General features: G+C 25.9%; 8 protein-coding genes across 14 annotated transcripts in view; 2 read left to right on the top strand and 6 right to left on the bottom strand.

Moving 5' to 3' along the window:
- Window positions 1-107: 107 nt before the first annotated feature.
- On the bottom strand, window positions 108-5,488 carry LOC126907045 (UNC93-like protein MFSD11). 3 transcript variants are annotated; one of them, XM_050688048.1, is made up of 9 exons: window positions 5,178-5,488; window positions 4,829-4,998; window positions 4,590-4,766; window positions 1,817-2,085; window positions 1,618-1,743; window positions 1,093-1,282; window positions 886-1,021; window positions 464-594; window positions 108-245 (listed from the first exon to the last, which is right to left on the bottom strand). In XM_050688048.1, the coding sequence occupies exons 1-9, from the start codon at window positions 5,262-5,264 to the stop codon at window positions 230-232; spliced, it is 1,302 nt and encodes a 433-aa protein (XP_050544005.1). In that variant the 5' UTR covers window positions 5,265-5,488; the 3' UTR covers window positions 108-229. The 3 variants fall into 3 exon arrangements, with proteins under 3 accessions (XP_050544005.1, XP_050544006.1, XP_050544007.1); XM_050688049.1 differs by having other exon boundaries at window positions 4,829-5,080; window positions 5,178-5,281; XM_050688050.1 differs by lacking the exon at window positions 5,178-5,488 and having other exon boundaries at window positions 4,590-4,731; window positions 4,829-4,948.
- Window positions 5,489-9,484: 3,996 nt separating this feature from the next.
- LOC126907009 (sodium-independent sulfate anion transporter) lies at window positions 9,485-25,969 on the bottom strand. 2 transcript variants are annotated; one of them, XM_050687991.1, is made up of 13 exons: window positions 25,803-25,969; window positions 25,574-25,721; window positions 18,392-18,621; window positions 16,725-16,920; window positions 13,138-13,358; window positions 12,897-13,074; window positions 12,130-12,294; window positions 11,903-12,064; window positions 11,694-11,834; window positions 11,483-11,628; window positions 11,240-11,413; window positions 11,028-11,181; window positions 9,485-9,876 (listed from the first exon to the last, which is right to left on the bottom strand). In XM_050687991.1, exons 3-13 carry the CDS (start codon window positions 18,599-18,601, stop codon window positions 9,779-9,781), a joined length of 1,845 nt encoding a protein of 614 aa, XP_050543948.1. In that variant the 5' UTR covers window positions 18,602-18,621; window positions 25,574-25,721; window positions 25,803-25,969; the 3' UTR covers window positions 9,485-9,778. The 2 variants fall into 2 exon arrangements, with proteins under 2 accessions (XP_050543948.1, XP_050543949.1); XM_050687992.1 differs by having other exon boundaries at window positions 25,574-25,717.
- Window positions 25,970-27,677: 1,708 nt separating this feature from the next.
- On the top strand, window positions 27,678-29,259 carry LOC126907142 (evolutionarily conserved signaling intermediate in Toll pathway, mitochondrial). The gene is made up of 4 exons (XM_050688235.1): window positions 27,678-28,233; window positions 28,293-28,727; window positions 28,806-28,957; window positions 29,046-29,259. Exons 1-4 carry the CDS (start codon window positions 27,798-27,800, stop codon window positions 29,199-29,201), a joined length of 1,179 nt encoding a protein of 392 aa, XP_050544192.1. The 5' UTR covers window positions 27,678-27,797; the 3' UTR covers window positions 29,202-29,259.
- Window positions 29,199-32,843, bottom strand: LOC126907143 (cytosolic Fe-S cluster assembly factor NUBP2 homolog). 3 transcript variants are annotated; one of them, XM_050688237.1, is made up of 6 exons: window positions 32,823-32,843; window positions 31,049-31,177; window positions 30,792-30,990; window positions 30,594-30,705; window positions 30,173-30,326; window positions 29,199-29,469 (listed from the first exon to the last, which is right to left on the bottom strand). In XM_050688237.1, the coding sequence occupies exons 2-6, from the start codon at window positions 31,157-31,159 to the stop codon at window positions 29,272-29,274; spliced, it is 774 nt and encodes a 257-aa protein (XP_050544194.1). In that variant the 5' UTR covers window positions 31,160-31,177; window positions 32,823-32,843; the 3' UTR covers window positions 29,199-29,271. The 3 variants fall into 3 exon arrangements, with proteins under 3 accessions (XP_050544194.1, XP_050544193.1, XP_050544195.1); XM_050688236.1 differs by lacking the exon at window positions 32,823-32,843 and adding an exon at window positions 31,653-31,751; XM_050688238.1 differs by lacking the exons at window positions 29,199-29,469; window positions 32,823-32,843 and adding an exon at window positions 29,598-29,696 and having other exon boundaries at window positions 31,049-31,247.
- A 7,544-nt stretch (window positions 32,844-40,387) lies between these two features.
- Window positions 40,388-45,333, top strand: LOC126908396 (regulator of G-protein signaling 8-like). Its single transcript, XM_050690421.1, has 3 exons — window positions 40,388-40,648; window positions 44,193-44,434; window positions 44,931-45,333. The coding sequence occupies exons 2-3, from the start codon at window positions 44,220-44,222 to the stop codon at window positions 45,151-45,153; spliced, it is 438 nt and encodes a 145-aa protein (XP_050546378.1). The 5' UTR covers window positions 40,388-40,648; window positions 44,193-44,219; the 3' UTR covers window positions 45,154-45,333.
- Window positions 45,334-46,733: 1,400 nt separating this feature from the next.
- LOC126908397 (mitochondrial import inner membrane translocase subunit TIM14) lies at window positions 46,734-48,550 on the bottom strand. Its single transcript, XM_050690422.1, has 4 exons — window positions 48,361-48,550; window positions 48,163-48,300; window positions 47,979-48,083; window positions 46,734-46,929 (listed from the first exon to the last, which is right to left on the bottom strand). Exons 1-4 carry the CDS (start codon window positions 48,361-48,363, stop codon window positions 46,825-46,827), a joined length of 351 nt encoding a protein of 116 aa, XP_050546379.1. The 5' UTR covers window positions 48,364-48,550; the 3' UTR covers window positions 46,734-46,824.
- Window positions 48,551-51,874: 3,324 nt separating this feature from the next.
- LOC126908394 (uncharacterized) lies at window positions 51,875-55,224 on the bottom strand. Of its 2 annotated transcripts, XM_050690419.1 has the most exons (3): window positions 54,800-55,224; window positions 53,407-53,993; window positions 51,875-53,338 (listed from the first exon to the last, which is right to left on the bottom strand). In XM_050690419.1, the coding sequence occupies exons 2-3, from the start codon at window positions 53,882-53,884 to the stop codon at window positions 53,277-53,279; spliced, it is 540 nt and encodes a 179-aa protein (XP_050546376.1). In that variant the 5' UTR covers window positions 53,885-53,993; window positions 54,800-55,224; the 3' UTR covers window positions 51,875-53,276. The 2 variants fall into 2 exon arrangements, with proteins under 2 accessions (XP_050546376.1, XP_050546374.1); XM_050690417.1 differs by lacking the exon at window positions 54,800-55,224 and having other exon boundaries at window positions 53,407-54,711.
- The window catches only part of LOC126908176 (uncharacterized), a 9,022-nt gene continuing 7,597 nt past the window's right edge, over window positions 54,482-55,906 (bottom strand). The window contains exon 2 of the mRNA XM_050690087.1: window positions 54,482-54,517. Coding sequence (XP_050546044.1) covers window positions 54,482-54,517 — 36 coding nt within the window. The remainder of the gene's footprint in view (window positions 54,518-55,906) is intronic.

Genomic DNA, 55,906 nt, shown 5'->3' with positions numbered 1-55,906 from the left:
ATGCCGCGACCCCACTGTGCTACCGTTTTTTTTTTAATTTGATTATACAATTATGAATATAATTATATTTCTGTTGGTACAGTAAAATTTATAATTATAACACACAATTAAAATATGTAATTTTATTGTCTACAAATTATTGAAAAAATGTATAATATAAACAATTGTGTAGTATTGTACAGGAGAATGTTTACTTGATCAAGTTCATTAAAGTTGAATCATTTGAATATTAAAATTCTTTATACCTATGTAAATTATGGATTAAATTAATTATTAAAATAAAAAACCATTTGACACACGAAATACTTGACCGATAACAATAATGGAATGATGGTCAAAAAATATAATTACGATGAATGAACTACTCTTAATAAACTTAATGAAATTATATTAAGTTAAAATATTAATGACAATATATAAAAATACATTGTTTTGCATGGCATACATGTTTTTAATTTCTCACCGATTTTCTAGAGACTTGTCTACTTTGAAGAAAGACAATGAACCCATAATTAAAGTAATCATTAACAATGTTAATTGAACATACATTCCAAAGAGATTACTGTAGAAAAAACTTATAGCAGCTGCAATGGACTAAAATAAAAGAAGTTTATATTTTTTAATTTAATAGTACAACTTACATAATAATAAAAATTAAAAAATATATGTATATTAATACTGAAACAGACAAAAAATTTTTAATTTGAGTTTTTTTAGGGATTAAAACCATCCAATATGTTTGTGGGTTCGGTTTTGGTTTTGATAAATAATAAGTTTCGGTTAATAAAACATGATAAAATCTGTGTTAACTGGTTTTTAGAAAACTGTTTTCAGTCCCTGATTTTTTTTTTTATAAACGATATAAATGAAGAAGCTTCAAGTTACCTTCATAAAATTAAACAACGCTATAGCTGGTGCACTATTTTCAGAATATTTTTGACCAATTACATTATATAGTTGAGTGTTAAAACAACTGTCACCAAAACCCAAAAGAAAACTGCAGAATATTGCTATATATTGACTAAATTATTATTAAAGGTAAATATTAAATTAATGTAAATAATTTTATTTAATTCATTCAATAATACTAACTTTGGCTGAATAAAAGATATCGTGTCAGTATCTTTAAATGGAGCATCATCAGGTAGATTAATGAAAATTAATCCATAAGCTATTATATTTATAATAAATCCAAGTGCAACAACAGCAGAATGACCAAATCCTTTAGATCCTAATTCAGCAGTAGTAGTTTTTTTACCTAAAATACTGAATAGCAAACCTCCTTCAAAAAGAATGGTAAATAAGTATTTAACGGAATTGGTAATTTAAAATTGACTAAATAAAAACAAGATTAACTAAAACTTTAAAGTAGTGATTTTTTGTTTGATACATATTGTTACGAAAAATTTAATAAAAATTATAAATAACAAAATTCGCACTTTCTTATACTGTACAATAAGTAAAATATAAAAGTGCAAATGTTTACTCTGTATATAAAAGAATAAAGTGTAAAATTTTTCATCTTAGAAATTATTTTAATAAAGAGATAGCGAGGAACTATAGTTAAAAAATAAATAACCTAAATAGTTTTATTGTAACTAATAATACTAAGCTTACCAATAATTTCTCCAGCACCAATAAAGACACCAGATAATCCAACCAATTGCTTACTGTTAGGACCTATTTGTTTTGTAAACCCAATACTTGAACTATATACTCCACTAAAAAATGATAAATGTAAACCTATAATCAAAATTTATAAATATTCACAGTTATATTATCAAATGCCTTTAAGATATTTATTTATTATTCATACCTGTAAAGAAGAATGACATATTTAATAAGCACATATCTTCAGTTAAAAAAAGAGCAATAGAATTTTTTAATTCGTTCGTTATGCTCAGAGGTATTCCTTGTTCATTTTCCGCTCCTTCAAAACTAACTGATGATCGTAAAAGTAGAAACAGTAATGTTCCCAAAAAACAAACTACAGTCAAAACGGTAAATAAAAGTGTTCTAGTTGATTCATCTAAATGAGATTTATCACGAAGAACAAAATATACAAAAGTATTTCCTAAAAACATGCTGAAAAATTAAATTAAAAAAATTAAACTAAATTCATTATATTTTAATATAATTTATTGAATTAAATATATAGTTAAATTTATCTCAAAAATAATAAATATTTATCTCTTTCAAACAGCAAACAGATATTTCTGTCTAAAAATTTAACTTCATAATTGGAACTATTATTTTAATATTCCTAATATAATAATGATCAATTTAAATGTTGACGTAAATAATTGTTAAAACCCATTTATAACCCAAATTTGTGTATAACTATTAAATTTTTTTAATGACGTTTATTTACAGTTTACTATAAAACTATTAATGTCAAAAACTCACAATAAACTAAGAATTTTTCAAGTAGATAGATTTAAAAAAATTAGAAAATATTATAAATACTAAATAATTAATCATAAAAAATATGTATAAACAAAGTGGCTTTTTTACGCTAGGGACTCAGTTTTCTTAAAATAACAGTTATGTTAGGACAATTTTTTTAGCCGACCACATGTAGTTAGGATTAAGGCGAGGAAAAAGAAGAAAATAATATTTTTTAATTTAATATATTTCTAGATTTATCAATTAAAAATTACTACTTTAATTTATCTTTTATTTAATATACCTTATTAAGATGTAAACTGTATTTTTTTAAATAGCTACATGTGTATTTAAATAGCTTATAAAATAATCTAATTAAGAAAATTATTGGCCGATAGCAACTTTTGGACCTGTATTTCGTAAGTTATTAAAATTATAATCTTTGGCGGCAGAAGAGGATTGACAGAGATATGTTTAATGATAAACATTATTATACCCAAGCCTCTTCTACAGTTTATATTAAAAAAAAGTCATAACTTCTGATGTACTGGTCCAAAAGTTATCAATCTATCATGCATTATTTATCTAATAGAAAATAATCTAAGAAAATATTTTCTTTTTTTTTTTTAGATTCATATATTTCTTGATTTATTAATTATTAAATACTTAATTTTCAACTTTATTTGTTTAATGGTAACATACATATTTAACTAAGCTATAAATTAGAAAATGATCTAATTAAGAATATGACTAGTCGATAACAACTTGAGCCAGTACAATTGATGTTATAAATATTTTTATACTAAGACGGTAGAAGAAATGAGGCCATTTATACACAAAGTGGTCCTGAATGTCCTATAACTTTTACTCTATTTAAATTTTACAACACTTTCATTTTTAAACAATTGTTCTACTATTAAACTATAAATAATATCGTAATTTATAATTTTATATTTTAAAGAATAAAACATTTTTTTTTGATTTCCGAAAAACGTAATAAAGTTCAAGATAGCCATTTTTAAAGCATAAAAATATTTCTTATTAATGTACACAGTAATAAATTTTTTACAGCATTTTTAAAACTGTGAAAATTAAATTTTTTACATGAACATGGTTTACGAAATAAAGAGTTGTTTTGTGTGGTAAAGAAAAGGACAATAAAGAGAACGCGATTTTTTTACGCCAATTACTAGTAATATATTTATTGAATAAAACTTATTAAAATATCTGGCTGAATAATAATCATCTAAGAAATTACAATTCATTGTGTTAAAGGAAAACGCAATTTTTTGGGTAAACACACAGTTTACACGATGTGAATTTTACTTCGACATCATACAAGTAGTTATTGTTATAAACATCGAGTACACTAAATATCTAATACCAGTTAACATGATTTTGACGGACTACGACTAGTTTGCGACTATGGCGGATATTACTCAGTTATTATAATTCCTACTCCATCGTGGTTTTTTTTTATATATTATCATAATATCACAAGAGTACACCGTCAACTGATATTCGTACTAATTTGAATCAGAATAAGGGTATTCCTTAACTTATAACTTATAATATCAAAGAATATTAACGTCGGAGCCACCTCGTGACATCCTCTATAACCTAAATTTTTACAATTATTAATATTTAATTTGATTTGCAATAAATGAATACATATGAGATCTTATGATTGCATAGATAATATACTATTTGCTATTTTTTCAATTCCAGGCTATTATATTCAAGCAAATAACAGTTTTCATCGAAAAAATGTAATACTTATAAACAAAAATTAGTGTGAAAATATTGAAATATTGATATTTTAAAAGATATAATAGTTTAAATAAAAATATACATAATAATTTATGAACCAAACATTAAATGTAACAAGAAAAACTAAAAGAATTTTTTAACATAATTATTTTTCTAAGAGAAATCGAGCGGTTTACATAAAGAAAATCACTTCGTTTTTTAATATATTTGTATTATTATTTGTGAATATAAAAAATCATTATTTAAATGAAGAATATAGACATAAATAAATAAAGACTTGTGTTGAAATTTCTTTAAATAATTCATAAAAATTTTTATGTTAGAAACATATTTATAGAAATTTTAATGCTAAATATTTAAATATTCATTTTAGAGGAATTTGTATCGGACAATCACCATAATAACAATATTACTACATAAAATTTAATAAAAACCTCATTTGTAATAATGCCCAAAATATACCAGAATTTCTAGACATGGTTGTTGGATCTGAATTCAAAGTCAAATATGTTCCTTGTCCTGTCCAAATAATTGAAGCTCCTAATCCAATTAATGCTGACATTAAATAAAGCAACTCTGTTGAAGGCAAAAGGAATGAAATTAAAAATAAGCTGCAAATAAATAATAACAATTTTTGTATTTCGTGCATCATTATTTTACTTATAACACATACGTGTAACAACAAGATCCAATAAACATTGACTTTCTCGATCCTACACAACTAACGATAGACGGCGATACCCAACTGGACAATGCAAATACTACATAAATAATTGACAAACTGATGTATCCATCTCCCGTGAATGTTGGATAGTCATTTTGTATACTTTCCAGTACAATTTTCTTAATAATCAACATAAATAATTTTTTTTTTATTGTACCATATTTTTGAATAAAGTGATAGTATTAGTTATAACAATTTTACCTGTTCAGATTTAATTAAGTAAAGAAAAATTCATAGTATGGTTATAGTGTTTCATATATATTTTGAACAATATTTATTTAAGGTGATTACCACTTACTTCAATATTACCCATTGTCTGAAATGCGGTGAAGACGAGCATAAATGACAAGCCTAAAAGGCTTACATTCATTAACCTTTTATCCATTGTAATGAGAAATATAACTCAACTTTAAAAAAACTTAAGTGTTTAGGCTATAAAAAACTGAAAAAGTATGTGTGATCAATTTTACTATAAAACTAAATATTTATAAACAATTTGGCGTTATTAATTATTGATTTTCAATAGAAATGTTATGTGAATCTGGTATACAAAAATATGACATTTTGTATTGCTTAATTACAGCAATGTACACATCATTATAATATTACATTGATTTTTAAATTTTTAACTCATATTAATTAATATTTGAATATTTGCTTAAGAAGGCGGTTAACTGATAATTGTCTATTATCTTTAAAGATAATTTAAATGATGAAAGAAAAAAGCGATAGATACCAAATATGTATGTAACGCTAATTTCAATGGTTTCCAAAATTGTTGTCATACAAAATAATGTCTTTATAAAACTGATGATATATTCATGTAGACTTAATTTGATTAATCACAATCTACATATGTTAACATTAAGTATCTTTATCAATTTATCTTTATCTAAAAAAACCTTAGTAGTTAATCAAATTCTATTAAACAAACCTCTATCAAAAAAATGTCTTAAGTTCTTAGAAATTGTAATTGTATCTGTGCCTGACACAATTATAATTTACTGCTTATCAAGTTGTTTAAGTGGCACTCATACTTATATTATGAAACTATTTATGAACAGGACCGCATTTAGGATTTGTACCGCCCTCAACTTTTTTATTTTGAACAACAAAAAATTTTTTCTCAATTTTTTTTTATGAATGAGCAAAAAAAAAGTCTTTAACTCTATAATTTGCTTTATATTTTAGTACCGCCCAGGTCACATGCACCAGTGCCCTCCCCTAAATGCAGCCCTTAACCCCTATTATCAATGACCCCTTAAGTGGTCAATGATAATAGAATCTTCCTGTATAAATATGTTGTAATTCTTCTCTTGAACAAAATCTGAATCTATCATTGATTGAGGTTATAATTAAAAATTTTAATTTCGATTTTATTTATTCTAATTGAGAAACAATTTTTATATGTAATAGTTCTCTTCTATTGATAGTAATTGAATAATCGGTTATATGCATAACTTGACCTTAATTAAATGTAAGCTAAAGTTTTTGAAGTGTTGGAAACTCGTAATGCCAATGTTTCAACAATCCATTGTTATGTTATGTATTTTACTCAGAAAAGTAAATACTTATGTTCAACTGAGAACTTACAGGGAACTTAAGAAAATGACCAATAAAGTGAGTTGGTGGAAATATGGAAAAATTCTGTAAAGCCAACTTTTGGAGTAACTACTAAAAAGTAAACCACATTAAATAAAAATAAAATTCTAGTAATTTTTCTATACAAACATTTTTCAAGCAGTTTTAAATGAATAAAAAAAATAAGAATATTTTCCGATTATATGGACAATGTTCAACTGCAACTTAAATCATAGCTTAGTTTTAAACACAAGAATATTAATATATAAAATAATATCAAGGGTGTTCAACATAATGATCATAAAATATATTTTGTGAGAGTTCAGCAACTGGTTAAGATAGCAATGTTAGTCATTTTTTCAAACCAGTTAAAGTTAAGTTACTTTAATATAAAAACTAATTAAGGCAAACTAGAAGTTAATTTCTAAAATTTATCTCAATCATTTTAATAATAAGTAGAATTTTTAATAATACCTATTAAAAGTAAGTAGAACCTACCTATAATTGTCGTTGTATCATTAAAAATCAACTAGAAATGAATATTATACATCAAAAAGTCAGAATCAAAATTTTAATATTTAATTTCAAATTTAATATGAAAAAATACCCTGCACAGGGGGGTTGCGGCACTGTGGTGACGTGGCATAGTTGGGTATAATGATATCTGACAGTGAGTAAAATCACTATCATAAAAAATGCTTCGATGCAAATTTTTAGATAATGTTTCATTTAAAAAATGATGGATTATTCCAAAAGCTATATGATCTGCTGGTTCCTTATTAATATCTCGATTAAGATAAAATATGTCGAATGAAAAAGAGATTATTAAAAAATATTATTTCTCATAAAAAAATTGTGTTGATCCATACACTTTTTAATAAGTTACAGCATTATTAAGTTAAAAATGTAAAAAATAAAATCGAGAATTTTCACACGAAAATGGCATTCGGTAGCCATTTTCGCCGTGAAGACAAGTCCAGAGGTCAATTTTTTTTTTCAAATTAAAGTATATTACATAAGCTTTAATTTAAGATATATATAAAAGTGTCAGACCTTCCGGAACATATATATATATATATAAAGGGAAATGGTCCGATTTAAAAAAAAAGTATGTCCAATGATAGATGTATATAAATACTACTTCTCATAAAAAAATTGTATTGATCCATATATTTTTCAAAAAGTTATAGCATGATAAAGTTAAAAGTATAAAATATAAATCGACAATTTTCAAACAAAAATAGCATTTGGTAGCCATTTTCACCGTGAAGACAAAATAAAGTCCGTATTTTATTTTTCTATCATAAAGTATATTACAATAGCTTTAATTTAAGATATATATAAAAATGTCAGACTTTCCGGAACACTTTCAAAAGTTAAGTTCTAAAAGTTAATTTTTTGTGAAAAAGATGTCATTTTAAATCCCTCCCTGTTAAGGGAGTTAAGGCTTAAGGGTCAGATTTATAAAAAAAAATATACCAAATGATAGGTAAAGGCATAATGCATCTTAAAAAAAAAAATTATATTGATTTGGTCATTTTTAAAAAAGTTATGGCAGTGTTTTTTGGAGATTTCCCACATTTATGGGGAACGAGGGAAATTTTTTTAATTTTTGAAGGTAATGTCTTCGACTAAATACGATTTATGATCTTTTGGCGTTCAAAGAAATTGGTTCGGTGAGAGCTAACAAAAAGTGGTAACAAACAAAAAAAAAAAAAAACACGTCATAGTAAAACTAACTCTCAGCTCGAAGCTATTAAATACAAGATAGTCTTTTAAATATTACACTATAACAGAAACAAGTTGAGAAAAAAATATGAACAGTAACCAATTTAAGTAGGTATCTACATATAAAAATATGAAATTATAAATACAGTAATATTAATATAACAAATTATTATATCACCTTAATTTTTTATCTATATCTCTTTTAACCCTTAATATAATAGGCCTTTTAGTGAAACAATACTTGTATTATAATTAATATATATTTTTTATATTTCTCTTTAAAATGAAGAAAAGAAAAATATGAACGAACCGCGGACATAATACTCATTAGTCGCATGTGTGTGTCGTTTCCGCGGTTGTAGAATAATTGTGCAACGTATCACTATTAATAATATTGTATTATTAAAGTAAACGGCTAAACACTTCGATAACACTATCATGTCTATTCGTATCAAAAATACTCAATATTAACTATTAATACATTACAGTTGATTTTATTTCTAACAATTTATATTAGCGTTATTTTACACATTTAATTTAAATAGTTAAATTAAAAAGGTACGTATATTATAACTTTCTAAATTAACTGTAATTTTCTAACTAGCAGTGCCTAGCTTTGATTGATAAATACATAAAAATAATACTCAAAATTGAGTATTAATATATTTTGAGAAAAATACTTTGAGAATACTCAAAATTCTTAAAACAAAATGTCAATTTAATTATGAAAATGTATTTTTTTAAACATCCAATATTTTAATTTATTAGGATTTCCATAAAAATTATCTTACTTTTAACCTTTAATCTTAACTATACAAAGTAATATTTTATACTAATTAACTCATACAGTGGTGTTCCAAGATTTTTCAATGAAGGGCTAACACCAAGTTGTGACCTTTGTTAGGAAATTTTTTACTTAAAATATTAATTTAGGACGGGAAAGTTCAAACTTTTTAACCATCTTTATATAGACCACTGCCCTTATAGTTATTTGTACAATATTTAATTACATCACTAATTTCAGTATAGATAGATTTTGTTCAGTATCGCAAAATTAATAAAAATATTTCTTGACATTCGTAATACTAGTTACTTGTAAATAAATTTATAAATAGAAGTTGCTTGATCGAATATTTTATGAATAATGTTAATTTATATTTTATTAAAAGATGGGTTTTCATATAAATCGTATTAATTGAGTTTATAACTATTTTTTAGTAACATATGAAATAATATCAATTTCATATTGATTTTATCAAACAACCATTGAACTGTACTTAAACAAAAAAAAACATATTAACATAATAAATTTTATATTTTCATTTAATAGATATAAAAAAGATTTTTAAGAAAAATATTAGAAAAATTAAAAATAAATGAATGAAAAAAATAGATTTCTTAAAACGCTATCAAATGTTAAAAATATATGAAATAAACATATACAAAAATATTTTATTCGTGTCTATAAATATTACAGGACATATTATGTCTTTTGAGAATTAATACAATTCTTTTATTATTAATATTTATAACTACCTATAAAAACGTAGGTTTTGATAACAAATCATTTAATTAAGAGTTATTTTAAGTTTAATGTTGTCTTCTGTTCAACAATGGAACTTCGTGAGACTGTTTTGTCGAATGTACAATGTCGTTTAACTCTGTTCCATTTTCCAAACAGATAATATCTAAAACAAAACACATAAATACGACTTAAGACATATATTATGAATGAACTCATCAATCTTAATATAGACAAAATTATTTACAAGATCATTTGTAAAAAAAAAAAGGATCTTAAAAAAATAATTTTAACAAATAAGTATTTAAAAAATTGAAAGAGTAATAAATGCAGTTTAAATAATAGTTTTTTATACGTTAAATTTCCATTTAGTACAAATTTTTACATAGAAATCAAAAAGGATGACAACTCATGACAAAATAAACAGATCTGAAAACTAAGCATATTTACGCATGTGTTTATACCCGTACAGAAGGAAAATAAAATTGTCATATTATTAGTATAGTAATTTTTTTCTGATAAATATGAGCCTTGAGCAGCAGAATGTGGTATATTTTTTGCTGACATATCTGTTAAATTTCATCATGGGAAATTTTTTACTATCATTATTTGATTAGTATGTCATAATTAATTCTACAATAATAATGATCACATTACTAACTGATTAAACTATTTTTTATTGAAAAATTAATTTTGATTATTTTATTTAATAGTTTTGACATACACTAAGATAGATAATATCATATAATATTAAGATAATTATGTATTTATATTCAGATTTAAATGCTTTACAATATTTTTTTTGTCCCAAAATCAAAATTTTAAGTTGAATCCGAAGTACAATACTAAGAAGATTTATCAGGATAAAAAATTATGTAAAATGCGGACTTCAATTTAATCTTCTCAAGATGTTGAAAACAAAAGTAGAGGAGACTGATGCACATTAAAGTATAAGATAGATTTGAATTGATTAAATAAAAATTGTAGTAATAAATTGAGTTCACATAAAATACAGAAGATTGAACATATTGTACCCAAAATTTGATGTTTATTTTACGTAAACTTTATTTAACACTACGACTAACCCGTTTTTTTTAATCAATTCACATCTACTCTACATTCAAATTTGCCTCTTAATCTCTTAATCACTTAATGCTTATAGTGAATTATGACTGTATCTATTATAATTATTAAATTGATGATTAGAGATGCATGGTTAACAAGATTTATAAAGTTAACATCATGAATTTTATACAGAGATAATGTAAAATGAAGAAACGTATAGAAAGAATATTGAGAAAATTAATAATTAAATACCGTTGAGCGTATGTTCTAATTCGTCGTCAGTAAAACAATGGACAATTTCATCGACACAGACACCTTGTAAAACAGCTAAAACAGTTTTTCTAGGATTGTAAAAACATAAAGGTTGTTTTCGTTTCTTGAAGTCTGTAATAAGTCCTTCAATACCCTAGAAAAATAAATAGCTTAAGAAAATTTTATAGGTATGTTACAAGCTTTATAAAAACCTTAGCTGCAGTGAAATCTGCCTCGAGTACATGTCTGCAATCTACAACAACTGGAAGTTTTGATTGTCCCATTTTAATTGCTGCCCGATCAGTTTTGGCTCGCATAAAGTCTACCGCAGGAAAATATAGGCTATTTTCGGGGGTTACTAATAAATATTCTGAACCGGTTCTTAACTATAAAATAAAAGAGCCCGAATTATTTATTAACTACATGTTAAATAATACTTTTGAAATTTATTTTACTTTTTTTATTTCAATGTGTAAAAAAGGTCTTGCTGAAGGAATAAGTAATAGTATTATATTGATTGCCACACCCACTAAAATCCCCAATTCAACACCAATAGTCAAACACAACAAAAACGTAGATAATGTTGGTATAAGGTCTTTTCCTAAAATAAAAACAGTGTCAAAGCAATTTTTCTCTTATAAAAAATTCAGTCTTTACTATACTTACGGCTAGATTTCCACATGGGTTTTACGACTTCGTATTCAATCATAAATATGACAGCGCTGATAATAACTGCAGCCAAAGATGCTTTAGGTATAAAGTAGAAATAAGGTGTCAACAAGCTCAACGCTAATATAATGAGTAACCCTACAATAGAATTAATTTGATAGCAAATGTAACACATACCAAGTATTTAATAAAAAAACAATATATACCTGTATACATTCCGCCCATTGGTGTCCGAACTCCACTCGCATGATTGACGGCGCTTCTGGAAAAAGAGCCAGTAACCGGCATAGACGACACAAAGGATCCTAACAAATTACAAACTCCCAAGCAGTATAACTCTTGGGTAGCATCGACAGAATTTCCACTGGCTACATAGAATAAGATATTTTATTTCAACATATTGTACGTCAATTATTAATTTCTAATAATATACCAAATGCTTTAGCAATAGCCACATTTCCTAAAACAGCAATAACGGGCACTAGAATAATTGAAGATCCTAAATCCAAACACATATCTATTAATCCAATTTCTTTTCCATTTACAAAAGTACTGAACGGAGGAAACTTCAAAGGTGGTAATCCTGACCTTACATTTCCTAAAACATAATTTAATTAGAACTATAAGTAAAGTTTTTAAAAATATATTATGCTATAAAATCCAATATTATATCGTACTGTTACCATAAAAATAGAAAATAGTAAATTTGATAAAAAAAATTGTAAGTTAATTGGAGCTTTAAATTAATCGAAAAAGCTACACATTTATTTTATTTTGAAAGTTAAAAATAAAAATAATAGGACCAATTTGGTGAAATATTTAAACAAAGTCAATCAACATTAATCTCTTATAGATTACTTAACACTACATTATTTATCAAAATAAAAGTACTTATTCGTAATAACATTGAAATCAATGATAAAAAAGCTATAAGATAAATAACATTCTATTAGATCAACTTTGTTTACTATAACTTTAATATTTGTATCATCACGCTAAACTCAGAATACTAGGTATCAAATTGAAACTAATCAATAGAAAAATCTTAAGGTATAATTTCATTTTTCCATTTTAACATTTTTTTCACGAATTACTTCAAAAATAAACGATAGCTTGAAGTACATATTTTTTTGTTCGCTATGTGTAAGAATTGATAATGAGCTGCATCATGCATGCATAGCAATACCTAATCATATTTACCGATTAAAGTCACGTAAGGTTCTGCGTCTGGTGAATGGTAATAGTAAGCCATCATTGAGCATATAAGCACAATTAATGCATTTCTGGATATAGAGAGCAGCCACAAGCCTTTCATAATCATCGACTGTTTACTCGATGGTTTACCACTTGGGCTGACTAATTTGATATCTTTTATTTTCTGTAAAAATATCAATCAATAAATAATATTTTTTTCGCAAAATATAAAAATTATTGTTCTTACCCTAAGCATCAACAGTATTATAATTGAAAATAATCCTAGTATAGTGTCATTAGGTTTGAAATCACCAATATTTAGATATACTTGTTTTAAACAATCTAAAAAGCTTGATGATTTAAAATTAAGTCCTAACAAGCCTTTTAATTGGGATACTGCTATTATTACTGATGTTGCCGATGTGAAACCAACAGTAACAGGAATTGATATAAAGTCAATTAAAACTCCTGAAACAATCAATTTTAAGCACATAAGAACCAATAGCATATCCTTATCAGTAAATTACTGATTCCAGTAAAAATATCCAAGTACGGCTGGTGGTACTAGTGTTTTAAAAGATAAGAATTATTTCAAAATCAGTAAAGTAAAAATACAGTAAAAATTTATAACAAATATAATAAATAAATTATGTTTTGAAATAAATGTCCTTATGGTATTAAACTATATTAAATGTATATCTCCTGAAAAATGTTGTTAATCTTAACAACTTGTTAATTATTTATTTTAAAATAAGTGTCAACTTTTAAAAGAAAAAATATAAAAAATAATGTCCATTGAATGATTTTCTGATTTTCGTTAATCATTTTTTCAGTCATATGACTAAGTGATTTTGTAAAACATTTTTTATGAAAATAAGAGCGCGATAATAACTTTTCGCAGAAAAGCGTTATTTTCTTTGTTGTATTATACAATTGTATAATAAAACATATTTATAAACTCTATAAAAATTGTTGAAAGATTAAACTTTTAAAAGAAATTTAATATTACTTATCTAAATTCAATTTTCAAGTGTAACAGTGGAAAATTTTTTTCAATCTAGTCCAATAAGTCATGCCATCCATAGGCAAACGTATGACCGATTGTTTTTTTTTTTTAATCAAAAAATTTCATCGAATAAAATTTTGCGTTCTAACAATAATAAAAAAAAATAACCTCTCCATAAAGATGTCTTAATGTTATTTATTACTGCTTCTTTATGTTGCATAAATATATTAAATTATACTAGTCCAAAATTACCCAATGTGATTGAATTACGATCAGTTTCCTGAATAAAGTACAAGTGGTTTTTTTTCCAATGGAGATTCAAGTTTAATACAATTACTTTTGATAATTATTTGTAAAACAATATTAACGTAAGATATATTGTTAATTTTCACACCCTATTTAAAAAAAGGAACAAAAACTAAAAGGTTTGAAGATGCCGGGTCAATGTACTTAAAAAATTACTATATTGAGATCGAGTTTGATATGCATTCAAAACATAACATATTTTTGGTGTATTATGTGGATCAGAGGCGCTGTGGTAGAGTAGTGAGCGAGTGCCAAATTTTCGAAACTTCAACAAACATATTCATAAGTCTAACATAAGTCTAAAATAATAGTTTTGATAAATATTTTTTTCAAAAATCAAATGATCACCAAAAATATTCGGACTGCAACTCAACAGTTCCTCATAAGTTTAGATCTGCAACTGGTCGTGGAATAAGTTTGTATTACAATTTACGAATAGCAATTTTAAAAATTTGTTGAGCTGCAGTGAAGAAATTCACCATTTTAAATCATATTTATCTATCTAATACAATTGTTTTTAGAGAGACATTAAAACTAATTAATTATTAGTAAATGATAGTTAGCTATCCTAATAAGTAACCAATAAATAAACTCATAAGTAATTTAATAATATCTATACAATTGTAAGAAACATCGTTTAAAATAAAAAAGATTTGATTAATTAATGTTTTACTTTAAACAGATAAACTCGGAACCCATTTTATTGGTCATTCAAGTTTATGTAGAAGAGGTTTTTAACTAAATTAGTATAATACATTGATATGTATAAACTTAACTAAATAATTTTTATTTAATTAAATAGTAAAATAGTAAAAACTAGTCTAAATATGAGGCTAGATTGATAATATTTTAATTTTAAGAATACCCAAAAAAAAAGTTTATTATATTATTATAAAAATATAAAGATTTTTCAAAAGTAACTAAATGACTATTCTATACGAATTTTTATTCCTATTGAATAAAAAATTTCATTATTCAGAAATTACATAAATTATAAATAAATCATTTCAAAACTCTATACAAACATTTTTATTTTATAAGTCACGTTTTAATATACTTTTTTTTGGAAATTAACTTTGAAAAAGTTTATTACTGTTTTTAGCATCGATAATTTATCTACAGTCTAATGTATTACTATAGTTACACTTAAATTAACTGATGTTGATATGCGAAATTGTCAAATTATTCTTATAAGTTTATTTACAAAATTTTCTTTGTCAAAATAAAGCTATAAATTTAACATCAAATAGTGAGTTATGTGATTCTATTAATACATAACTTAAGTTTTCATACAAAAAAAATGTGTAATTTAATCGTAAAAATTTAATCCCGTCAAAATTTCTTAAACAATATTTATTTAGTACATTAGAATAAAAAATGTGTGCTAGTGTCCTACTCAGTTAAACATGTAAAATTAAAACATTAAATTATACTGCACTTAAAAGGTATATTGAAAGGTTCAAGTTGCCGGAAATAACTTACTTGCATCAATATAGTATAGTTCACAGCTAGTACTCCTCAATAACATATTTTATTATATAATCATGTAATTTAATATCCAATAAATAATTTTCTAGAAGCCCTAAGTATCTTCTTTAATTTTCCAAAATAACCCATAAAACCTTAGAAATTTATTGATTTTGCTACAACGAATATTGCTCTACAAGCTAACGATCTATTGATGATATTTAATACTGATTAAAACTAAAAAATTCATGTTATACTGACATTATGATAAAATAAAACGAAACAATACCTTATAACATGTCAAGTTATCATTAAAAATGATTTTTAAAATCTATTAGTTAGTTTATTAATAAAGATAATCATACAATATTTTTAAATCCATTAAATTTATAAAATAAAACTAAAATAAAAACTTCCTTTTTATATATAAAAATCATAATGTTATTGTTAAAAATGCCTAAAAGACTAGTTGATATTAAAATAATATTAATCCTTAAATTTATATCAGACAACTAAATTTGCAGTATTATAACATTAATATGTTGTATAATCGTTGCGTTGAATTTTATATTTGTTTATAATGTTATTAATTTCTACAATTAAAAGTACATTAAATTCAAAACATATCTTTTGTTAATATTGAAACCAGGTATACTTTGGATAGAGCTTTATTCCCCCAAAAAATTTAGCTCTTTTTGAAAAATTATCGATTTTATGACCTTTAACCTTCTTTTTTTACTCGTAAATCTTTATTTGTAGACATTTTTTATTATTATGCTAACAAAAAATTATTTTTTGTTTTCCAATACTCTATGAGCATTATCAGAAAATGGTTGATATAAACACTATAGATATACGTTATTTTTTAGTTTTATATTGCCATATTATCAAAAATTAATAATTAAAAGAATAAAAAATAAATAATAAGATTATATATGTTTATAAAGTTCATTATTTTTTGATCAATTTTTTTCAGTTTATCGCGTGATAATTGTAATGTAACAGTAATCTTTTTGGAATATTTTATCATATTATATTATACATAATATATTTACCAAGTTTTAAAAATCCCATAATGAATTGTAAAATTCCCGATAAAAAACATAATAAAACCGCATAATCAGAATTTCTGCCGGTAACTTGTTGATAGGTCATCAAAGCCATTAGAGCTGTAGGTCCTATGGTAATATCTTTACAACTTCCAAATAATGTGTAAACTATACAGCCAGCAAACGCCGAATATAGTCCAAACTGAAAATAACAAGTAGTAATATTTGCAATGAACATGTTTTATATACTAAAATAAATATGATCAGTTAAGAAGTTAAAAATTACTTTCAAAAATTTTTTTAACATTGCATATAACTAATAAGAATCAAGTATAAAAATTACCAACAAATCAGTTTTTGGATTCGAAAAAATTTTTTTTATATAAATTTATGTTTATATAAATATTTATGACCGCGTTATTATAACTTCTGAAATTTACACTTATGCTTGATACGACCAAGCATAAGAGTAAATAGAATAAAATTTTTGAAGTTCCTTATTGCATTTTCCACACTCTTAAAAGTACTTTTACAATCAGTATACAATATATGTTTATAATTTTTTAAAAAAAATTTTCTGGGGAGAACTCTTAGTTTGTAACCAATTAAAAAACTCATTCATTAAATCTAATATTGATAAATTAGCACCAGATTAAATTATAAAGTAAACTAATGCCACAAAATTATTTATTAACATTAAATTTATAATATAAAATATAATTAGACTTATTTCCATTGGTTAGTTCACATCATTTAACCATTGTTAATATACCAAAAGTGTGTGTGCTTTTTTTTAAGAGATTTATTGTTTACTAAGTTGATATACCATTCTAATGTAAAACAATTTCATGGCATTATTTTTTCGACGCCCACGTTCAAAAAATGTATATTGATTGAAATTCAAATACTAACAATTGAAGCTGGATAAATACAATTTTACAAAAAGTATTATACTGATTATTTTTAATGTTATTTTAACATTGTGGATAACAGTTTTTTTGCAAGTTAATATAAATACTAGATAACGGTTATGTTTACGGTTTCTAAAATCATATTTTTACTAGTCTTCTAGTTTTCTAGAGTTAACGATCACAATATTTAAACATATATCGTTGGCAGCCCAAACATTTATTACTAGTTAAGTTGCACTTTCAAAAATTGGTATATTAATTTTAAAATATTTTATTTAGCGGTGAAAAATTATATGATATACCCTTCCAAACAATTTATTAAACTTAAAAATGAACGCGTATAATACTCACATTATATTTGTCCATAGTGTTTAGGGGTTGACTATTTTTCTTTAAAGACCATTTTTTTTGGAGGGGGGAAAGGGTCTTTAGAGAGTTTCTATCAACTACCTCAAAAACGCTCATAATCGTCGTTAGTAAAATCAAAAAATATTTTTTTGAGTTTTTGATGGTTGAAATCTCTTTAAACATTTGAGAATAAAATTAAAAAAGGGTCTAACAAAAAAAAAATGACAAAATAAAGATAAGATTTTCGCATATACTACGTGACTTAATTTTAATAGTTGTTATTTTATCATTTCATATGTACATATGAAAAATTTCATGTTTAAATTTTGACAAAAGATTTATAAAATACTTTTAAGAGAAACCCTTTAATAACGCAGGCAGCATTTCAATTGACATACAAAAAATATTTAATACCTGTGGTTCCAAACCAGCCAGCGTTGCGTATGCCAGACCTTGTGGCATTACAGTAAGCCCAACAGTGACCCCAGCAATCAAGTCGCTTACCGCTTGATCAGCATCGTACTTGGGTAGCCAAGAAACGATCGGCAAACGTTTTCTAAGCAGTTTGCCAAAGGACTGGTACCGTTTTGGTCGGTATTTGGCGTCACTTTGGTATTCAGACATGGCTACCAATGTCTAAATATCTGAAAATAAAAACTACTATTTAGTATGAAACGTAATACGTTGTTAAAGAAACATTCTATATTCAAAATTCGTAAAATTTTAAGTTTATTTTATGCTATACATTCATATTATTAAATAATAATGCACTTATTTACATAATAACAAATAATAAATATATTTTGAATGTATCATAAAGAGGCTCATATGACACAGATTCAATTTAAATTTGTCACTTTTAATGTTAATCATTTTACTTTATAAAGAGTTAAAACTAATTTATTTTTTAATTCTACAATATATCGAATAAAAATTCATGTTTCAAATTTTTGTTTAATAAAAAAAAGTTATTAGTTTATAACTAATGGAATTCATTTTAAACATATCTAATACCTCGAATTGCTTTCTCTGAAGCTACTAAAAAAAGAAACTGTTGTCTTGTAAATTTCGTAAAATGAAAATTTTAATTAAATGAGATCATATAATTCTCTCAATTGACTCCAATAAATTATTGAAATATAAGTAAATCACAAGTTAAACATACAACAAGAAATAATACTATGAATGTTTTTCAAAATACATTTTTTTTAATAGTCATGTGATTAAATTCCAAACACAAGGTTATAATTTGAAAAGTAAGTTTAAATTGTTATTAATAACAAATAATATGTAGAGTGTTCCTTAGAGTTTTACTACAGAGTTTTCTTATTTACAGTACATCCTATCCTAAAATATAAATACTCGCTTTTACTAATTACGTTTAAACATAAAATATTAAGTAATATCTTTTTTACTATGAGGTTTACTAAGGTTTTTATCATTAGTTCCATTGCACAAGAACTATTGGTGAATAGAATTCATTATTTATTTTAAACGCACTCTCAAAAAATTTTTCGATTTTTACAAACCGTAGTTCACTTTTTTAATGCATCGATATATGGAAAATTTCCGAGACGTCAGTAATAGAAAACCTAAAATACATGTTTTTGATATATTTACGTTAAAACTCCATTACTTGTATATAAAATTAATTATTATATTAAAAATAATACACTATATTTTTTGATCATTTTTAATAAATGAAATCATAATGATTTCTTATAACATATTTATGGTTATTATTTGTTTAATGGAGAATATATGTTAATTATTTAAAATAAACCCAATCCAACAAAAAAAAACACATATTCAAAAAAGTATATTCTATAGTTAATACTTAATACTATATTATCTAGATTTCACATTAACACGTTTTTAATGGTGTTTTCTATGATTACCGATAATTTTACGTAAATTAATATACTTTTAAGCCAACTGTATAGGTATAATTTAAAAAAAAATTAAATCTTTGCGCTGTATTGAATCCAATTATACTCCAGAGGTACGGACTCCCCTCGACTATAAAAGGATAACAATGATAACATAGCTATTTTTGAAAATTGATACAATGTTTCATTTAATATTGAGTTAAAACCCAATTGGATTTGTTCATCATCTTTTATTTGTAGTAATCTTATGAAAGTATGACAAAAAAAAAAAAAAATTTTCTGCTTACATTATGAATTCTGAATTGAAAACTGTTTACAAAAATTGATACACAAAACGATGTTTAACAATGCTTAAATTATACTTAGTTGAACTTATAATATTACATATATATATATATATATATTAAAAATTCTACTAATTTACTAGAAAAAATTTCGTTGTTTGCAGCCGTAAAATATTCATTATAAAAAAATATTAAAAAAATAATTTAAGTCATAAACAAAGTTTTGAATAAATTATACTCTTACTATAATAAGTTCTTAATACATAAATAAGAAAGCTTATTTCTTTTTTCAATAATAATTATACAAAATTAGTTTTATTTTAGTACCGAAAATTTAAATGTTTTGTAACATGGCATTAAGATATTTCACTGTTTCGATTTCACCATTACAGTCTTTACATTATTAACGACAAACGACATCATTGTTTTAGGTCAGAATTTCAAAATATGTAACCCCATGGTTTCCATAAGAGAAACACGTCTGAAAGCTAAAACAATGTATTCTAATCTCGTCAAACATCAGTTACAAATCTGTACTTCATTATTTGGAAAAGACGATGGCGAAGAATGAATAAATCCTTAAACCTAAACACTTTCTAACAAAGCATCAACCAAAGGAATTGTCAACAAGGTATATTATAAGGATTTTAAAGCGACCTTCACTACGACATGAATGAATAGCAACAAAATAAACTTAACAGACTGTGGTGATACTAAGAAGAAAACAGGTTTGCGAAATATTTATACCACGTAATTGTCTTCAAATGTAATAAATCTGATACCTACGTGGTAACATCTAAAAATGATTATTGACATTTATAGAACGGTTATTTTTTAAACAACCTAATTTCTCTAAATATATTTTATTAGGCAATGTAAAAAGAAAAAACCACAACCAAAGCCACAATAGAGTCATGGCTAGTTTGCTATTTGTTTTTATAATTTTGACATATTTTCACAAGGTAAAATATGATAACAGTATTTGGTTTCTAAAAAAAGATAGTCAAATTTTTATTAATTTAATTATACATAAAACTGAAGAGAACATTTAATACTGACCTAATTTTTTTTTTAATATTTAAAAAGAAAAATTTTATTTAGTTCAAGAAAATTATATGGTTCATTTGTTATAATATTTATTCAGATTATATATTAATAAAAGAAAATCTATATTGTCATTATTCTTATTTGTTTACTTTGTTAAATATTTACTATTATTCAATTAATAACCTTGGTAATTTAAAACACAATAAATGTCATTTTTACAAAAATAATAATTATCTTTTAAAATAATTATTTATACTTCAATAAGTTTATTTTTATAAATTTGTTTACTACATTTTCGTATGACACTATAGTGGTGTTATATTGTATGAATATGTACATTCATATGATTTAATAGCAATTTGTAGTTTTTGCTAAATAGATTTACCGAAAAAAATAAGATTACTGTGTAAAACACATAAGTAAAAAATTATAAAATGACAAATGCTAACTTTTTTTTTTTGTTTAAAATAATTAAATTAACTCTTTATTAAATATATAGATTTCAAAGCGACATTTCCGTTTCTTATTACATTTTGACAATATCTCACTTTACTTAAAAAAAGTAGGTACAAATTTAATTAGCAAAATCAATTTTAGTGAATCAAAGAATATATTTTATGAATAATTATAAAATGCCAAAATTAATTATGAAAGTAAATATTTTTCAATTTAAACTTAAAAAATATTTTACAACAATTTGGCAGAAAATATGTAAGACAATAAAATAATTAATAAAAAATAATCAGTCATTGAATTATTGATTAAAGAAACAATGCGCATCTTTTATGAATAAAGATGTATGTTATTATGTACATTTTATTTTTTTAGCTAATTTATAAATAACTGAAAATAAGAGGTCATTATTCTGCATAACTCATTTTCATTTTACTGATATCATATTGTTATTTCATAAAGTTTTTAGTGATTCTACATTCATCATAAAAAACTTTCATTCAAAATTGATAAAATTTGCTTTTGATACCATTTTTAAATTGTCACGAAAAATATGTAACTTCAAAAATTATTCTACTATTTCGCTTTACCTATTCTTTTTTTTTTTTAATAAGTGCGTTCAAAATGTAAGGAAACAAGTCAATCGCTAGGAACAATGGAACAATAGAAGTCCTTTTTTTTACTTTATCATTCCATTAGATAATCGAATTCAATAAACTTAGAGTTTAGTAGATTTACTTAGAGTAAAATAAAACTGAAAAAAAAAAAATGCAAAATTACCTACAGATTACTTTCAATTTTTGTAACTAAACTATAAAATATAAATTTATTAATTTAAAGATTGATAACTAGGACTAATGTGTTCATGCATTTGCATGTTTTTTTAGCTACATGCGAGAACATGCTAAATGAGGTACAAATTCTTTTCGTAATAACAGTAATAAATCTGTGAAGTATTATTTTGCATGTTATTACATATTTTGGGTGTATAGCCATAATTGGCATATCGTTGATTTATTTTAATTATAGAGAATAGTTTCTATAAAATCAATAAAAACATTTTGTGTCAGAAAATGAATACTTACTGAACACTCTATATACATGTATATGTATATCATTGCTTTAGAATTAGAGAAAATTTTAAACTAAAAAAAAATTCTTTTTTTAAACAAATATTATAAATTTTTGTTTTTTTGTTAGACTTCGTTTTAGAACAATGTAACTTTTAGGGTACTTTAATCAAAATTAAAATTTCCAACTCGTTACTTTATTTAATCACTTTATATCGTCACTTAATTCTATAAGAAAATTAGACAATTCACTTTAAAAAATGTTTGGTTGATAGATTTTTTATTAAATTCTACATTTCAAAGTCATATTCGCCCTCTTCATTATTGAAATAGTTTTTACCATGATTATATTACATTTTTTACTACAAACAATACCTTTTGAGTTTAAAGGTTAACTTTTAGCCAAAAAAATAAATCCCTTGCGGTCAATTAACTAAATTTTGACCGGTTAAATATTGAAAAAAATAATTTTATCCAGCTTTGACCAACTATCAGTTTTCTATTAAATAAAATTCAATTAAATTTTTACATTAAAAAAACAAGGATTGGTAAATCTGATTTATGAAGTTTAAAATTTTTTTAAAAATCAAGTTATGTTAGAAGTTACAAAGTTATAAAATTAACTCATATAAGTTAATTGTTACTTTATATACAAATAATAATTTTTTAACATAAGTTAATAAAGCTAGTAAAAATTTATGCTGTCCACGTGGTAATTTTTTTGTTCGAAATGAAGTATAGGTATTAAACCTATAGTTAGTATAAAGACCATTTGAAATATTATCCATGTAATATTTACATTTATCTATATATTTAAGTAAAAAATATAGATTTTGTGCGTATTTCACTGATTTTAATAGTTTATTTTGATGCTTATTTTAAGGTGTTTATACATAAATACATATTATTTTAAAACTTTTGATTGTGTAACTAGATGACAATAAGTGTTTTAATCAGAAAACTATTACGCAATTATTATGAAAACAATTTTCGATAATCAAAATTTTAAACTTGCACACTAATTTTGGACTAAGTAACGACTCTTTCAATTATCAAGTATTCCATAGTTTGTTTGGACATTTTTACCAAAAGGATAAAATATTACTCCGGATGGTCATTTACTAATTAAATTGATTTGGGGTTTATTTATAATACATAAAGTTCTGTTTGAAAGTTTTTATGTTGAGATAAATCCAATGAGCTTTCAAACTTAAAATATACCTAATCTTCAAAAGAATATCTTTAAATTCTAAATTATGAAATACTATAAAATAGTGTATACTTCAAAATTTAATAGTTATTGTTGATCATTCATGCCTTAATTTAATTTCGCCAATAATGTCACTTACCTTTTTTGTGCTTTGGTCATCGATTAAATATTATAAATCGTAGCAAATATATTAGTGAAATAATTATATAAAACTAAAATATTCTGTTATTAACTTGTTATAGTTCTGAATAATTTTATAGGAGATAGTTTTTTTACCTTACTATCAAATCATTGCAATGGCGGAAATAGAGTTAAAATTATGGAAAGTTCATGAAATAAATTAATATTTATCATCCACCTAGACATTTTTTTTTTATAAAATATAATTTTATAAATTTGTATGAGCTAAACCCCCATCTATATCTGCCAGTGATCGATCCCATACAATCATAATTAAAATCGGGTTGGTAAAAATTATGAATTGTAATTTTTACCAAGTTAAATTATTAAATTGACTAACACAAATAACAATTTTATTGTTATATAAGTTAAGATTGTGGACTAAAATACTCAAAATTTTGATAATTTGTACAGCTATGCTCAACTTATTTACTTCACAAAAAATATCATGCTATACAATTTTTTCCTCCTATGATATAATTGTATTTAAAAATTAAGATCTCATCCCCCATAATAATTAATGACTGTTAACAGGTACAATTAATTGTACTAATAATGTTTATTTTAATTAAACACATAAATCTATGCAAATAAAATTTGTTTTTTTATTGATACAGTCAACTTTATTTTAATTGGTGCTTTAAAAGTTGCTAATAAATACAGAAAAATGTGTCTATAAAATTTGATAATTTGAACTAATATCAATACATTCTCATCTCGTAAGATTTTTATACATTTATTATATTAAAATTATATCAATAATATAATAACGACACGAATTTCAAAGACGTAAATGAACGTTGAATGAGCCACAAAAACCGGTCGTATATTTTAACACGTATACCGTATTTCTAGAAAAACATTTTTGCCTAGCATGTTTTAAACAAATATGAAATTATAAAGTTTAATAATTAATTAAAAATGTTAAATACAAAGAAAATACGATCATCTAAGAGATTATAAAAAGTTAACTTTTATAATATATATTTAATTTTATATTATGGCAAATATTTTTATTGATAAATAATATAGTGGTTATTTGTAGAGATAATCATAATTTACTTTCTACTTTTAGTGCAACTTTTAAAAAGTACTACTTAGCGATAAAAAATTTATATTGATTAATTGATATTATATAGATGAATTGAATGAATATAGAGCAAATCGAAGAAATAAAATATAAAAAAATAAGATAAAATAAGTATTTGAAGTATTAGGAAAATGGAAATAATTGTCTGACTAAAAGAAATTAATTAACAATTATCTAATATTAACCTAAACCACCTACAGTGTAGTAATCAAATAATATAACTTATGTTTATAGATTTCAAGATGGCTTTACAAAAATTATGTAATAACGATAGACTTCACTTTTATCAGAAAAATATAGAGCAAATGGATGTATTTCAGTCAAAATATAATAGATTTAATTGTACATGTGTAAATAGTCGTGCTTTTCATACCTCACAAACAAAATAAAAGATCACGACGTTTGTTGTAGTGACTGCCAAGTTTTATGGAAGCATGACTCCAGTTATCTCTCGTCGTCGACTATGTTTGGCGGCGATTGCAACGTGGTCATGCGCAAAACTCAAAGGCCATTACTGCTGTCTTAATCAAATTAATTCTTCATGAAAATTGTTCTAAGTTTTTTTTTTATTAATAGAATAGTCTAAGATAGCAAAGGTATACCTATCGCGTGTGCGATACTGAGAACACTGATCCAAGATCCGTCGAAACCCATTCCCTGGTAACGGTAGTACACTAACGACCGATCCGAGTAGGTACACGCAAACAATACGGCGGCTGTGCCAGAGACCGTTGTCAACTCGTGCCCCTCGTGCGGGTATGTTTCAATGTGCGCGTTCAGTGTTATTTTACCAACGGGTGTCTACTGCGCAACGTCCATGTGGTATCTTATTTTGCTGTACTGCTACTCCCGCCACCCAGTGTTGTGCTGTGCTGACTTGATCACATTGAAGATTATTTGTTTTCGTTATGAATAAATCGGCAAAAATTTTTTAGAACTCTGAAAAAAAATTAGTTTAGGATATTAGTGAAAAGAAGAGCATACATTTTTCAATGATATGTTCATTCGATCAAACATATTGTTAATCACATTCCTTTTACATGAAAGTCAAAAACAATAGTTACATTTCTTTTAAAAGACAGGATGTGAATAAATTTAAATGTTTCACCTTATTTCTATTTCTATTGATAATGATCTTGTTTAGTACGTTTTATTCCAAAAATGTCATCTATAAAAATATAAAAAAATAACAAGTAACTATGCAGAGTTGGACACATGCCATGTGTTCCACAGGGATGCATATTTGCATTTATGGTGGTTTTATCCAAAATAAAACATAAGCAAAATAACCAAACTATTTAACAGGTGGCACCTATGATTCTTCCCGGGGGAAATGACCAAGTCATAAGTCACCATATCTATGGATTAAGAATAGACATAAATTTAAAATAAAATAAAAAAGGAGCTTAACTGGTTTTTTTTTACAAGGGAAAACTATATTTATATACAATATAAATATATATTTTTAAATATTATGAGAGTAAGTTATTGACTAAGTGCCTCCTAATTAACATTTATAAAATAATCTCACTCGCTTGACACTCTTAAAATTTATTATTTGTGTTTTTTATAATTTAATAACATCAAGTGTATTCCAGTGATTAAACATCCCATTTTTTAATTTTTCCATATAAAATGGTAGAATTATAAATATTAAAATTTAACTAAAAAACTTTCATGTGCGTTAATTTATCTTCACTTCAATAAACATAATTTTTTGTAACAAAATTTGTCCTTTTAAGTCTCCCAGATACATCTATTATGTAGAGGACCATATTAATAACTACAGTTATGAGGAAGGCAATATGTATATATAAACAGTCCAGTCAGAAAAAAGTGATGAGCGAAAAAAAACATCTTTGTTTAAAATATATCATGATTATAGGCTAAAATTCGAAGTGGAACCCTTAAATATATGGATTCGATAGCTAAACTTTAACTCAAACATAATTTGGTAGAACGAAATAAAAGAATGTGTTATAATTATAAATTAAGCCCGTTCTTTTATCACTATCACAGGTTAAGAAAATGATAGAACCCCCAAGAAAACAAATTATTGAGATGTGAAAATATAATTTTTTTTTGTTTTAAAAAAATTTTAAAAAATTTACGTTTGTTTATTTTTTTCCAATAAAGCCTAGTGAAGTGTACATTCAAATTATTTAAATGAAATTTACTATATAAATAATGATATGACCAATTAATAGGTACATGGTTAATTGTTTAAATTATCAGGTTTACAAAATAAAGAAAAACAATATCTTTTGTTCCAATGCTATTTCTATCCAAAATTATTGCTTGTAATTCGTTTGAATTAATTTAAAAAATGATAAGGTTTAAAATATTGTTCACTAGATCGCGAATGATTATTTACTTGTTAAATTGATAACTCATAAAAATAACAGCTTAAAAACTCTTAAAAATTTACATAAGCTGTTCAGAGATAACCGGTATTTTCAGATATGATTATCTTGAAATTTGATAAGAGTAGGTAAAAAAATGTTAAACACTCTTTTTTTTTGTATTAAGTTCAAAAATAATAAAATTTTTAAGAAACTGTATTTTTTTCAATGTTGTAACAACTTAGATTTTTAAACATGTGTAGTGTATTAAGAACCTTTAAAGATCTTACAGTTATTCAAAAACTTATGAATATATATACAAGACCAATAATTAAAACTAAAAAAGAAATTCATTCATCTACACTATTTCGCGATAAGTCCCAAAAAACCGATGTAGTAAGTGCTGATAGTTTTAATAATGTTAAAGAGAAGACAAAAAGTACATATTTGGATATGCTGAGAATGTATCAAATGGAAAGATACCGCAGTGGACATGTAGAATTTATTAATACAGCAATAAAACATATGGAAGAGTTTGGGGTAGCTGAAGATATTGAAACCTATAAAAAATTAATTCAAGTATTACCCGCTGGTAAATTTGTGCCTCAAAATTATCTGCAATCAGAATTTATGCATTACCCAAAACATCAACAATGTATCATTGATTTATTGCAAAAAATGGAAGATAATGGTATAATTATTATTTGCTAATTTTTCATAATTATATTGAGATAATATTTTTAAATATAGGTGTGATACCAGATTGGGAAATGGAAGATATGCTAATTAAAAGATTTGGTCCTCGTGGTTTTCCAGTGAGACGTTATTGGCGAATGATGTATTGGATGCCAAAATTTAATAACTTATCACCATGGCCAATTCCTAAGCCAGCACCAAATGACCCTTATGAATTGGCATTATTGGCTGTGAAAAGAATTTGTAGTGTAGATGTAGAGTCTGAAGTTAAGGTCTATAACACCAAAAATTTAGAAGAAAATTTTGAAGATACTTGGATTGTTAGTGGACAAAGTGCAGACCAAAAAAAATTAATTGCGAATCAGTCTGAAAATGTTCCAATTTACATAGAAGGAGGTTTTAGACTATGGCTAAGGAAACAAAACATTCTGTATTTCATTCTAAGAACTGAGCCACCAATAAAACCTAAGCAAGTTGTTGATGAAGATGGTAAATAACGACTTAAATGTAATAAGTTTTTTCATGCGCCAACATATAAATATAATTTGAATTTATGACTAATTTCAGATGTAAGTAATTTTAAAGTGCCATTTTTTGATAAACCTATTAATACATCTGATAAAGTTGTGGTGAAACAAACTGTTCATGAACAAGAAGATGGAACTATATTAGCTGTTTGTGCAACTGGCACTTCTAGTAAAAATTCTTTACTTTCTTGGGTACGAAAAATTTTTATCAATACATTATTTGATCATTGTTTATTATTATTTTTATTATGATTGATTATTTGTTAAATTTTGTTTATAGATTAGATTTCTAGAACAAGATGGCAATCCTAGACTTTCTAAATTACCAATATTGTTCATGAGTAAATCCCCTCTTGGAAATGTTGAACCATTGTCAGAACTTTTAGATCAGGAACACAAAAATGAGTCAGATAAAAAAATGTTTATAGAAAAATGAAATGTTAACTGTTGTATTAATGCATAATAATAAAATAAAAACATTGTACAAAATAATATGTTTAGGTTTATCAATTTGGATTTGTTGTTATTAGACTAACAATGTCATTATATGATATTGCCATTGGTGATTCTGGATAAACTAAACCAACATATCTTGATGTTTCCTCTGATACTCTGGGATCAATTGGTATAGTTCCTAAGAATGGCACTTGAAAATATTCAGCTAATGACTTACCACCATGTGATGAAAACAAATTTGTACATTCCTGTAATATAAAAAAATTAGTCTCATAAAAATTAATTTTTGTTAATATGTCTCTTTTAATACAAAAAGTATAATAATTTAGTCCAATAATTATATTTGTACAGTTAGAAATCAGAAAGAAGGAAGAAAATGAATCTTACCAACTGTATATTTTTTAAAATTTTATGAGGCCTTTGTTTTAGTATTTCTTATGAAGAATTCTGTTTGATTGTTCTACCACTTTGTGGGCTAAAATTCATTACACACCCATTCTTTATTTAATACTATAAAATTTCTTTCAGGTGTCAAATTCAATTTAATTGTTTATCTTTATTAATATAGATAATGTCTATATTCAAGTGAGATCAATTATATATAAATCAATAATTTATAATGACAAATAATTTTGAAAAAAATATTGTGTACAACAATTAAAGGATCTTGTACAATAACTGTCTGTCATCATTTTATTTTGAAATTCATGTTTTTATATTCTTTAACAATTGGTAATTTACCAGATTATCTATTCAACAAAATAACTAATACAATACAACAAAAGATGATATTTTAACAGAATTTAGTGATAAAATTATGCAGTCTTTTAAATTTACTAATTTATGTTAAAATATTAAAATAATAGTTTGAACTGGATCTAATAATTTGCTTTCAAATCATTGATATTTTATTTCACAAAATTGATTAAAACATATTTAAAATTATCTTACTGAGCAGTTTGGACAAACATAGCCACTCATATTTTCTATGACTCCTATAATAGGAATATTTGTCTTACGGCAAAAGGTCAACTCTTTTCGTACATCATCCAGGGCAATTTGTTGAGGTGTTGTTACCAAGATTGCACCATCGCATGAAACATCTCTAAAAAGTATTAAATATTAGTCACATATCTTCTAAGTCTCTAACTTAATTTTTTGAGGTCGACTCTATATCACAATTTGACAGGATTTTTACACGGGTTGTCAACCTAATGCAACCTTACTATAATTGTAGGGACTAATAAAGGGTTAGGTGTGCGCCAATGTTAAAGTTCTCATATGATCAATCATCTAAGAACCAACAGTAAACAGCTCAGCTAAACATCTAGTAATTAATCTATTAAATTTCTCATCAAAACTTAATAATTACTTGATATTTTCCATAACAGTAATGTGTTCATCTGAAGTACCTGGTGGTGTATCAATGATTAAATAATCAACATCTTCCCAATACACATCTGATAAGAGCTGTTTAATAAATGCTAACAAAATTTTATAAATAAAATGTTTAGTAAATATTAAACAATAACTTAAACAATCAGACACCAGAAAATAATTTTAATTATACCTGTTTTTTTAGGTCCACGCCAAACAATACTATCATTTCTAGATTTAGTTAAAAATCCAATAGATAAGACTCCTAAACACTTAGATTCATTTGTATATACTGGTACCCAACCAGATTCACACTGATGAACTTCTTGGTTTTCTAATTTCAATAAATATGGTATTGAAGGACCACATAAATCAACATCTAATATACCTACCTGAAATAGTAAAACTAAATTTATAAAAATTTCAAAGACAAAGTTGTCAGTTCCTTACTCTAAAACCTTTGGATACAAGTCCCAAGCCTAACTGAGTACTAACAGTAGATTTACCAACTCCGCCTTTTCCTGACATAACTAAAATAACATGTTTTACATTTGGCAACATTTCTTTTCAATAATAATCCTAATAAAAATAAAAATATAATTAACTATTTATCAATGTAAATTGCTTATTAGTTTTAAATAATATCGCTTGCTACCATAGACAATGTTAACATAATCGAATTTCGTGTTTATCATTGATATCATTTTAGTTAGAGATAACAAAATTAGACTTTAAGAACAAATTAGATTTTTCTACCTTGTTTATTAAGTTAAGAATGAAAAAAATTGAATTTGAAATGATTCTTTTAGTAAATACAAGTAGATTAAATAGAACCTGAGCTAATTTTCAACTTATTAAACGTAATGAAAATTTTACAAATAAATATTAGTGCCTCTGTTAACGTTTTACAATTAAAATTTAAAATAAATCGCATTTATTCAAATATATCATTAGTATATGATTTATTTTATTTAAAATATTTATTATTACTTAGAAGTATAATGGAGTCAATACGTTATGAAGTATTTAAAAAAATAATTTTTACAAAACTTGCCATCAGTAGTGTTGTTATACATAAACACGTAAAATATTTCATTTGTGTTGACAATTTAATATTTGGATTATTATATCATCTTTTTGAAAAAAAAGAGTAAGAGGCATTAATGTCTGTTTTATTTGGGATGACCTAAAACACGAACCTCTAGTTACTGACGAGAACTTTAAAATAATTCCAGGGGCCAAAGTTATACTGTATAATAACTAACGACTGAAATGCTATTGCCCGTCTGCTGCGCCTTGTCGTCTGACTTCCACTAAATTCCAAATTGAAACTACCTGTATATTATCTGACTTAATGTTTTACTTAAACAATTAAAAAAAGTATAAAAATTTTTTTTAAATCGTAATTCTTCTTTTTCTTCTTCCTCGCCTCAATCCCAACTTATTAAGATCGATCACCCTTATCCCAAACTTCCACTTGACACGATCTCCCACGTCATCTACGCTCACATCAACTGTTATCATATCGCATTCAATAGAATTCCTCCATCTCTTTTTTGGTCTTCCTCTACCTCTTCTTCCTTCAACATTCATTTCTATAACTGTTCTTGCAGCTTCCGATTGTTCTTTCCTCATTACATGACCAAACCATCTAAGTCTCTTTCTCTCATCTTACACTCATTTTCTGCTCTACTTTCTTATTAACCGCCTAAAATTATGAACCATACATCATAGCTGGCCTTATTACAGTCTTGTAGAATTTACCTTTCAGTCTCATTGGAATTCTTTTATCGCATAAAACGCCAGACGCTTTTCTCCACTTCAACCACCCGAACTTAATTCTGTGTCTTACATCCTCAACAATACCACCACTCTTTTGCACAACTGACCCTACATACTTAAAACTCTCCACCTCTCCAATCATGTTCTCGCCTATTGTCACTGACCTCCTCATTTCACCTACCTCGTGTTCTCCTTTGTCAAACTCGTACTCTATATACTCTGTCTTACTTCTACTTATTCTTAAACACTTTTCTTCAAGAGCTGATCTCCACACCTCTAGCCTTTGATTAATTTCCTCCCTATTTTCTCCTATTAACACTATATCGTCAGCAAACAACATGCACCACGGCACCTCTCCTTGTATTTCTATAGTAATTTCATCCATCAATATAGAGAATAAGTAAGGACTTAAAGAAGAACATTGGTGCACTCCTACTCTTACCCGAAAACCTTCTGATACTCCTCCTACGCTTTTTACTCTGGTACAAGTGCCATCATACATATCTTCTATTATATTAATGTACCTTTTCGGGACTCGTACACAAGTATACACGTAATTAACAGGCATAAATGACCCGCGTGCATGACAAATTATTGCTAGCCTGGGATCGACTCCTTAAATTCAAAAAATTATTTTTGTATTAGTAAAATATTTTAGTGGTTGTGTATAAAGAAAAAATATATAATTTAGTAACATTGAGATATTTTCATAGACAGGCTTTGAAGTAATTATAGAAAATATTAAATAGTAACTTCTTCTTCTTTTACTGGCATTCCTACTCTCTAAGAGTTTTTGCCGCCATTACTACGCTTCGCCACCTATCTCTATCTTGGGCTGTCTCTCTCCAGTCTTCAACTCCAAGGATTCTTAAATCTTCTTCTACCACGTCGATCCATCTTTTCTTCGGCCTCCCTCTAGGTCTTTTCCCTTGTGGTTTCCATTCCAAAGCTACCCTGGCTATCTCGTTCTCTCTTCTTCTCGCTATGTGTCCTAAACATTGTATTCTTTGGCCCTTAATAAAACTTGTTACCGGTGCTATTTTCAACATGTCATATAGTTCACTGTTGTACCTTCTCCGCCAACTTCCCGTTGTTTCATCGATGACCGGTCCGCATATTTTCCTCCACACTCTGTGCTCAAAAGTCCTCAGGTTTCTTTCTGTTTGTTTGGTCGTGGTCCACGCTTCGCAACCATACGTGAGAGTCGGTCTTATAATAGCCGTGTACAATCTTGCTTTCGTTTTTCTAGATAGAATTTTGGATGTAAAGAATTTAATCATTGTGTAGAACGTTTTTTGGGCTTTATTTATCCGAATACTTATTTCCTTTGACCAATCATTCTTTGTACTTAACGTTGCTCCCAGATATTTAAAATCACTAACTTTTTCGTATGCTAAATTCTCCATTTCACTGGGGTCCTCCCCACTATCTAATAGTTCCATTATCTTCGTTTTCTCAGTATTTATCTCAAGACCAATTTTCTTCGCTGCTTTTTCTAGCACTCTGGCAGCGTTAGCTGTGTCTGCAAGCGAATCGCCAAGTATATCCAAATCGTCAGCGAATCCGAGGAGCCGTATCTTATTCTGGCCGATTAGTAAACCACCTTCATTGTCCTGTAGTAATCTTACTACCTTCTCTAGGGCAAGATTGAAAAGTACTGGGGAAAGAGCATCCCCCTGTTTTAGTCCGGTTTCCACTGTAAAGGTTTCCGATGTTACATTCTGTGTTCTTACTCTGTACCTCGTGTCTTCCATGTACATTTTAGTTAGCGGTATTAACTTTTTTGGGAAACCAAACTCATCCATAATATTGTAGAGACTCTCTCTGTGTATACTATCATAGGCCTTTTTAAAATCTATGAAGAGTTGCCACATATTCTGCCGATATTCGTATCTCTTTTCAATTATTTGACCTATTATGGATAATTGTTCTGTGGTTGAACGACCTTTCCGAAAACCACATTGGTACTCACCTAGGCAATCCTCCGCATAAGGGATAATGCGATTCAGTAATATCCTAGAGAAAACCTTGTACGCGGAGTTTAAGAGCGATATCCCTCTATAATTGTCACACTTTGTCTTGTCTCCTTTTTTATGCAATGGTATGATGATTGCCTCATTCCAGCTATCCGGTACTCGTTCTTCCATCCATATTAGGTGACACAGTCTGTGGATTACTAAATGTAGCTCCTCACCTCCGTATTTTAAGAGTTCTGCTGGAATATTGTCGGTACCCGGTGCTTTCCAATTTTTCAGGCCAAATAATACACTTTTTACTTCTTCTAGGCTAACATCCTCGACATAGGTCTCCACTCTTTCATAATCGATATGAGCTACAGGCTGATCTGGCATTCTCCCATTTAGTAAATTTTCAAAATCTTTCCATCTCTCAGCTCTTGATTCTGGTTCCATTAGCATTTGTCCGTCTTGGTCTCTGATTGCATTCCATATAGGGTTAAAATACTTATACTGTTTAATGACTCTAAAAAAGTTTCTAGTTCTCCCTTGTGTATGGTCGTTCTCTGCTGTTTGAAGTATGTTGCTAAAAAATTTCCTTTTTTCCCTTTGAAGGGTGCTTTTGCAGGCTTTACGTTCCCGTATAAAACTTTCTTTAGTCATTTGAGTGTTGTTTTTAATAAATTCATTTCTCGATTTTCGGCGTCTGTCTACAGCAACTCTACAAATATCATTATACCAAGTATTTCTTGACCTTTTTAGCTCACCAATACTAGTGGCCGCTGCTTTGTTAACAGCGTTTTTCACTATTTCCCAATCCAGATCTATGTTCATTTGTGCATTATTCTCTTTAAGGTTCTTCGTGACTTCGTTCTCATAATTCTTCTTCACAATTTCATCTTTGAGTAACTCTAGATTAATTTTGATCCTTTTTGCTTGCTTTAATTTCAATTGGCTTTTTAACTTTGATCTAAGTTTTGCAATCACTAAATAGTGATCCGTGTCACAATCGGCGCCTCTCTGGCTTCTTACATCGTAAATGGTTAAATAGCAACTATCGAATTCAAATACAGTAGAACTCCAATTATCCGAATTAATGGGGACCGGGACCCATTCGGATAATCAAATATTCGGATAATCGGAGTTTTTTTTTTTAAAAATTGCCATTGGAGAGAAAAAAAACTACGTTTTGATATTGCACTATTTTTTTATTGAATTAAATGAAAGAAACATGATATTTTCACATGTTTTAAATATAAATGTAGTTTCTTTTTAAATATTTGATTGTGTATACTTAAAATAAACTATTTAGTCGCATTAAAATATTTGATAGTTTAAAACGCTTATTTGAAGAGTTTTAATTTTTCTTTAATTTCTTTTTAATTATTTTACATGTATTTTTTCTACATTTAAGCTCTCTTTATAAGCCAAATTAAAATTTTTAGCCTCCTAAACATTTGATCGTATGTCAGACGGATTTTTTGCAACTATCTTCAGAGCGATAGTTACAGACTCGTGGTTGTAATTATAATGTCGGCTTAGTTTGTTTACGGTATGTATTTATATCAGTTGATAACTGATAACATCGATGTTGTTTATCTGTTGTTGTTGTTGTCGTGTTGTTGTTGACAACTGTCAGTTAGTTGTTTATATCCGGTTTTTGTTGTTATTTACGGCATTTATGTCATTTAGTTTTTCCCATTCATTTACTCTGTTGTAATTTTTTGGACATTTTTCGATGGACTATTAGCCAGACATAGTTACCTATCAACAACAAAGAAAATAACTTAATGTGTAAAAAAACTACAATTAACATAACAGAAAATTGCCGGTGTAGTAAAGGTAGAGCTAAATGCCAAGAATGCCGTAAACAATAAAAACCGGATGTAAACAACTAACTGACAGTTGTCAACGACAACATGACAAAAACAAAAACAGATAAACAACATCTATGTAATAAAATACATTTTACAAATGCAATTTATTGCAATTTAAACGCAATGTGGGGGGCGCCAGCAAGTCATGGGCGCCAAATTACGAATGCTCAGTACCGCTTTTACGAGTGGAATGACCAGACAAAGGAAATTCCCTATATTAGTTCATAGGAAGTCAAACGAGAGGGCTTTGCAATCCTTATGATAATAATTAACATGATTGAAAGCACAGTAAAATTTAGTAAAGGGGCATCGTCAAAAATTCTGCGGGTGGAGCGCACGCTTGCTTAGTTATAAAAGCATGATGAATCCTGAACAAAACTTAGGCGGATTGTCTCATCTCGGATGTACGCGGGGAGAACAGAAAGTAGTTAAAAACGGAGAAGGCCTGAGGATTAAAATGTTTGATACCAGCCAGACAACTTGTGCGGTAGCTGTTTCACCAGTCATGTGTACAGGTCTACTCAACTCTTGTAGTGTTAAAAGTGTAGGGACATCACCACTTAACTCTAGGCTGGACTCGTGTATAAGGAAGAAAGATAGATACAAAGTAAGAATAGGTACTTGGAATGTTGGAACATTAACTGGTAGAAGTAGAGAATTAGTTGAAGTATTGAAGAGAAAAAATGTTAACATTTGTTGTGTGCAGCAAACTAAGTGGAAAGGAGAGAAATCAAGGGAAACAGGTGAGGGTTATAAAATAATATACTCAGGTAAGTCTAGTACAAGGAATGGTGTAGGGATGAGGAGATGAAAAGTAGAGTAATAGAAGTAGCTAAGAAAAGTTCTCGTCAGTAGCTGGAGGTTCGTGTTTTAGGTCATCTCGTTTTATTTTTATTTTATAAATATATATAAATAATTTTACTAAAAATTTATAGTATGATTTATTTAAAATACTATTCCCAAATTTTTAATAAAACAGTGATTTTTTTATAAAATTTATTAATTTTTTCATGAACCATGATAATATCAAGTTTATTGCAAAAAGAAACTTTTTCTGTGGTAGATTTTTGAGTTAACATCGGAAGTTAAATGGAAAACTATTATAAATTTAATGAAGAATGGATTAAATACAATTTTTACTGATTGATAGCCAGTTTTAAATAGACGTATCTTAAAAAATTCTTCTATGGATGCTATAGTCCCATATGTCATTTTATGAAATATTTATCTATCTAATGGTTTCTATGGACATAATACAAATATTTTTGAAATCATATACTATGATTATTTCAATACTCTATTTTTATTAAACGTAAAATAACATAGTATATTATATCTTATTGTGTAAGTTTTATGCATGTTAAAAATATTACATATTTGGAGCATCTCCTGTAATAATAGGTTCCCATTTAACTTCCAAAAATTTAAATGTTGAAATAAAATTTACTTTCATACAGTTATTAAATATTAAAAATAGATTTTTTTAAATAGGTATATAGACGCATCATGCTCAAATGCATGATTTAATTGGTTATAAGTAATGGATGTATGCCCATTTCGTGATCAATAAGATAAAAAAATAAATAAACGTTATGGTGTTTTACTACTCAAAATATAATAGTTAAGGATCACATAGGTCGTGGGATTAGAAACAGGAAATGAAACATAGATTTTTAGTTGTTGCGGATACCATTACTTATAAGAATTCTTATTAGATGTTTAATCATTTGCGTTTATGTGTTTAATGTTTTTTTTACATGGAACATAATACTGAAAAGATACTCTAATAGTGGCATCATTAGGTCTATAATTATTATAAACAGCGTTCTATTGATGGTTCGTTTAAACATGATAGTATATTATTGGTATTAGAGAAACATAACAACCTAATGACTAATGACAGGTGAATGTACATTAAAGACGAATGTATATTTAATAATAATGATGGCAATGATACTATGAATTTATTAGTAGAGAATTTAACAGTATATTGGGGATGATATTTTAATTATTTTAAATTTTTAAATAATCTATTTAATATAAAAAAATAGAAAACTTTTTCAAAGCTTTTGAGTAATATATTTATAAAACACCATTATTTATTATATGTAATATTATGCAGTTTAAATTTTTTTAAATATTTTTTAATTATATAAGAAGGCTAGTTTTTGCTATTGAAATTATTTAAAATACAAAGAGTGAGTAGATTAGATGTATCAAAATGCTCGTAACTTAATAAGAATTAAAGTACTAAAAACCTTTTTTGTGTAAAAGATGTTAAAAAATATAAATTTTGATATTTCTAAAAAATTTTTTATTTTTTATTTTTTTCTTATTATAGACAAATAATAGTTTTTTAACATAGTTCAAACTATAAAAATTATTAAAAAAATTAATGCAAAATATTCATTGGTATTATTATTACAAATTATTATATTTGTCAAAATATGGTGAAACTCACTATATGTCAAGGAAAATTATTTTATATGAAACCTTTTATTTTAATAATTTGTATTTATTACAAAAACACATTTTAAAGAAAGTGTAATATACAAACATATGTTTAATTATTTAAATTAGAGCCAGTCTATTGAAAGTTTGGAGTCAGCCTTTTTTTAATAGTGAGGTGACACTCTTACCTTTCTAATAAAAAACCTACCCCACAATCATAGATTTTTATTGCAAATTTCAACAATTCCTTACTGACCTCGTGGGCTATGATATAATCCTTTTAGCCAATATTTAAAGCACTTAAACAATAATAGTCGCCAAAGTAAAAAAATTTACTTTTAATTGAAAAGTCTTGGGTACGATACTACCACACACTATTGTAAATTATAATAGTGAATTACTGAATAAAACATTAATTTATACATTATTAGGTTGCTTAAAATAAGTTTATTTTTGCGAATTCAAAAATTTAACGAGTTGACTGCCCTTTGTTATTTTTATCCACTTATAACTGGTAATCAACTGTTAAATCTTAAAAAATAAGTATTGATCGACCATTCTTAAAACAGTGAAAATCGTTTTTGATTCTTAAAAAAAGCGTGGTAAATTTAGGTAAAGAGAAAAGTATACAGAGTATCATATATATTATTTAATTATTAGTTATTAAGAACAAAATTCATATATTAGTTAGCAATACCATACTAAATTACATTGGTACTTTAGGGTAATCATATATTTGAGATCTCTATTTAATATATTTTTAAATAAAATACAAATTATACAAAAAAATATATTCAAATTTTTCTTGGCGCCCTAGAGCACTTTACGCCTGTTGCTCCTTCTCCTTAATACAGCTCGGTGAATTAGGATAAAAATTGAATTTAAAACTTTACATAAAGTTTATGTAGGGGCCTATTTAGAAATTCATAATCGACAGAATAAAAAATGTTTAAATCGATATGCTACTATGAAAATGTTTGACTCTTGTTAAGTTGATTATAAAAGAAAAAAATTACACACATTTTCACATCAGTATTGCACTTGTTAATTCGTTCCCTTTAGAAATGACTTTGGGAGTATGTATATTTTAACTTATCCTGTAATGTTAATAGGATTAATTAGCGATTTGTATTCAATAATCAAAGCGTTTACATAAAAAAGATAGTTTTCAAAAATTTTAGGGAAAATCGTTGTCGCGTAAACAAAATTTAATATCTCTTAGTCGAATCATGTTTAGTGCGATTCTGTAACCTCACTAATAAGTATATTCTGGAATAAAGTTCTAATGCAAAAATAACTTAGAATAGTGACCATAGTAAGTGGGTCAGAAAATTATATTTTATTGGTAATACAAATATAACAATAACTACTATTTCTTAATCCGCAATTAATTTTATAAAATTATTTTTTAATAAAAAAATAAACAAAAAAAAATAATTGATATTATTTAATTTCAAAATATCAAATTACAATTCAATACGTTATTAAATAACATATTGCCTTTAATATAAGAATTTTTACAAATATTAAATAACGATACCACCCTAAACTTTTTTGAAGTTAAAATATCATATTAAAATAGGCTACTGTTATTGATATGCACATTTAAGTTGAATATATAATATGTATAAAATTATGAATATCGACCGATTTCAAAAGCACCATTCTGTAAACAGCTGTTTTCGCCCTCCCGGTGTTTTCTACGGCTTGTTTTTTCTTCTTCCAGCTGCCGCCGTTTCGTCACCATGTGCGGCAGACGTGTTGTAGCTATTTTTGCTTTCCGTGTATTTTCATAGTGTTTTTTACTAGCGAATCGTAGCGTAGTCAAATATATTCTACAGTACTAATGTAGTGTGCGTACGGTCAAGTGTTGTTTCGGACAATGTCCGTTAACCAGGGTACATTTATTCTATTTCACAAATTCACAAGTTGTTAGTCGCCATTTTATCAAGGATTTTTTGATTACTAACATGTATTAACAATTAGTGAGTATACACTACATTCCATAGAACCTTTGGGATTTTTACCTACATAGATATGATTAGTATTTTAACTTATGTTTCATTAAAAAAGTTAGTGTTTTTTAACAACAGTTTGAACAACATTCATCTAGTATTTTTTATCAATTTCCTAATATTGAATTACTAAAATTATCATTTTATTAACAGATCAAATTGTCTTACAGTTGCTACTATGAACGAAAGACTGATAATAAAATTTAGTCGACTCTTTTTCTTTTAAAATTTAGCTCAATTTTATTTTAATTTCATCTGGATTAAAATGAAAGTATTATTGATTGTCTTCTAATTTTGTTTAAAAAATGTGTCTTAAAATTTTTTTACAATTATATCAATCCCTTGAATTGTGCTCAAGAAAACAAAATAAATAAAAACGAGTTAGTTAACATTATCATTAAAATATCAATGTGGTTACTGTGATACTTCTTAATAGTTTCAAATTGAAATTTGATGGTAAAAATAGATTTTTTGTTTTTATAGGTTATTAAAATTAGGACTCTAAAATTATAGTGCGAGTTATTAATTATAAAATTCATCAAGAATAATTTAATAAAATTATAAGATGTATAACTAGTTTACATTTTTGAGTATTGAAACTAATAATTTACCATTTACTTGTCATTAAAAATCTATTTAAAGCATTACGTATTTTATACGTAATGCTTTAATTAATCTCTTATTCTCAAATTTTTCGTCTCTGCGAAAAATTTTATTTGTCTTCCTTTCCCAAATATATTTTTGTTTACAAAAATATTAAGAAACTTTATAACTTTGGCTATACACGAATATTTTCTTTAGCTTATCATTTATTAAAAAAAACAGTAAATCTGTATCAGAAACATAAAAATGAAATTATATTCATTTATATGTTTATGATCTGTCATGTTTTATAATGAACAGAAACATATTACAGATTACAATTGTCTATAAAGTGCCTCAAGAAATATACAAGGCACACGGGTTTCGGATCTTCATACATTTAGCGGCCTACTATTTTTAAATCTCTAGTAAGACCGAGATCATTATTTGTATACGAACCCTAGTTTTAAAGATGCAATACTGTACTTTAATTATCTACATATGTTTAAAGTCAAAAGCATAATAAATTGAGCGAGCTGAGTAGAGGTGTACTGTCGAATAAACAAATAATTTTACATCAAAAACCTCCTGACACTTGTAATGATAGTCTTTAATAATATTGGGTTATAAATTATTAATTTATTAGAAGAATTAAAAATTAAAAACTTTTTAAAAGCAAAAACAATGACTGATATCTTTTATCTAATAACGTTAACATTAAAATGAATTTGTTTACTTTTACGCAAAACCGAAATATATTAGTTTTGATGATAAAAATTTTTATTTTTATACAGAATGTTGAGTAAGAAAGGAAATAGGTAAATTTTTATAAACAATGATAACAATAAAAACTTGTTTCCTTACTTATTGAACACTATATATTCTTATTTTATGATAAATTCTAAATTACATAGAAAAATTAATATTGGCACTTGTTGAATAAATAGAATTAATTTACGAATTTCAATACGTCATACAAAAATATTGCATATATAATAAGGAATGATGTTCAAATAAATGGAGCAGGTGTGTGATAATTATAACAGAAAACTAATATGACCATTGTAATTGTACCCCGTTACATAACATTGTGTACCTATTTATCTTTTAATGGACTGTAATAGAGTAATGAAAAGTTATTTAATACTTTTTAATGAACTTTTTCATTTTCAAAACCTATTTCTTACAAGTATTGTAGACTAGTTTTTGTCTCGGATAAAGGACCATACCTCTGGAGTTTTAGTGATTCGTAACACACGAAAGACGTGATACTATTTTCCGTTTTAATGTGTTTGAAAATCTTGAATACAAATCGTGACTATACACCTAGCAGGCTTAGCTAGATCATTTTTTAAACTATTATCTAGGCAATAATAGTTTTCAGCCATCTCAACTCATACTAAAAGTGCTTGATGTCTGTTAAAAAAACCAGTGAGCTCTGAACCGTGAAGAGAATAATAAATTTCTTCACGTTGAAGAAAGACAACGGAATGACTAAACAAAAAGACAACCGGTCCGAAATTAGAGTGATGTGTAAATTCATGAAACAATGCTTAATTACAATATTACACATTTTCAGGGGTTCGAAAAGTTTTATTATATATTTGTATAAGTTTTAACAGATATATCTAAGATATAAATGATAAATTTTTACTCATTACTAAAAGTTTACATTCAACGGAGTATAAAATATTAGTATATTATATTCTGAATCATTATATTTTAAATAATTTACAACTTGGTTTAGATTCAGAAGAGGTGGATGGTTATCACCACCTTCTTCTTCGGTCAAATATTAGTGTGTTAATGAAATTTTTAAAATTACTTAATTTTAGAGTTTAAAAACTCTAAATTAGTCACCACCTTTCTTTCATAAAAGCTACCTGGATCTAAGACACACTGGACTTAAAAACAGTGAAACTGAGTGGAGTGGTTTGTCACGCAAGCAGATAAATTTTTATGATTATTTTTATAGACTAAATTATAATGTAATAAGGTATAATATTCAGTCATTAAATAAGCAAATATAAATAATTCCTGAATTGTTTATGTGGTATACTGTAATAATACGTAGCCTACAGTCTATAATTATTCTAATCTGTGTCTTTATATCTGATATTTTGAATCAAAAGCTAAGTACATATTACCATTACATAAATATTCATTTTAACTGTATATTTTTAGCTCAATAATATTGTGCTAAATATAGAGTATATATATTTTTTTGGTAATATTTTAAGGGGGTGTAATTAAGAAGTAATGTTACATCAATTAGTTCACTATTATTTTTTTCCTTCATTCATCAAACAAATTTTCATGCACTTATTTCATTCTATTTAGAATTATTCCTTAGGGTTCTACTAATTTGAGAAATGCCGCAAAACTGTATGTGCTGAATTTACAACGTACACAGATATTAACATACATTGGCGGGAAGGGCAATATTTATAAATGTTTGGTGATAGGGGCAGGGCACTATCCGTATACAGGCTGCACGCTTAGTAGTTGAATACAATTTATGTTTACTTTTAACGAATCTAAAAGCCGTTATTTTTTTTTTTTATATCTAATAGACATCCGTGTAAAAAATTCATTAATGACTACATCAATTACTTTTCATAGTTGGTTGACTAATTTTAAGTTTATAGAAAAAATATAATGATAATAGTAAATTAATAAAATATTTTTTCGCAAGACTACAATCAATTTTAGTAAAATTAACCTAGACTAAAATTTATTTGTAAATGAAATTAAAGCAGTTATTTATAAACTACGGATAATTTTAGATTAATCTTCCAAGAAAAATTAGTGACAAATCTGTTAATACGTAGATAGTCACATTAGTTACCTATTTTACCAACTTATTATAATATATTTTAAATAAAAATGACAATATATTTAACAAATAATTTAAAAAATTATAATGTTTTAGAATAATTATACTTGGAGCAGTTTCATAATGAGTTGTATGCCATGCGGAGATTGTAATTCCATTTCTAAAGAAGACTTAGATAGATGGACAAATAGTTTAAAACACGTATTGGCAAATCAAACAGCCTTGACAATGTTTCAAACTTATTTAAAGCAATGTAAATTGGATTCGGCTGAAATTCTGGAGTTATGGAAAATGTGTGATTGTTTATTACATTACGTGCATAATAAAAAAATCGATAAGTAAGTTATTAAATTTAATTTTAGAGTTGTGCTTACGACAGTATATTCAAAAATTCATCTCTTACATGAACTATCTATTTTTTTTTTAAATTTAAATTTATATTAAAAACGTTATAATTTTAAATTTTGACTAAGTATTTAAAAAAAGTACGTGAAATCACTGAGTATTATACTGATAGAGTATATTTTGGGTCCAATAAATAATTATTTTCATATTCACAAATAAATAAAATTAGGTCTTTATTCAGACATTTTCTCGGTGTAAGGGTGATTAAATTTATTCTATTACCAGATTCATTATGAAGATATTTGCTTAAAACTGGTCTAAAATGTATATAGAGAAATTATTTAAATACTTGTTCTACAAAACATGGATTAATATAATTTTAAGGATGAATCATTCTCTCTTAAATACAATTCCGAAAAAAATCTTAAGCACAGAGCTTATATTGTTAAGAGAATTGCTGTATTATTATGTAAGACTGTTTTTGTTTAGTGAATCTCTTAAAATTAAGACAGATTATGATGCCATAGTTGAGTTTGCTAAAGAAATAGAAGGTCTAACCGAGCATCAATTAAGACGATTAGAAGAAACAAAAAATAGTTCAACAAAAAAAATATTGGCAAGAGTAGAAAAGTTACGTCAAAGTGCATATGAATTGATGAAAAATGACTACAGTCTATTTAGGAAAAAGTTATTAAAAGATTATACAAAATAAATGTACTAGAAAAATTATTTTGATTTAATACTAATACAAATTTTTATATAATTATGTGAACAATTTACCTAATTTATTTGTTGTGCTTGATTAAAGTTGAGAGTGAGATATTACATTTATTAGAAAAAATCTGGATTAAAAGTTATTTTGTTATAATAAAATTGTTAATACAAAAACAAACATTTGTATTTATTCAATTATTTTAGCTTCGATGCGAAGCTGAGAAGGTATTAATTGTACTACGTTTTTTTTTTTTTTATTAATTATTTTTTCTTTTTTTGTGTCTGTTACCACTTTTTCTCAGCTCCCACCGAACCGATTTCTTTCAACGATACGTCAAAAGATCACAAATCGTCTCTAGTCGAAAACATTACCCTCAAAAATTGAAAAATTTTTCCTCGTTTGTAAAAGATTACAAATTTAAAAATCGCTAAATTTCGAATTTTTTTCAATTTTTTTTACTAAAAACTTCCATAACTTTTTCAATAATGATTATATCAATACAATTTTTTTTTATAGATACCTGCCCACAGGGGGGGATTTAAGATGACAACTTTTTCAACTTAAATTTTAAAGTGTTCCAGATACTCTGACACTTTTATACATATCTTAAATTAAAGATAATGTAATTTGCTTTATGGAAAAAAAATGTTTGGACTTTATTTTGTCTTCACGGTGAAAATAGTTACCAAATGCTTTTTATGTGTGAAAATTCTCGATTTTATATTTTACATTTTTAACTTTACAATAGTATAACTTATTGAAAAGTGTATGGATCAATACAATTTTTTATGAGAAATAATATTTATACACCTCTTTCATTCTTTCACTGTTTTTTTAAATAACACCATTTCCCTTTTATATATTATAAATATATATAGATATTTATTTTTCATATATTACACATATAAATCATAAACTTGTAATCGGGATATAAATAAGGAAATGAGAGATCATATAGCTTTTGGAATAATCCATCAATTTTTAAAATTAAACACTATCTACAGATTTGCATCAAAGCGTTTATTATAATAGTGATTTTAATCACTGTCAGATATTATACTTGACCCAACTATGCCACATCCCCACTGTGCCGCGACCCCACTGTGCTGGGGTTTTTTATAAGTATACAAGCTATGTCATATTTTTGAAAAAAGTATTAATTTATCAATTTTTCAAGGTTATAAATAAAGAGTAAATTTTTATAAATTCTGTTTAAAAACACAAATTTGTTGCTAGAATATACAGTAGCGTAGAAAGAAGTTCATGTTTTTAAGACAATATACCTCTAAAATCTAANTAGCGTAGAAAGAAGTTCATGTTTTTAAGACAATATACCTCTAAAATCTAACTACAGTTAGATCACATAACTAAGTTTACAAGCTTATTAATATAAAGTTGTAGAGGTAGATTATGTATTTGGAATTAATTAAAAAAAATTATAAATGCATACAAACCTGCTCTCTACTCATAAAATAAAAAAAAAATTAATTTTTTCAGTAAACGCAGATCATGAAAGTTAAACAAAAACAAAAAAATTAATTGATTGAATAGTTTGTGAAACCAATAAATAATTTCAGTTTCACGCTATGATTTCTTATTTATTTATATATTTTTATTTACATTACTAAAATATTTCTATGATAATATATCACATTAATAATAAGATGTTTACTTATTGTCTAGTAAATCTTTTGCTTCGTTTATTTTTGCAGCTATGTAAGGAGAACCTCCTTTATCAGGGTGATTAATTAACATTATACGCTTGTGTGCTTCCTAAAATATAAATATAATAAAATTAAAAATACATATATGTATACATATGGTGATTCTTTTGATACCAGCCTCTTAAAATAATTATTTATTTTTTGGCTATTGTTAGTAGCATATGTATTTACATTTATCTGTTATAAAAATTTATTTATGTTCATCCTTTATGTCTCTTAGGAATGTCAATTTTATAATTTTAATGGAAACATACAAATTTACTTAGCTTATAAAATAGAAAATTAAGAAAATTACTGATTGATAGTAATTTTTGAATTAGTATTCTAAAAGTTATTAACATATGAAAATATGGGACTTTAGTAATCTTTTGGACATGATATGTGAAAAAGGTCTAGACATATCTATGTACCTATACATATTTATAAATTAGTCAATATATGCATTATCTATAAAATATATAGAAAAAAACCTATAATACAGACATTTATGATAAACTTGTAAATGCATATTTGCATATAGAATGCCTTACTGGTTTTATTGGATTAATTAAAATGACAGCATATTTTGTCACTTAAGATGTAAACCACTATTTTCATTTTTTTGCCAAAATGAGTTTGTAACACTGTTTTATTCATTATTAAATAAAGTATTAACTAATGGATGGTTAAAAAATTCTGGTCTTTGTGTTGCTATCATATATTTAATGTAAGTTAAATAAATACTTTTGCAGAAAAAATGCATTTTAAATTATCCCACTTCACATAATAAAGTGTAAGGGATAAATTATAAATATGGTAGATAACTTATAAATTAAGAAATATAAAACTAAAACGTATCAAAAATAATTTTCTTAACATAATTATTACTCTAAGATAAATTGAGAGGTTAGCATTAAAACAATCACTATGTATTATAAAGAGTGTTCAAAAATAAGGAAACAGGTCAATTGTTATAAACAACAAGAACAATAGAAATTTGTTTCTTTACTTACTGAATACCCTATATTTTTTTTACTAATGAAAAAATGTATTTATGTCTTTGGGTAATAAAAATTTGTATTACAGCATGAAATATGAGCAAGTTTATTTGATATTTACCTTGATTTTATTTTTAGGAGCATTAGCTGATACATCAAGAATTAGTGAAGCCTCTTTTTTAGTCATTGTGGGATCAAATCCTCCTTTATAATACCTTTTACCTGACTAAATACATATTAAATATTTAGATAATTTAAACTGATACATAGAAAAATGAAATTATAAAAATAAAAAACTGTATTACCATAATTGATTCTGTTTCAGATGACATAGTTTTAAGGATTTCATTCATTTTTGTGGCAACTTGAGGAGCAACACGCAAAGCCTGTCGACCAGCAAAACCAGCTGCTGCTAATCCTAATCCAATAACTACCATGCTAGCCTTAAAAAAATTATTAAGTTTTTAAATAGTTACTCTACCAACATTTTAAAAAGATATTACCATTATAAATCAGTAAATTATTAATTATTATCCACTAAAAATACAATACGAACTAAAGTTGAACCAAATATAAAATAAAAAAAAATAAGGTGCAGTATAAGAAATATGAATAATTTTTAAAAAATAAGTAAATATATTTAATGTCCAAAACAATTAATTTTTATTTGAGAAATTAATGTTATCAGGTGAACAAATATAAAATATTTATATCAACCATCACAAGATAGGCCATACCATACACAATTTTTATCATGAATAAACAGAAGGGGAATCAATGCACTGGCGTAGATGATTATGCTGATAGATAGCGTAAATTTCAAACGCTCATATTGGTTGAAATATACATGGTATTAAAATTTTTTAAATAACACATTAAACTAATGTATGTACATTAATAAACATAGTTGTTATACACGTTAATTGCATTTTATGATATAATTTAAGAATTTTTTATGATTTTAATTCTTTGTAATTATTTTTTCATTGAAATTTAATTAAATTTTAGCTTTGATGCGAAGCTGAGAAAGTATTAATTTCACTATGATATGTTTTTTTTTATGTCTGTTACCACTTATTCTTAGCTCTCACTGGAACGAATTTGATGAACAATACGTTAAAAGATCAAAAATCGTATCTAGTCAAAAATTATCAACTTCAAAATTTGAAAAAAAATTCCCTCATTCCCCGTAACTGGAAGAAATCCCCCAAAAAATTACAATTTTAAAAATCGGNATTCCGTTGTCTAGACTAGACTGTTATACGCATTCACCCCTCCCCACGCCTCGCTCACAATACGACGGTACACTATTCCTATAAAATTTTTATTTTTAGTTATCGTACATTATATATATGTAAACAAATTTTTATTTTGACTGACCAATAACGCCCGCGTCTAATGCGCCTTACGTATATATATATATATTCCTACCGCCGTTTATACCTCGGGTATAACGTTAGTCCGACCCGCCCGGCCATAAAACACAGCTATACTTAGTGCATGATACTTTTACGTAGTTAAGTCGCATTATTTGTATAAATATATATATTCTAATTACTATTAAAATTAATATATTAACACGATTTATTCTAATTAAGAGATATAAAGTATTCATTCCGATTACGAGGGATGATTTCCGTATCGTCATTTTTCGTCACTACCTCCACGTTCCGGGAGTGAGTAATTTACGCGCCTGCTGCTTTCCTTGGATGTGGTAGCCGTTTCTCAGACTCCCTCCCCAGAATCGAACCCTGATTTCCCGTTACCCGTAACAACCATGATATTGATAGTAACTACTATCATAACATGAAACTAAAAAGTAAAAAATAAATATAGTTTAAAAAACTAAAAAAACACGCTTTTAAAGTACATCGAACTAAAAAGTTAAAAATAATTTTTAAAATAATTATGAACAAAAAATACTAGTATTATTGTGATAAAAGCGTGGGTGCTTTGTGCCATATTTTTCGTATATTGAGCGCCCGACGCTTTTATCACAATAATACTAGTATTTTTTGTTCATAATTATTTTAAAAATTATTTTTAACTTTTTAGTTCGATGTACTTTAAAAGCGTGTTTTTTTAGTTTTTTAAACTATATTTTTTTATGTCTGTTACCACTTATTCTTAGCTCTCACTGGAACGAATTTGATGAACAATACGTTAAAAGATCAAAAATCGTATCTAGTCAAAAATTATCAACTTCAAAATTTGAAAAAAAATTCCCTCATTCCCCGTAACTGGAAGAAATCCCCCAAAAAATTACAATTTTAAAAATCGGTAATTTTCGATATTTTTTCAATTTTTTTTTCTTAAAACTGCCATAACTATTTTAAAAATGAATAAATAAACAAATTTTTTTAAAGATACCTTAGGTATTTACCTATTATTTAATATATTTTTGTGAACATTTGACTCTTTACCAGCCCACATGGGAATTTCAAAATGGCACTGACACTTTTATTTATACCTTAAAGTGAAGCATATGTAATATACTTTATTTTAAAAAAAAATTTGATCTTTGGACGTCATGGAGAAAACGGACATCAAAGTCATAGAAAAAAGTACGATTTTAGTGAAAAAATTCTCGATTTTATATTTTTAAATTTATATTGCTATAACTTTTTGAAAAATGTATGGATCAATAGAATTTTTTTTTATAAATACATATTATAAATCCATTTCATCCGATATACTTTTTTTTTAAATCAGACCATTTCCCTTCATACAAGGGGGGTCAAAACGTTAAACATGCGTATAGAAACTAGGACTTTTTTAATTTTATTTTTAAAAGTGTTCTGGAAATACTGACACTTTTATGTATACCTTAAATGAAAGTTTATGTAATATAACATATTTAAACTATTTTTTCTCCCCAATTGGAAGTGTGACACAGTGAATATACTAAAAAATTTTACTAAATATTGAAAAGATATTTTTGTCAAAATAATAAAAAAAATAACTATATATTAATTACGTTTTTAATCATTTTTAAATTTCTATATTAAAAAATAAGACTGATCAACATAGAGAGACTAGTAGAACACGTGAAAACAAATTATTAAATATATATAAGCTGTTTCTCCAGTTATATAGCAAAATATATTATTTTTTTTACATGTATAAAGTGATGAAATCAATTATTTGAACTCATATGAAGGTGAATTGCTTAAGAGAAAAACCTTTAGAAGGATTTGTTAATGTGAATACAAAACTTTTCTTGGAATATTAAAAAATTTAAAAAAATCCTGTTATTTAAAACAATAAACATGTATTGTATTATTCATATAATGTGAATATACAATAAATGTATATTTTCTTTTTTCTTAATAACGTAGTAGTTTTCCTGGACACTTAATGCACATAAAAATAAATCTAATAGTTTCTTTTTTTGCAAATAGATAATTCTCTTGCAAAATAAATTACAGCGTCTATGGTATACACTAATTTTAGTTTTTGGGGACTGTATAATCCACAAAACATCGTAACCTAAAATGAGTAAATTAATTGTAAATAAAATTTTAGAAAATTTATTTAACTATAAACTTTAACTACAACTATTTATCAAAAATGTGTATTATTATTATTTTTAAAATAATTATTAAACCCGTTTTAAGCAATACAATAAATATTCTTATCCTGAACATTGAGGTAATTTATTTAAGTGTTCTTAAAGTGGATCATCGTTTGAGGTCCAACTATCGGCTCGATTAAATTAAAAATACATTTTACAGTCCGGTTTGCTTAAATAGTAAAATCCAGCTATGACATTTGAATAGGTGATAAAGAATTCAGTTTCTATTCGTTATTAAATGTTCTTAGACAATTTTCGTACGTTGTTAGAACTTCATTTGAAAGTTTATTTTCATCATAAGTTTTATAAATGTTATTTCATAATCTATAGCAACAAACACATTAGAAGTGTGAAAGTCAAAAATGCAACTAAGATATCGACAATTTGATTATGTTTTTTATTTATTTCTATGTAACCAACACATGTAAACCATATCCCACTACAAACACTGTATTCTTTATTAACCGACACCTGGAGGGGACATCCATAGTTAACGTTATTTTGACGTCATCATGAATGGCCCCCTCACACTATCTTGGCTTCAACCGTCATATACGACGTCATTATGACGTCACCATCACTGATTTGACTTGTGTTATCACACCACCTGTGTGACGTGACCACTAAAATACTCATACTTTCAACCCTATCAATTTCACTTGTTAGAACCTTTAAGGGTCAAAGCGCTTCATACCATTACTACTGATGTTGCTTTTGGAATAATCCAACGATTCCTTGCTGTTTTCTATTAAGAGGGTATCCTCATGCCTCCCTCGTGATATCAGGGTGACTATTGTTTTATAGGGCTTTTATTAAGTAAAGAATATGAAATTCGTTTTTAAAAATGGTGCATATTGAAAAATTAGTTTCCAATTAGATAACATTTTTCATAGTAATATTTGTAATATAAGTTAATAAATATATATAATATAAATCATTTTCAATATGTTGTAATTTAAAAAATGTCATTATAAATCATAATAATATTATCGACACTATTCTATTTTTAATTTATTTGAAAAAAAATTTAACAAAATATATTTTTAAGTATGCAAGAAAACAAATTGAAATATTATTGAACATTAACAAAAATGACAGGTACATAAAGTGTACCCTAAGTGATAGATAATTTAACGTTATTTTCTTTGATAATTGTACTAGAATTACTAAACACCTAAAAAAAAAAAAAAGGCCATAAAAAAAAATCTAATTTCAGGTTTGAAATCAGCGTAAAAATTTGGTTTAGCAACGTTTTATTGATCTATGAACAATAAAAAATGATTCATTTTAGTGGTATGATTTTACTGTGAATTTACTAAAAAAACGAATTTAATACTGCTATTATTTGTAAAGATATTTAATTAAAAAAAGCTAAAAAAAAATATTTTAAGCTAGTTTAGAAATTCAGTCATTTCTCTTCATTTAGTTGAACCAAAATATTCAAAATAAGTTTAAATTTATATTAAATGCAAGTTAGATTTATATATCTTTAATAAAAATTGGTGGCCTCATTACTATAGCAAACTTTTGTAAGGTATTTTAAAATAATAATAAAATCCCATAACCTACCTACCTAAATAAACCTTGAAAAATTAATGTCTTCTTAGTTTCTTACTGAAGATAAAATGAAACTCAATATTATCTTATCATATAATAAAACATAGTAAAAATATTCAGTGCTATACCATACTAAGTTAAAATTAGTTAACGATGTGATTAAAAATAAAATTACATTATTATGTTTTATAATTATTTAAAGTTTTATAAAATAACGTAAATTTGATAAATTAATAAAAATAATAATTCATACATTATTATAAGGTAAAATCAATTTTTTTGTAAAATTTAATGAATTTCTATTTGTATTGGCGTTGGAGGCTCTTCATTTGTTTCTCTAAATTCCATCTCTAGATTAATAAAAACATTTATAATGCTATAAATAAATATATAATTAATATTTTATTATTTTAAATACCTAATTCAATTAGCTCCTCTGGTGTTGGGACAAATGTTTCTTCGGTAATTGGATCAAATTTAAACCCCATTTGAAAATACTTTTCTATAATTACTGTCTTGATATATTCATTCATTTTTTTGTTTATAAATTTGAAAAATTCTAATTTTGCGCCATAGTCAATGTCTTCATATTCTTGAACCCAACCATTCCATAAATAATCCATGTCATAAGGTTCAAAAACACAAAAGAAATCAGTGTTTTGTTTCATATTAAGTTTTATTTTGTCAACTACTAAGTTTATAATAGTTATTCTCGAATTGAATATAGAAATATCATCACGTTTTATAATTAGTTCATTTAATTTGTCATGAATAGTTTCTATTTCTCCTATGAAATGAATTATCTTATAGGAGTTTTTATCACATAATGGGTCACCCCATGGATTTTTATGTATTAAATCCAAAGCAATCATGGCTTCTTTCATCAATTTGGCCATAGGAACAATAAATATAGATATTATATTTATGAGTTTTTCAATGCAATTGTATCCATTTATTACATCGTTTTCTTTTTTCGATATTTTATCACATTTTAGTTGGTAGTTTCTAATAATTGAAAAAAAATTTTGCATAACTTTTGAGTATGTACATCCAAGAAATATAGTCAAACCTCGTATTTTATTATTACAATTAATACGATGTAAAGGTGTTTCTATCAAAGTTTGAACGTAATAACTTTTTTGTAAGTATTTTATATAGTTTACATCATTTAATTTTGTCCATCCCGAATATAATAGTAACCTCTTTAATTGTCCTGTATTTTTTTTTAAACTCGGAGGTGCTTTTGTATACAAAATCACACACAATAATAAAAAAATTAATTTGAAAACTTTTGATGAAGTCATGGGAAAATAATTACTATTAACTATTACTGAAACTTTTTGATTAAAAAATAATTCGACGAAGTGACAAAAGACACGTATTTATTGTATTCTGAATTTTTAAATAATAAGACGAATATTTACGATAAAACATCTGTCGTATTAAACTTATTTGAATTTTTTAATTTTAGTTTCATACATCTAACTAATCATTTATTGACAATTTTCCATTTCTTTATCTAAGTTTAGCTAAAATATAAATAAATATATTTAAAATAGTTTTAAAAATTAATTTTATAATATTTTACACAGTTTTTAATGATTTCATACTGATTGGTATAGTGTCGGTAATTAAACTAACGTTTGTTATTTTCAATGATATATGATATTTAAATCATTCCAACAAAATAAACATATACTTTCTCAAAATAATTTGAAACAACATACAAGAAAGACTGGATATTTTGTCAAATCCAACTCAATATCAATATTAATTGTAATAATTTACTAAAATAAGTCATATCTCATTACTTTTAAGCTATTAGAACACCATTCTTAATTATTTTAATTCTTTTCCATACTCATTAACTAGACAACCATATTACTATTATGCTACTGACTCGCTACACCTCTTGGACGTGGTATTAAGTATTTTCGCCTTTATGGACACAACTTCTATCTAATTAAATAAAAATTAATGACAATACTCTTATAATAAAAAAAAAACAAATGTAAATTTATGAATTGTTAATCATTTAGCAAGCTGGTTATTTCATACATTCTGTTCTTAAGTCCTTCTTATTGGTTGATCGGCTTATGAACATCAAAAATTATCTTGTTAATAAACCGCGATCACGGATCTCAGCTGTGAGCTCTCAAGTTGAGGCATTCCACTATCCGTCATAGGATCGTTCTAGTATATTCGCCAGATTGGCTAGCCGTACACAACAACGCGCAACAATACAGATCGCGTTAACCGTTGGTACGCAAGTGGCGCTACACCTGATCGGCGGCCAAAAAATTACTAGCATAAAATATATCCTGTTTGTTTAATTATTGAGGAACCAATGAAACTCAAAAAGATAGAAATACTCCTCTGGCTTATAGATTACCAAAGAAAAAATTATTGTAAGAATTTCAAATATGATCTGTATTTATTATACCCATAGATAAGTTCAATAATCATTTCAGTAAATGTTAAAAAAATATTGTTGTTACTATGTATTAATATTCACAGTAATCAGTAGCGCCGGTGTCAAATTTTATATGTAATGCAAGATAAAAAAACGGTAGCAGAGTGGGGTCACGGCACAGTATGGACATGGCATAGTTGGGATAAGTATAGATGATATCTGACAGAGATTAAAACCACCATCATAAGAAATGTTTCGATGCAAATCTGTAGATAGTGTTTAATTTTAAGAAATTGGTAAATTATTTCAAAAATAACAATAACTCTTATTCCCTTAATTTTATTCCGATTAGTAGTTCTTTGATTTATAATTATTATATATGAATAAATACTAATTATAGTTTTTAAATTTAGTATGAATTTGATATTTATTTATTTATGTATAATATACGGGTGTTAACCCTTTTACAATAAGAATATTAATAAGTACAGTAAAAATCAATAAT

The sequence above is a fragment of the Daktulosphaira vitifoliae genome, unplaced genomic scaffold, assembly GCF_025091365.1.
Source record: "Daktulosphaira vitifoliae isolate Bord-2020 unplaced genomic scaffold, ASM2509136v1 Scaffold_5, whole genome shotgun sequence".
NCBI lineage: Eukaryota > Metazoa > Arthropoda > Insecta > Hemiptera > Phylloxeridae > Daktulosphaira > Daktulosphaira vitifoliae.
This window is presented reverse-complemented; position numbering and strand designations above follow the sequence as displayed.

What these genes read in the sequence shown, in the direction of transcription:
- LOC126908394 (XM_050690417.1), bottom strand. Translation starts at nt 54,292, where the DNA reads ATGACTTCATCAAAAGTTTTCAAATTAATTTTTTTATTATTGTGTGTG. An exon ending in AGAGGAGCTAATTGAATTAG is followed by an intron (nt 53,339 to 53,406) that starts GTATTTAAAATA and finishes TTATTAATCTAG; the next exon opens with AGATGGAATTTAGAGAAACA.
- LOC126908397 (XM_050690422.1), bottom strand. An exon ending in CTGAAACAGAATCAATTATG is followed by an intron (nt 48,084 to 48,162) that starts GTAATACAGTTT and finishes ATATGTATTTAG; the next exon opens with TCAGGTAAAAGGTATTATAA. An exon ending in CTCCTAAAAATAAAATCAAG is followed by an intron (nt 46,930 to 47,978) that starts GTAAATATCAAA and finishes TTTATATTTTAG; the next exon opens with GAAGCACACAAGCGTATAAT.
- LOC126907142 (XM_050688235.1), top strand. Translation starts at nt 27,798, where the DNA reads ATGTGTAGTGTATTAAGAACCTTTAAAGATCTTACAGTTATTCAAAAA. An exon ending in GCAAGTTGTTGATGAAGATG is followed by an intron (nt 28,728 to 28,805) that starts GTAAATAACGAC and finishes GACTAATTTCAG; the next exon opens with ATGTAAGTAATTTTAAAGTG. An exon ending in AAAATTCTTTACTTTCTTGG is followed by an intron (nt 28,958 to 29,045) that starts GTACGAAAAATT and finishes TTTTGTTTATAG; the next exon opens with ATTAGATTTCTAGAACAAGA.
- LOC126907143 (XM_050688237.1), bottom strand. Translation starts at nt 31,159, where the DNA reads ATGTTGCCAAATGTAAAACATGTTATTTTAGTTATGTCAGGAAAAGGC. An exon ending in ACTGTTATGGAAAATATCAA is followed by an intron (nt 30,327 to 30,593) that starts GTAATTATTAAG and finishes AATACTTTTTAG; the next exon opens with AGATGTTTCATGCGATGGTG. An exon ending in ATGTTTGTCCAAACTGCTCA is followed by an intron (nt 29,470 to 30,172) that starts GTAAGATAATTT and finishes TTTATATTACAG; the next exon opens with GAATGTACAAATTTGTTTTC.
- LOC126908396 (XM_050690421.1), top strand. Translation starts at nt 44,220, where the DNA reads ATGAGTTGTATGCCATGCGGAGATTGTAATTCCATTTCTAAAGAAGAC. An exon ending in CATAATAAAAAAATCGATAA is followed by an intron (nt 44,435 to 44,930) that starts GTAAGTTATTAA and finishes GTTTTTGTTTAG; the next exon opens with TGAATCTCTTAAAATTAAGA.
- LOC126907045 (XM_050688048.1), bottom strand. Translation starts at nt 5,264, where the DNA reads ATGGATAAAAGGTTAATGAATGTAAGCCTTTTAGGCTTGTCATTTATG. An exon ending in AGACAATGGGTAATATTGAA is followed by an intron (nt 4,999 to 5,177) that starts GTAAGTGGTAAT and finishes TTGATTATTAAG; the next exon opens with AAAATTGTACTGGAAAGTAT. An exon ending in TGGTGCTGGAGAAATTATTG is followed by an intron (nt 1,283 to 1,617) that starts GTAAGCTTAGTA and finishes TTCTTTTTGAAG; the next exon opens with GAGGTTTGCTATTCAGTATT.
- LOC126907009 (XM_050687991.1), bottom strand. Translation starts at nt 18,601, where the DNA reads ATGTCTGAATACCAAAGTGACGCCAAATACCGACCAAAACGGTACCAG. An exon ending in TATGGGATTTTTAAAACTTG is followed by an intron (nt 13,359 to 16,724) that starts GTAAATATATTA and finishes TGATTGTTTCAG; the next exon opens with GAGTTTTAATTGACTTTATA. An exon ending in TACACATTGAAATAAAAAAA is followed by an intron (nt 11,414 to 11,482) that starts GTAAAATAAATT and finishes TTTATTTTATAG; the next exon opens with TTAAGAACCGGTTCAGAATA.